This window comes from Gossypium raimondii, chromosome 4 (assembly GCF_025698545.1).
Source record: "Gossypium raimondii isolate GPD5lz chromosome 4, ASM2569854v1, whole genome shotgun sequence".
Classification (NCBI taxonomy): Eukaryota; Viridiplantae; Streptophyta; class Magnoliopsida; order Malvales; family Malvaceae; genus Gossypium; species Gossypium raimondii.
The window spans coordinates 41,750,771-41,822,859 of record NC_068568.1 but is presented as its reverse complement, the minus strand read 5'-3'; the positions used below and the strand labels follow the sequence as shown (position 1 = coordinate 41,822,859).

At 32.5% G+C, this 72,089-nt stretch overlaps 3 protein-coding genes, 1 long non-coding RNA gene and 1 pseudogene across 5 annotated transcripts; 3 read left to right on the top strand and 2 right to left on the bottom strand.

Annotated features, from left to right (window-relative positions):
- The first annotated feature begins 38,909 nt into the window (after positions 1 to 38,909).
- LOC105778824 (histidine kinase 4-like) lies at positions 38,910 to 41,770 on the top strand (annotated as a pseudogene).
- A 588-nt stretch (positions 41,771 to 42,358) lies between these two features.
- On the bottom strand, positions 42,359 to 43,650 carry LOC128040580 (uncharacterized). The gene is made up of 2 exons (XR_008195321.1): positions 43,500 to 43,650; positions 42,359 to 43,426 (listed from the first exon to the last, which is right to left on the bottom strand). It is a non-coding gene; the product is annotated as an uncharacterized LOC128040580 (long non-coding RNA).
- Positions 42,461 to 45,029, top strand: LOC105780642 (cinnamoyl-CoA reductase-like SNL6). 2 transcript variants are annotated; one of them, XM_012605080.2, is made up of 5 exons: positions 42,467 to 42,942; positions 43,079 to 43,263; positions 44,045 to 44,239; positions 44,432 to 44,585; positions 44,667 to 45,029. In XM_012605080.2, exons 1-5 carry the CDS (start codon positions 42,678 to 42,680, stop codon positions 44,969 to 44,971), a joined length of 1,104 nt encoding a protein of 367 aa, XP_012460534.1. In that variant the 5' UTR covers positions 42,467 to 42,677; the 3' UTR covers positions 44,972 to 45,029. The 2 variants fall into 2 exon arrangements, with proteins under 2 accessions (XP_052485597.1, XP_012460534.1); XM_052629637.1 differs by lacking the exon at positions 44,045 to 44,239 and having other exon boundaries at positions 42,461 to 42,942.
- Positions 45,030 to 59,824: 14,795 nt separating this feature from the next.
- LOC105780568 (universal stress protein A-like protein) lies at positions 59,825 to 61,630 on the top strand. Its single transcript, XM_012604964.2, has 4 exons — positions 59,825 to 60,194; positions 60,843 to 60,964; positions 61,135 to 61,253; positions 61,327 to 61,630. Exons 1-4 carry the CDS (start codon positions 60,008 to 60,010, stop codon positions 61,433 to 61,435), a joined length of 537 nt encoding a protein of 178 aa, XP_012460418.1. The 5' UTR covers positions 59,825 to 60,007; the 3' UTR covers positions 61,436 to 61,630.
- A 4,108-nt stretch (positions 61,631 to 65,738) lies between these two features.
- Positions 65,739 to 69,184, bottom strand: LOC105779495 (PWWP domain-containing protein 3). Its single transcript, XM_012603274.2, has 2 exons — positions 69,048 to 69,184; positions 65,739 to 68,807 (listed from the first exon to the last, which is right to left on the bottom strand). Exons 1-2 carry the CDS (start codon positions 69,053 to 69,055, stop codon positions 65,999 to 66,001), a joined length of 2,817 nt encoding a protein of 938 aa, XP_012458728.1. The 5' UTR covers positions 69,056 to 69,184; the 3' UTR covers positions 65,739 to 65,998.
- Between the last annotated feature and the right edge of the window lie 2,905 nt (positions 69,185 to 72,089).

Sequence of the window (72,089 nt, the reverse complement as noted above, 5' to 3'; positions counted from 1 at the left end):
AAAAATAGTATAAATATACAACAATAATAATGATTTGAATAATAGAGATACATATTGAATACACGAGTTATTCAACGTCGACTCTTGCATTTTCTTTCCCTCTCGATGGCCCTGCATCATCTTTAGCTGCGAATAATAATCCAACAATACATAATATCAAATTCCATATCAATTCACATTCAATTACAAAGTCATACATATTTTACCATTTATTCAATTTAGTCCCTCAACCCGGGACTAGCATAACTTTCAATCTAGACCTTTGGATTAAAATCCTATTTCACATATATTGACTAGGGACCTTCAATTTTCTATTCCTGTCAAAATTTCATAATAGTTTTGCATTTTATTCACTTTGGTACCAAATGTACAAAACTAACAATTAAGCTTTACAATTTAGTCTTTTTTCTTAAACTAAGCTTAAGTTCTATCAATTTCACACCTAAATCTTCAAGAAATCAACAATGGAAATTTTATAAAAACTTTAAAAGTTTAAAATTTTGATAGATAGGCTAGCTAAAGCAAGCTCTCATGACCTCAAATCTAGAAAAATTACAAGAAAAAATGACTTAATTGCATTACCTAATTAATGGTCGATTGTTTGAAACCTTAAAGCTTCTTCTTTCCTTTCCTTTCTTTGGTTCTAACGGCTTAGGGAAGAAGATGATATATTTGCTCTTCCTTTCCACTTTTTTGGTATTTATATGATAAATAACCTTTAATTACTTAATTAATTATGTTTAATTAATTAAATCTATAATTACTTAAATTAATCCAGTCTCATTATTACCATACACTATCTCATGTTTATGTATGGTCTAATTGCTATTTTGAACCTTTGGTTAATTGCAATTTAATTCCACAAGCCTTATTCTAATTAAAAATCTATAGCAATTGGAGTTTTACAATTTAGTCTTCGGTTCTTAATTAACCACATTTTCGGCAAAATTGTTTATCCAAATTTCAATTAATCCATACACCAACTCCGTAAATATCCTTATTTAATATTTACGAAATCAATTTATAGAAATGAGATTTCAAAACCACATTTTTTGATACCATTAGAAACTAGGTCATTATAGAAGGTTAGAATGTGTACACTTAAGATACGAGCACTAGTTGACTTCTAGATTTTTTGGAAACTTCATCAAATGTTGGGAGTGGACCAAAGACGTGATGCTTGAGTCGAGATTAATTCCAATTTTTTCAACATCGACATGGAAAATAGAGATTTGTTCCAACTTTTTTCAACATCAACATGGTGCTGTGGAGATTGATCATAATTTTTCATCACCAATGTGGCTAGGTAGGAGACATTCATGATGACCAATGTGGATCCATTTTGAATAGTGAAAAGATATTTTGCAACTTCAACATGGTGAGAGGATAACCCATTCCGAACTTTGTAGCATCAACATGGAGAGAAGAAGTTTTGCACCCTCAACATGATGAAGGGAAAACCCATTTTGAACTCTACATCATTAACATAGTGGGAAAATCCCTTATAACTTCAATATGGTAAGAGGAGGGCTCATTTCAAACCTTGTATCAATAACATGGCGGGAAGAACCCTTCCAACTTTAACATGGTGGGAGGAAAGCCCATTCTAAGCTTTGCAACATCAACATGGCAAGAAGAACCCTTGCAACTTTAACATGGTAAGAGGAGGAACCATTTCAAACTTTGCAACACCAACATGGTGAGAAGAACCCTTGCAACTTTAACATGGCGAAAGGAAGGCCCATTTCGAATTTTACACCATCAACATGGTGGGAAGAAGTTTTGCAACCCAAACATGTGACCGTCGCTAAACGTACAAACGTTTGATTGGAAAATACTACACCAAAAATATAAGAAATAGAACAGCGGTGCCCATAAGTATACGAGTCAAATTGTAATATAGTAAAGTGTTACAACGGGACACAGAGAAGTATTCCGAGGATTGTACCCAAGGGAGGATTGATTAAATCTAATTTGAAATTATCATTACAATAAAAAGTCTAAATAATACTAATTAAATCCTATATTACAACAAACAATAAAAATAGATAATATCATAAACTAAAGAACAAAAATAAATAAAAAAAAGCAACTAAATCAATTAAACCAATTAGAAAGATTAATTCATTTTAGTGGTTGTAATTAACTCTACATTCGAGTTTTAGGGCAAAGTAGCTAATAACTAACCAATTATTACCTCTTGGCCTCTAATTGACTAATTAATTGGCCAATACTCGCTTAACTCCCGACCTCACTTTCTCAACCAAGATAAATCATGATTTACTTGGCAAACTAATCTCTCGGCCTTGCTTAACCATTGATTACTTCCTAGGTTTGTCAAGCCTAGGGTTTAAGAATGTGTAATTCATACCAACTAATTCTTTAAGAAACCCTTACTCCTCTGTTAATCACTCTCATATCCATTTGTTAATCTCCCCTAAAGGAATTAGCTACTCATGGTACTCATAATCTCAAACTCAATTGATATAAACATGTAAATAACACGAATAAATTGAAAGAGAAAAGAGCTATAGAATAATCTTGATTTGTATCGATTAAGAGCGTAATAGTGAATCTCTCGATTGGGAAAACAAATCTCATCGCTTGCAAAGGAAAATAAACTGAATAACTTCGATTCAATGAAAGAAATGTTGGATCAAAATCGAGTCCAAGAGAAAAGAACAAAGCATTTAAGAAAAAAAAACTAAATATAAATCCTACTTCTAAACTACGAAGGTTTTTGGATGCGTTTAAGAGGACAAGGTTACATCAAACCCCTAAGCTCTTATTTATAAAAGTGTTAGCAGCCCAAATTAGGTCTTTAGCACATCTTAGGTCTTCATATAAGTTTGATTGTGCAGATGAAATTAACCTTAAAGGACTTACGCTCTACGTCAAGCCTATGTCATGCCATAGACATTGCATGGCATAACACGACACCAGTTTCTTGGGCTTTTAGGTCTGTTTCATGCTTTAGCGGCTCGAGAAGCTTGTGCGACACTTGTCCCTTGATCCTATGTCCATTGGGCATGAAATCCAGCATCTTGCACATTTAAAATAACATATTAGAACTACATAAGGCCCATGTCAGCCTAATAGGTCACTAACATTCAAAAATGTGTTAAAAATACTTATTTTATTAATTTTACTAACTACAAAGTACTAAAAATGTAATAATTAATACTAAAATAGCTAGAAAACAAAATCTTTAAACACCGAAATATATCTAAACTACCACTATAATTAATGACAGGTTAACATGGTGAGACGAGGGCTCATTCCTAACTTTGTAACATCAACATGACATGAAGAACTCTTGCAACTGTAACATGGAAAGAGGAGGGCCCATTCCGAACTTTGTAACATCAACATGATGGGAAGAACCTTTACAACTTCAACATGGTGAGAGGAGTGCCCATTCCAAACATTGTAACATCAACAAGGCAAAAATAATCCTTACAACTTCAACATGGCGAGAAAAGGTCCAATTCCAAACTTTGCATCATCAACATGGCAAGAATAAATTTTGCACCCTCAACATGCTAAGAGATAAAACGTGTGACACTCATTAAGAGCAATTTTGAACTTTGCAACTTCAACATAACGAGAGGCAGAACATGTTCTAAGGAAGATCCACCCCAGACTTAGAAGTAATAAGAAGGTGAAAGATGGCCCTTGCACACCAAAGATGACCCATCCAAATTTTGAGACACCCAAGTGACGAAACATAGCTCATTCATTACTTATAGAAACCAAGGAAGATTCACCCCAAATTTAATGCATCTAGTTAGTGAGGAAGTTTTCTCAATAATTTGCAACATTAAGATGGTGGGAAGTTCGGTCAATCCTTAGTAACATCAAGATGGTGCGAAGATTCTCTTAACACTTCAAAACTTTAAGACAGTGACAAGATTCCTTTAACACTTCAAGTTTGGAATGAGTTAATTTTTCTCCACGTATCATCTTGGAAGTCTTATATAAGTTTGCCATCTACTTAATTTCCTAAAAATTTAACTAGTAAATAAATATATTACATGAACAGATTATGATATAATGAATAATCTTTCAAGTAAAATATTTTTTTGTTTGGTTTGACTAAACTTTGCGATAAAACTAATTTGCCTATGTATCCTCAATTTTGAAGGATCAAGTCATAACGTAGTTCAAATTGTTTTGCTCTAACTTTTGGTTAAGGCGTCCAATGAAGGATTTTAAGCTTAACGATTTTTTTTTTACCTTAACTTTTGTTTAAGTAATCCATTGAAGGATTTTCAACTTAATGAGATTTTTTTTCTTTAACTTTTGCTTAAGTCATCCAAAAAAGGATTTTCAGCTTAATGAACTTTTTTGTGTGTAAAGTTTAAGCTCATGCTCAGGAGAGAAGACTTTTATGCATAACAGCTTCAGAAATTTCCTATTGATGGGCCTAACTTTGTCGCTATCCTGATCAATAATCTTGTTTACACCATTGGTTTAGACTTCATGAATGACATATGGTCTATTCCATTTTGACACAAACTTGTTTCCCATGACATAAACTATGTCTCCAACTTGAAAAGATCACGACTTCACTTTCTTGCTAAATGGCTTGGATAATCGAGCTTGGTAGCATTCCAAACATTGTTGTGCTTCTTTAAATGATGAAGGAGATTTTTAGGATTCCTCATTTTGAGTCTCTTCATTGATATCTCTCACAAATAGATGAAGAGATGTAAGAATTTCCATATCTCCACACTTTTTCCTCGTGGATGTATTAGTTGTGACTGTGTGTTGTTTGGCTTTTAAGACTTCATCAGTAATTACCTTTAAGTCGGAGTGACTTTTCATCCATGAAGGAATTTTGCTATGAAATTCTATCTGTTCTTTTGAAGGGCAAGCCTTTTTTTTCTTAATGCGATTAGTATTTCCAAAACTTGAACTTTCAAGTCTTGAATGAATAGAGTCTGGCTTGATAACAAACGACTTGGCGCTTTCTCCTTTTATTCGCTTAAAAATTGAATTTTGAGGAGATTGAAGACTTAGGTAGCTGAACATTGAATGCCTTATTGCGGATTCTCCCAAACAGTCAAATACTGAAGACCTTGGAGGTGTTGTTAAATCATTTTTCTCCTTTAAGACTTCTTCCGCAATTATTTTCCCTGAAGTTTCTCTACAAATATTTAACTTCAATGGAGTAATGTAACAGCCCAATTTTGGGTCTAGTCGGAACAGTGGTTTTGGGACCACAAATCCGATGAGGAAATATGTAGTGGCCTGAATTTTCAGAGGTGTCAGAACGGTGATTCGAGATCACTAAATTCGAAAAATGGGTAGAAAATATTATTAATTTAGTGAGTATAAGTTAAATGTGAAGTTAGGAAAAATTTTGAAATAGTGAATAGTACACTAGAAATAAATATTAAAATAATTAGAATCAAAAATGAGGTATCGAGACCTCGGGATTTTAAACTGAGCCATAAACATTTTATAAATATTTATGTAGTGTTAAAAGTTAGTATTAAAGTTTCGTTAAGAAATTTTAAAGTTAGATAATTAATTGAACAAAAAGGACTAAATTGTAACAAATGAAAAATTATGGGAAATGATTAAATAGCTTAAATGATAAAAGGAAGAGGGGTAAAAAGGCAAATAGACCCAAGGTCTATTTGGGCTGGACGGCAAAGGCATGAAATCAGCAACAAAGTAAGGAGAAATAAAGGCAAAATTGGAATATTGCAAAATTTACTTAATAAAGTTAGGACCAAAGTGGAATTATCTAGATTTCTCTTTATTTTTCTATATTCTCATTAGCAAAAACACCATAGAAGGGTTTCCTTAAGCTGGTTCTTCCTATTTTTACTGCAGGTAAGTTCAATTCTTGATTATTTCTTGAAAATTTTATGTTTTTGTAACTTTTACAACTAGGCCCATTGTTGAATTCATTAGTTTTTGATTCTATGAAAGAAGTTGAAAGTTTATATGAATATGTGCTGGAAGTATATGATGATTTAGCATGGAATTAGAGCTTTAAATTGTTCATATGCTGATTTTATTGAAAGAATTGAATAGAAAGTGAATGTTTGGGACCTAATAGTAAAAGAGTTTGAAGATAGAGTTATATGTGGAAATTCTGAATTTCAATAGTTTTGTAACAACTTATAATGTCTAGGTAAAGTATTAGTTGAGAAAATTAGATTAATTGAGGGGTTAATTGAGAAAGGACCGAATTGTATAAACTGTGAAATTTGGGGCAAAATGGAAATAAACATTTTTCACTAAAGCAGTTTTGGACAGCAACAGTAGTCTAAATTTGAAAAATCACCAAAAATTGTGGGAATTGAATTAGAGTATGAATAAATATGAAATTAAATCTTGTTGAGTCTAGTTTCTCATAGAAGAAACGGTGTAAGTAATGGAATTATAAATTTTGAGATATTTTAAGTTTAGTTAGACCGAGTCAGAATGAGTTCGGAATCCCCTATTCTAACTTTGGAAAATTGTTAAAAATTGTAAAAATAATAATTATGAGTATTAGTTTATATTCTTAGAATCTTTAATGAGTCTATTTTCAAAATAAATAAACAAAAACAACATCCGAATCTTGTACAATGAGATAATTAATTTTTAGTGAAGAGAGGTCAGAACTATCCAGCAGTGAAATAGGGGAAACTTTAAAGAATAAAATGTACTATTTGGCTAAACCAAAAATTCTTAAATTTTTATGGTAAGAATATATGTGAATCTAGTTTTGGGGAAAATTTATGGATCTTAATTTAGAGCCATGTATATCCGGATAAAAATAATTTAGTGACTCTGACTCAGGAGGACAGCTTGAATTTTACATACAAGAAAATTGTGAAAGTATGAACAATGTTGTTTAAATGTGTTATACACAAGAAGGATGAGGAATGGAGAGGAGGTGGAGGAAAATTGGGAAAGATATGAATGGTTTGTGTATAATTGATCATATGTTTGATTATAACTGATAAACGATGAAATATGAATGATGCTTATATTTGTGCATTATTGGTCATGGTTTAAGCTCATGTGTGAAAATAAAGTTTCATAGTATGTGTGTATGGTATATTCGATATATGATTTGGCTTGAAATAATGTCATGAATGGTTTATCATGTGGTTAGTTCCAAAAAGAGTTATGTTTAAATACACTAGCTTGCAACTATGGTTGAATGATATGTTTATATCTTGTGTGATGTGCATAGGAACAAGTGTGGAAAGATAATGAAATAGTAAGTTCATATGGCTGAAATTTAATGATTAAATGTTAATTTCATGAATTATATAATGTATGATGAAATATATATTTATTTTGAAATGAGAATAAAATAAAAATGCGGCCGAATAAATGATCAAATTGAGCGGAACGCCGGATTTGAGTACTTCTGATCAAGTGAAAAAGTGATAAGTGGTAGCTTTAGCTACACTTATCTGATCAAGTGACAAAGTGATAAGTGGTAGCTTTAGCTACACTTATTTGATCAAGTGACAAAGTGATAAGTGGTAGCCTAGCGACACTTATCTGATCAAGTGACAAAGTGATAAGTGGTAGCTTTAGCTACACTTATCTGATCAAGTGACAAAGTGATAAGTGGTAGCCTAGCTACACTTATCTGATCAAGTGACAAAGTGATAAGTGGTAGCTTGAGCTACACTTATCTGATCAAGTGACAAAGTGATAAGTGGTAGCCTAGCTACACTTATCTGATCAGGGACAAGTGATAAGTGATCATACGTAAGACCATAGTTATACTATGGCCAAGAGGAAGTGAAGTACTCAATTTTCCGTAACCGTTCCCTAATTTGATTAAGGATGGTAAGTGACAAATGGGCCCAAAATAATTAAAGCAAATGGATAAGTGGTTGTGTATTTATAACAGGATAATGTTGTTATTTAAGCTAAAGTGATATTTTTATTGCAAAATTGAGAATTTCATAAATGTGTTATTGAATGGTATAATCGATAAACATTGAGATAAATGGTAAATACGTATTAGTGTTGAACTTAATGTCATTGAATTGTATGTGAATTAAATGGAAATTGCTAGTGATATGATTTAAATTGTGAACATGAGAAATTGCGAATTGAATGAAATGTAAATGAAGCATTGAATTGCATGAGTATGTATCGGGTCTCGTAGGCCCTAATTATTATGATTATAATATTTTGAGGATATGTTGTGAAAATTTATGGAAGCATGTTAATTATTTTGAAAGTTTTAATTTAGATGAAATTTTATAACTCGGTTTAATACATTTACAAGTGTATGTGTTTTGGTAATGTCTCGTACCCTATTCCGGTGTTGGATACGGGTAATGGGTGTTACAAGTAAATCCAAGTCCTACTTTATAGGGTTCAACATGATTTGATTTCTTTTTCCATACTTGATAGATCTTGGCAAGACTATGTTGTGCCCCTTTACTTGGCTCATCCATATCATGTGCTAATTTCGCCACCTTCAGTTGCTTATAACTGACATTAGCGAGGAATTTATATGCATTGGGATCAAAATATTTATCTTAATGAAAAGGAAGGAATCCATGCTCACAAGAAGATCAGATAGGCCTAACATATCCTTTCAATGGAGGTTCAAAGACTTTTGATTTTTCCATGTTACTAAGGGGGAAGAGTCAAAATCTTCAAACTTTGAGTTATTTCATTGTTTGCGTTGGGAGCGTGTGCTACGACCTTTCCCTTGTGCTTGGAGTCTTTGGTTGGGCTTCTTATTTTTTCTACCGTATAATTACTTTTTAAATAAAACTTAATATTGGCAAAGTGAGCTTCTACTATAGGAAATGGCTTTGTATCTGCACCAACTATTTTTACTTGACCATTGTTGTACTACTTGAAGCACTAGTGAAAACTTGGGGAAACAACACTATTTTGATGAATCCACAATCGTCCCAACTACATGTAGTAAGTTATCTTAGAATCACTACATGAAACAGTGGGCTTGAATCCATATCTTTGATGAAAAGTTAAAGTTTGAGTTTATTGAGATCCCTTTCCCCTATTGGTTGAATCCTTGAATCATCAAGCGACTTTGCATCAACTCATTGAGAGAGACTCCCAAATCTTTCATTGTCTTCAAATGGAGTATGTTGGTAGTTGAACCATCGTCAACTAAGATTCGGTTCATTTTTTTCTTACAAATGTATCCAATAACAAAGAAATGCCTATTGTGAGGAGTGGATCCTAACAACAAGTCTACGTCAGTAAAGTTGATCTTTGGTACAGCAGAGTGATCGTCGACTTGTAACCCTTTGGTGTCAAATTTTCTTCACCCTTAAAATCTCCATCATCACCAATATGATTGCAAGTCACGAGAATGAGATCTTTATCTCTAAAAGAATGTGCCATGAATTTATTCAGTGTTATGGGTTTTCTTGAGTTTACATGCCTTGCAGGTTTTCTCTTTCTTTGATGCACTCTAGGATTTGCTAACTTGGTTTATTAGGAGATCGTCTTGGCTAATGTTAAGACTTTTAGAGGTTTTAAAGATTACTTCCTTCGAATTTTTTGATGGGTGACAAGTGTCCAACAATCATCATGATTGTCTTTTTGAGGAAGATGTTTGTCCTTATTCTCTTGCAGATTGATTTTCAAACTTGCATATGAAGTCAAGATTATGGGATAAAAAAAGCCAAAATTCATCATTGAATATAGTTTATGAGCCATTTTGATTGGCGTCAAGTGTGATGACACTGCTTATTCCTTGAACTTAATTTTTCCATCTTTATAGAGATGCAAAATTTTATCCTTCAATATAAAGCATTTCTCAAAAGGGTGATTGACCAAGCGATGGCATTTGCAGTAGTTTGGATCATCAACTTTATCAACTTCTTCCGGCCACTTCATTTCTAGTAACGGAATAAGGTTGTTTTTAAGAAGTTATTCAAACATACTTGGGAAGTTAGAATTAGGTAAGGGATACTTCTTGCTTCTCCTTTAGAGTGGCTTTTGTTGGAAAAAATCTGGTTTAGAAAATGATTTTCAGTTATAGCAAAAATTTAAAATTTTGAAAATCAAATCGGTTTTTGATATTTATAGTAATGAATTTTTTTTTGAAAAGTACTTGTGTTTTGTGCAAGACAAATCTAAAATGTTCATGGCTTTCAACTGAACAAACTTCTCTGCCATCCTCGAACCAAGAATTCTGTGGGCTTGACGAATAAGAACCAAACACGGAACAAAAAATGATTGATTACTTCCAATAGGAAAGTAATTCTCTCAAATAGAAACCAATAGAAATTATTATTTCTAGAAAATAGAATTTATTCATAGAAAATAAATTTTCACTACTTTCAAGTAGAATAACAATATAGAAAACTTCTGTATAAAATTTTTTTTTTGTTAATAGCTCTACCAGTTTCATCTATTTATGAGGAGAGATAGGAAAATCTTGGTTGAATAAGTATAACACTAATAATATTTATTTAATAGAAAAAGCAATCTTCTAGTCTAACTAGAAGAGGGGGGTGGCAAACACTCTCATGTTTATGTGAGGGATAATGAGCCTATCATGTATTGGTCCAATTATATGTCTTTTTCGATTTCCAAAAACAAATATTATTTAATTAATTAAGTTAACTAAATTAATTTATCAATTAAATAATTTTCTTAACCCAAAATTCTATTTCTGTTAAAGTCATGATGATTTTACCCTAAAAGAATCTATGAGGAAATATATTTAATTTTCATATTCAATGGATTCATAATGATTAATTAATTAAATTCTATTTTCAAACTTCAATTATTTGATTACAATTAATTAAATAATAATTTAAAACCTTAAATTAATTCTCAAAACATTTCTATTCTTAGTGAGAAAACACATTTATTTGTGAATGCGACTTATTTCTCTAACTTCATCATTTCTATTCATTTATGTTCATTTGGTTCTACATGCAATTAATTTTTGGTTTCAACGAGCTAGCGGAGAGATAGATTGGACATATATAATTAAGGCTTGAATAAATTATAATTAAGTTCTAACTTTTCTTCTATTAATTATAAACATATTTAGTTAAGAAGTCATTCCACTAAAGTATTGAGATTAAACTCTCCTTAATTACATATCATTACGAAAGCTACTTAATCAGTGCTCGTCCAATAACCTTTTCATCAGTGTGCTACCCTCATAGGATATCCTTAATCTTTTCGAGATTAATCTATTCTCTTATTATGATCCTATTTTATCTCACAATAACCATTATATCTTTTTTCATGAAAAGTAAATTATTATCAAATAGTAATTAAGTCATTTATCACAAAAACAAATGACCCATGGCCACGTTTGTTGTTCTTCTATCATGTAATGCTGATGAGAGCATATCATTTACCCATTAGTTGGAGTTATAAATTCCACTATTGTGAATGATACTGCATATTGTAGAAGTTGTATACCCAACACACCAGCTTTCGATTCCTTACCTATATGAACTCAGGCTTTTATTTACATCAAAGTATATGAGTCATGCATACATACTCCACCACCCACTCAGGATTAATGTATGTCACACTATGAATGTCACAAGTGAATAAATCCATAAACGGATCTAAGATCTACTCTACTTGGGTTCGGTCTGATGTACTGTAAGTCTGGTCAATCACATTTCTCTAATTGGACTTGGTGGACAACATATTAGTCTTTGAATCGGTTTACTCATTTTCGATTAGACTAAGAACATGTTTAGGTTCATCTACTAATACAAGTTGCCTTTCTGTATTACAATCTAGCCACATAATACTGTTTAGTATTAGTTAAACGTTAGATAACCAATGAGCCAATATCTACTTCCATTTCACTTTGCGTGCCAAAACATCAAGGACTATATACAAATGGTGTTAATGTAATTAATGAATGTTATTATTACACCAATTTGTTCGAAAAATACAAGTATGCAAAATGAATATACAAGTATGCAAAATGAATATACTATACTTAAGGAACTAGATCCAACAATTTTCCCTTTGTTTTTGTCTTAGGATTGAGAAGATTGCTTGGATTTTGAAGACAACTTTATAGGCTTAGAGTTTATAGCCATAGGTTGCTTGCTTTCTCCTAGGCTGGGAATGTTCTTTCCCCTTTTACAATTATGTTGCTTCTCTTTACCCCTTTTTGAATCTTGGATTGGAGGTTTTAAGTTTTTAGGAATTGTCATACTCAACTCCATATCATGAGTTCTAGTGGCCAACTTTTCAAAAGTCTTTGGCTTGATTCTTTGAAGAATGCAACGTAATCCCCAATTCATTCCTTGGATACATATGTCGAGGGCTGAAGATTCTGACAATCTTTCCTTGCAATTCAGCGTTAGACTCCTCTAGCAATGGATGTAATCAATGGCTAGTTCATCTTTTCGCTAGCGTGCGCCAATAGGCTTAATCATTCTGACAATATGATGGGTACTGTAGAATCTGTTGAGAAATTCATGTTCAAGTTGTTCCCATCTATCAATTGTTCCAAGCTCAAGGTCAATATATCAGTCGAAGGCATTTCCTTTTAGCAACTGGACAAATTACTGCACCATGAGATCACCATTAGTTCTGATGTTATTGTAAGTCTCCACAAAATGAACGGCAAGTTGGCATGGATTCTCTTTTCCATCAAGCTGTTGGAATGTAGAAGGTTGATAATTTGATGGCATTTTGAGATGATCAATCCTGTAGGAGTATGGCTTGACATAATAGTATAAAGGTTGAGCTACGCATTCAACTTGATCTTGGACAACTTCTTTAATGAGATCCTTGAGTTGATCGGTAATGACAATTTCCTTGATTGTTAATTGAGGATCTTTGGTAACTTGCACATTGGATAGTTCACCAAGCTCCTTTGGTAGATTCTCATTTTGAACTTCTTCATTGACTGGCCCCTTCCTAGTAAGATCAATGAGCCTTTTCATCATGAAGTCCATATGTTCCTCCCTTTATTTGAGGCTTGCAGCAATACTCTCTACTGTCTTTGCCAGGGATGCCACTTGTTTTTCCAAGGATTTTGTGTTAATTGTCATGACATTCATCACTCCGGAGTTAGACTTTGGGGGAGATGTTGGAATGGTATGGTGATTTGATTGGAGGTTTTTCCCCTTGAATGATAAGAGACGGGTTACACTTGATCCATGGCGAGATACTTCTTCTGAGTCATGAGTTGTTAAAGAAGCATCAAAAAGTGGATTGTCATTGAGCATCGAGGAAGTTTGGTCGAATGACTCTAAAAGAACTTTCGTTTTTTTACCTGGTGCCATAAGGATAGACATGGACACTGGTGCTTGATAATAAAGGCGAACGGGTTACAAGATTAGTTTAAACGGACTTGCTGATGACGATCTTCTTTGAGGCCATTGCCATTTTGAACTTTGAATTTTCGATAGAAGAGATGAAAGGAAGAGACGGTCCCACCAAACGTGCTAGAAATTTGTACACACAAATTTCGAGTCAAAAGTTGACTTGAAAATTCAGAGTCAAATTTTATTGATAACTTTGAAAGAAAGTTACAATCTCTAGAAATTTATTAAATACAAAGAAAAATATCATTTGATTCTTCTCTTCAGTTTGACTTCAATCCATGGGTTGTCTAAACTTGGTCTTGGATAGATGTGGATTGCTTCAAGAGCAAGTGTTTCAAGTGTCGTGGCGACTTACTCTTGAAACGAGTTTAGACCTCTTTTCTTCAGTTGATTTGGATCGAAAGGCGACTTTCTTTAGAAACGACTCTTGGCTTCCTTTCCACGGTTGAATTTGATAAGAAGGCGACATTCTTTAGAATTTCTTCAAGCTCTTTGGCTTCTTTAAAAAATTCTGCAGAGATTTTTTGAGCTTCTTGAACTTGTGTCTCTCTATAAAATGGCTTGAGTGACCCCTATTTATAGTGTCAATTATTTGAATAAACAAAGTTTTTGCATATCTTAATTCCTCTATTTAATTGTTTTAAAAAATTTAAATTCTTTTATTTATGATTTATCTTTTATTAATTTAATTAATTAAAAATAAAATAATCATTTGTATTATCACTAAATTATTTTATTTTAAATTAATAATAATATAAATTTTTAATAATTATATTTTAATTAATTAAAAAAATATGATTATGACACAAACACTCTAATTGGTTCAAAAAATTTCATAATGTATAACCACATTGTAGTTTACTCTATATATACGTGGCGATTCAAAAGTCTATATCTAAATTCAAGTGGGTTGTTTACCTACACGTGGTAAGGGTTTATTTGATACGGAAAACCCTAATCTCAGCCGTCCACCTGCTCCCCACATTTGTTTGAGACATTACTGGAAATGCCTCTTTCCATTTCCCATAATTTAATTGGACCACATACGTTCATTCAATTGCTACATCACAACTTAATGCGTCTAAACCCCAAACTCAACAAAATAAGTTGGTTCACTCATATAAAAACTCAAAAGCTAGTTTAGCTCCCGCCAAACATTTTTGGGTCTCAACTTAATAATTATTTTTGGTTTCCCTCTCTGAATTTTGCAATCATTTCTACATTAGACTTGAATTTTTTTGTCTAAATTAGTCTATAATATTTCATTGAAAACAGTAAATTTCAATTGATTTTTAATATTTATTTAATTGAACTGGTTGAACCAGTTGAATTGACAAACTGATAGCTTGATTGGTTCGATTATTGGTTCAGTTGTAAAACTCTGGGTAGAATATTTCATCCCGACATATGCTAATAGTTGGATAATAAAATTTTGGTTTGATAAAAATATGAAAAAATAAAAAATCGATTCAACTACCCAATTCTCAAGTCAACAAGTCAAATGGCTTTCCTCTCGCTGATATCCTTATCGATTTCAGGCTAATTGGTTCAGTTCAAGTTTTTCTTACCTTTTTTTTATAATGTTTATAAGTTTATATTAATTTAATAAATTTTTTATATCTTTTTTTTATTTTTAAGAATTCTATTATGTTGTTTTAAATTTTAAATATTTTAAATAAGTTTTATTAATTGTATAATTTCTTATAATTTCTTTTATAAATTTTAATATTTTTATCTTTTATAAAAAAATATTAAATTAAACTAGAAGTTGGCACGTGCAACCATCTAATTGGTTTGTCATTTTATTTTAGTGGTCAACGTGATTAATGATGGAAACCATTAACGGAAGGACTTAATTGATTATTAATGATTAATAACAGGGGCTTAATTAGGTGTGAGTTTAATATAGGGGCTTAACTGATTTTTTACATTTTCTTAAGAACTTTTTTAACATATAATTAATTAATTTTTAACTTTTCACCATTACGTACAAAAGGACATTTTAACCTTCAACCATAAATTTTGACAGCATTTTTTGGAACACTGAAATAGTAATGGAAAACTTACTCTTACTACATCAACTGCTCAACAAAAACAAAGTATGGGCTAACAGAAAGGAACATGGTAATTGTAATAGGCCAATTTAGCCCGGGCTCACAAAAAATTAATAAACCCAAAATAATAAAATAAAGTCCAAGTCCAGTACAAAATTATATCATTTGGCCCGATCGAAATAGCCCACTACTTGAAAAGGTTGAAGGTTCATCTACAAGCTTATGGAAACATAATCTTCAATGATATGCAATCTTAGATATGATATATGCAATCTTAGAAGATATGATTTTGTAATCTTAGAGATTTAATTTGTAGATGCCCTTTAATCTTAGCCGTTGATGTAATTGATTTGTACCGTTGGATTTGGGGAGGCTCAACTATAAATAGAGACCTCTCCCTTCATTATAAAGGACTTGAGTTGGGAGTAATAATAATTATTAAGAGTATTCACTCAAATTTCTCTCTCTTTTGCGTTCTTATTTTCTGTGGCTTGTTCTTATTTTGTTGATTTGTGTATAATTTATTTATTGATTTGTATATTGTTGATTTCAATTCTCTTTTTCCCTTATTATTCATTTTCAAATTCATTATTTTCAAATTTGTTTACATTTTATTTTGCCTTATATTTTTTTATTTTAAATTCATTGGTTTTGATTATTGATGCTATTTAATCCTCTATTTATTATTTTAGTTTTATTATTATTAAATTAATTATTTTAATATTATTAATACTATTATGTGCCATCATTAATCTTGTATCATTATTATTTAATTTTTATGCCTTTAAATTTCAAATTTTGTTATATATATGCATGTATACATACATATGTTTTATAATATATTCATATACGTGCACATTTTTAATTTTATAAATATATATACACATACTTTTATATATTTTCTATGTTTCATAATTTTATATACATACTTATATATATATTTTACATATTAAAATATGTATATTTATATTTATTTTTATTTTTTATAATTCACATACATATATATTTTTCTTATATATACATATATATATTTTATATTTTATAATTTTTATCTATTTTCTTTGTTATTATTATTGCTTTACTTGATGTTTATTTATTTATTTATTCACATGACCATTATTATCATTATTATATTCTTTAAATGCTTCGGTTTTATTTGTTTATTTACTTGATATTGTGTATTCATGATTAATTTGTTTTTTATTTATCTTTTCATTATTATTATTATTATTTTTGTTCTTGATCATGCTATTTATATTTACATTATCACAATTGTTACTCCATTATATAATTTTTACGCAAATTCGTATAAAGAGAAAATTTTGAAAAATAAAGGCAATACTCGGTATTTGGAATCTTCGAGAGGATTGAGCCCTAACGTATTGGGTTCCAACTCTTTTGTTGAATCTGAATAATCGAGAATGCTCTTTAATCAAAATATAAATAAAAAGCTCATTATCGAGAATTCAATACGTTGTGTCCTAACACATTGGATATGACATGTTGTTTTCTCGAGATGATGATTTTTTTCTAAAAATAATAAAGGTAATATTCAATGTTTAGAATTTTGAGAAATTGTACCCTAACGTATTAGGCTGCGATTTCTTCATCTAACTTAAATAATTGAATATCCTTTTAAATTTTATTGCACGAGTTTTTTTGGACAAGCTCGTTTTTGAGGAAGTGAAATATCATGCCCTAACTCATTGGGTGTGACATTTTCTCTTTTCAAAATGAGAGGGTCTTATCGAGTAACTTGTTTTATATAAGTTTTTTTTTAAAAAAACAAAAGATCGTATTTTAAATCTATTCAAAGTTTTCAATTTTCGACATTGAGACATTAATTAATAACTAGATACCAATTTTTGGGCGTTACGAGGGTGCTAATCTTTCCTTGTACGTAACCGACTCCCGAACCTATTTTTCTGAATTTCGTGGACCAAAATCGTTGTTTTAATAAAGTCAAATCGCTTATTAAAAATAACCACTTTTTGAGGTGACCCGATCACACCTAAATAAAAAGGATCGGTGGCGACTCCCATTTTCATTTTTTTTTCAAAATCCAAGTCGACCCCGTTTTTCAAAATAAAAATGGTTTCGACAGTAATAAAGAGCGAGGGTTAGATATGGACACAAGTTTGGACAATCTCATAGAGATCTAAAAATAGTAAGATTATGGAGTTTATTGTGAATGGGGGTTTCACAATATAAACTGAAATGTTGTCTTGCAGATCACTTAATATCAATTTATAATTAGATTTAAATAAAAATATTATTTTCCTATTAAATGATAAATTCGATTCTAACCTATTATTATGAACTCAAATATTTGATGGGCTTATAAATTCAGATCATGCCTACGGCCCAATATTTTTGAACCTTGCTGAAAACCCATTCGAAAATGAACAAATCTACAATTTTCCTGAGGGAAATGTTTGGGTGTTTGACGTCAAATGATAGGAGTAAATAGTAGATGGTTAAGGAGGTGATATCATCTACCTCAATACCATAATATTGATTTTTACATTTGTAATAGCCCAATTTTACTCGGGCCTGAATTACAAACAAATAAAAAGCCCAAATCAATCAACCCAAATAGAAATTAGATAAACAAAATCGAAAAATAAATAAAAAGTTCAAAACACAACAATCTATTCACAAACTAGTTCAAATTTACAAGCCCAAATGGCCTAAATAAAAAACCTAAAGGCCCATAATACAACCTAACCCAATACACTACCCAAATTACAAGCCCAAAGCCCAACGGCCCAAAAACTTAAATCAGTTTTTGGCACCGCAACCCCTTTTCGAATGCACGCCGCCTGAAGCTCCTCGTCCCGAGGCTTGACGCGTCTGCCGTTGTTGTACCAAAATGGCAAAAGGCGCCCCTTCTCTCCCCTCCGTTGACTACACATCGTCGTCTACAAAGAGAAAGAAAAAGGATAGATACGAACACGCAAGAACAGTAGAAGAACAATAAAAACAACAGTTTGTATTCGACTATAAAAGCCAGGATAATCATGTATTTTGTTACACATGAAAATAATAAAAAAAAACGTAATACAAAGAAAATTTAAAAAAAGGTGACTCCTGTATGTTTTAATCTGTTATTTTTCCCTTTTTTTCTTTTAAAAAATATAACATAAAATAAAAAATAAGAAAACTCACCTGACACTTCACCTTCGGCCATTGCGGGTGGGCGAGGACTCCGTCATCTAGGAAAGACGGCCTTCTCCAATGCAAGGACCTCCGAATCCCTAAAGATTCGTTGGAGGCTTCGTCGGAGAGAAGAAAATTGAAAGGTTTTCTCTCCTTTTTTAGAGTTTCGATTTTAGTTCTGGAGGTTTTGACTACGAATCAGAGTTCTGTACGAAAAGAAGAGTCGAAAAATGTTTTTTGAGAATTTTTTCAGCCACCGGAGGTGGCGGTCACCACCAATGATGACCGGTGGCCACGGCGGACGTGTGATAGCCCTGGTAGTCGGTCTTAGGGCGTGTTTCAGAGAAAAAAAGAGGAGGGTTTCCAATTTTTTTTAAAGTAAGCTGAAAGGAAATTTTTTTTAGAATTTTTTAACTTAAATAGGGGGTCAGAACGACATCATTTTGGCCTGGGTCCATAAACCCCGAAACAACATCGTTTTGATGCTCAACCCGATTGCCCGACCCGAGTACCTCAGGATCCGCGTGTTTTTTGTGACGGGGCTATAATTGCGACCCCAGTCCTTCCGCTTTTTAGACGATTTACAATGTAATCCTTTTTATTTTGCCATTTAATTTAATTTTGTTTTTATTTTGGTCTACGGACCACCTTAGGAAAAGGGTGTTATTTTAGCCGACCTGACGACCCGACCCGAACCGCGTAGGATCTGCGTGTTTTTTATGGGGGTCTATTTATGCCTTTCGTCCTTCCTTCCGCTTTTGCGAACTGTTTCAATTTAGTCCTATTCTTTTTTAATTATATTTTTGTTCCCCTATAATTTTAATTTGTTTATGAATCAGTCCCTTGACTCAGCACTGACCTTTTGGGAGTGACCTTTACACCAAAAGGTCTTTTATGGCGTTTTTGGGCCTTTAGCGCTTTTTAACGCCACTAAAGGTATTTATAAGCGCTTCCACAAGCGCCGCAAAAAAGGCCGCTAACGAAAACGTCGCAAACGTTTGCAGCGTTTACAAAAAAAACGCCGCTAAAGAACGCTTTTATACAAAAACGCCACTATTTTTGGGATTTTTTATATTAAATTTTTCATTTTTCAGCCCTCCTGTAGCAACAAATCAAAAGCAACCAGATCTAAACCAGCCAAAAGCAATAAATTTATATAATATTTCAAATTAAACGAATAAAATAATATTAATATCAATAAATAAAAGTGAATTCATATTATTTTTGCAAAAATGTTAAATGTTAAAATGATAAAAATATTTATGTCATACACTATGAAGGCGAAAGTTGCGACTGAAACATCTTCATCATAATCTGAAGCTGCTGTTGGAGTTCGTCGTACTTTTTGCTCTGCTCTGCTTCTCTTGCTGTAGCCTCTGCTTCCCTCGCTGTAGCCGCTGCTTCTCTCGCTGCCGCCTCTGCTTTAAGTTGTAGCTGGAGTTCTTCATATTTCCTTTGAACCTCAACTGTGGTCGCTTGCATCTGAGCCATCTGGTCTTTTAACCTCTGAACTTCAGCTTGAGCCTGACTCCCCGAAGCCATGTATTGGTAGGAGTTGGATCCAAAATATTGGGTTGGGCTAACAAAAGATCCTTGAAATCGAACCCGACCATACCTTTCAGGACCCAAAACTTCAGTAATAATCCGGTTATCAATGTCTTCAAGATGAACAGAACTATCACTAGAAGCAATCGCTTCGTACTCCGCCTTTTTATCCTTTAGTTTTTCCTAATAAATAAATCACATAGTTAGGAACGCAATATTATATATTAAAAAACATATGCAACATAACAATAGTCGCATTACAAGCAATGAATTAAACAATTAGAAAATAAACACTATAAATAATTAAAATAAGTCAAATCGTATTAAGTAAACGTACCATTATTTCACTAGCTTCAGGAGTCATGGGAGATCCATCTTTCTTCCTATGTGTAATTTCAAAAAGTTGAAGGCGTCCAACTTTTTGACCGGACGACAGTTCCTACAATATAGTAGTATAAATATTATTTAATAGAAAGTTATACATATTCGACAAAATTAAAAAAATTAAAAATACCTCCGCCTCAGCTACACATGCAAAACTTCTCGACCCGGCTGTGTGGGTGAATTTTTGTTTCTGCCTGCTGCTTTTTCCAACTTGTTCACGATCCTACGTTATGAAATTTTTAGTACGTAAATAGAAAATACTATAAACCAAAATAATTACAATAGTTTGGAAGTACGTCATACATCGCCTTTATTCGAATGCCAAAATCTAACTGCATCTTCCCATTGGTACCTCAACAAACCCGGCGGGACATTTTGCAATTTCTCATCGAGGGTTGTTTTTGTCTTATAATAATTTTTCTTCAAAGTACTTTTATTGTCTCTTCATCTTTTTCCCAATGCCTTCTTTACATAAGCATCCGAGACCTCTAAAGCAAACCTCGCCTACAAAAAACAAAAAATACTAGTTAATAAAGTAAATATAAATGAAACTATTTCCCAAGCATTACAGATGACATTAACATTTTGTTACCTTAATATTATCGAGGGCTTGGTTTTTGTTGCTATCGGGCATTTGATGCCATGACTCGTAGTTGATAGGCAACATATTCGGATTTCGTGCTAAAATGCCCATGTATCCTGCTAAAAGTCGAGCTTTTGATCCAACAGGCTGACCAAAACTGTTTCGTCCAACTTTGACACGCTCGACTGGATCTAACTCGTATAACTCTCTAAGTAGCGTATGTCCTCGACCTCTGCGCGTCCCACAATTTTCAGCTACAAATGGTATGTTATAATATAAGAATTTGAAAAATAAATCAACTATAACAAAAACACGCATGTAAATTAAATGTAAAATTACTTTGAACTTCAGAGGATCCTCAATTTGTAATCGAACATTCAAGATCCAATTCTTTGTCTCATTGCTCAAGACTCTTTGTTTCAGTCGAGTTTGGATCATTTTAAACAATGCTTCCCCTTAGAATTTTTCTTCTAGCATTTTATCTGCAATACACATAAAATAGTTGACAACTTAATAACTAATTACAACAATAACAGCACATATAAAACAGTTGAAATATATAATAAGACCAAGATTTAAATTATGATATTACATATAATTAAACAATCGTAAAATCTTACTACATCATTATTCGTAAATATCTTCATCGGTATCCTGACGAACCCATTGAAATTGTGCATTAGTACTAGGGATATTATCGTTTAAGTTTTGTTCTGGAAAGGGCAAAGTTACTGATCTGTCGTCGATGTTATCTCTACTTTCACGGCCCATGTCAAACAAGTCTCTAGGGATGTTACGGAGTACAACGTACCAACCCTCATCAGTTGGATCTTTTGAGTAAAAAATTTGTTTGACTTGAGATGAGAATACATACGACCCATCTATCAGTTGTTATCCTGTGTGAATCAATCGGTCAAAGTTTACCATTGTAAAACCAAATTGATCTTGCTTAATTCCACGAGCTGTATTAACATCGGCCCAATCACCACGAAATAAGACAACTTTCCATTTGCCGTAGTAATCCAACTCAATTATGCCAGTAAGATGTCTGAAATATTCCACATTTCCCTCGACAGGATTATTGTCCCTAGCACTAGCATAACTTGTAATTGCAGAATTGACAACTATTCCACAATTTTGCGTTCTCCTCAACCTTTCGCGATATTTTGTATGAAATCTGAATCCGTTGATGAGGAACGCACTATATCTTTTAACCACTCGATTTGGACCTTGGGAGAGCCATTTAACTTCGTCGTTTACGTTCTTCCCACTCCAAACCTATTGAATGGAAAGTAAATTGAGTAATTAAAAATGTTATGAGAAAACATTATTATTTGTAAGCAGAAGCTCGAACTGCATACCGTTTGGCTTAACCATTCATAAAAAGATTCTGTAAACAACTTATGATATCTCGATGTCGTGTTCTTCGGGAGCGCAAATGAGATCTCAATATTTGTTTGTACTCACTATGTTAAAAAAATGTTCACTTTGTTAGAAGATAAACAGTTATTAGTTTGATAAATATTAATCAAATTTCTAGAACTTACTTCCGTAAAGGTTCCAATGATTCGTAGTGAAACAGAACATATCGATGTGCTTGTACCCACGATAAATGATCTAATTCTGCAATTTCAACTTTGCCGATTGGTTCTCCAAAACTTTGGAACAAATAAGTATCGGCTAAGTTATGGTCCGTGAGTCCAGCATTCCTATTTGGTCTGTTTAACCTTGTTTCAACATCTTCCAAATATCTTGAGCAGAAGGTCATACATTCTTCTGCCAAGTAGCCTTCAGCAATCGATCCTTCTGGATATCGCTTGTTGCGGCAGTAAGACTTTAATTTGGATAGAAACCTAAACATAATATACAACATTTCTTAATTATTGAAACTAAAGGCATAGAGGTGAATGAAGGAAAATTTTAAAAATTTTAATTAACACATTTCTATGGGATACATCCATCGATAGAAAATGGGTCCGCCAAGAATTACTTCGTGCGGGAGATGGATTATCAAGTGAACCATAATGGTGAAGAAGGAAGGTGGGAAGATTTTCTCCATGTTGCATAAAGTCAAACCGGCTCGATCCTGTACCTTCTGAAGTTCTTGAACATCCAAAACTTTGCCACAAATGGCTTTCATTATGTTGGATAGTTCAATTATACAAGACGTCACCTTCTTGGACATACAACATCGTAGAGCCACTAGCAGTAAATCTTGCATCAAGATGTGATAGTCATGTGATTTTAGCGAATATAATCTTCAATCTTTAACACTAACACATCGAGATATATTTGATGCATACGCATCTGGAACCTTTATATCCTTCAACACCGTTCAGAACACTTCTTTTTCCGTCTTTGACATTGAAAAAATAGAAGGCGACAACCGATATTTCCCACTCAGAAGTGGATTGGGATGAAGATCAGGTCGGATTCCAATTTGGACTAAATCAAGTCGACTCTGAAGATTGTCTTTTGATTTTCTGTCGACATTCAAAATTGTAGCCATAATGTTCTCGCAGACATTTTTCTCAATGTGCATAACATCAAGATTATGTCGTAGAAGGTGGTGCTCCCAATAAGGCAACTCAAAAAAAATACTTCTTTTTTTCCACAAGTCCGCCTCATTAGGATCGTCTTCTTCATCAGAGTCATCATCAGCTTCATCATTTGATCTTCTATTTCTTTGCGTGTTTGGCGGTTGGTTCATCTTCCCATAAATGAAATTCATATCTTCCAACATGAACAAGATTTGAGCCACCGTCTGCGAAGGACCTTCTCGAACTCTTGATCAAATCAAATCTGAACTCAAATCTAAATCTATGATTTTTCGGTAACCACCGACGATGCCCCATGTAAGAGAACTTATTTCCATTGTACAACCATTGCGAACATGTTTATGCAAAGCACAACAAGGACACGATAACGACCCTTGGTACTCCAACCGGATAAATTGGCATAAGCGGAAAGTCATTAATGGTCCACATCAAAGCTGCACGTAAATTAAAGTTCTCCTTTCTCAAGACATCGTATGTCTCGACACCACCCACAATTGTTTTAACTCTTCAATAAGTGGCGATAAATAAATGTCGATATCATTCCGGACCCTTTCTCTCGTGGATAATCATAGATAAGATAAGGAAGATTGCTTCATGCAAATCGACGGAGGCAGATTAAGGAACAAGCACTCTCGGCCAAATCTTGTCTGCAGTGCTCATGATCTTGAAAGGATTAAATCCATCGATGCTAGCCCAAGCCTCACACTCCTAGGATCGCTTGCAAAGCACGGAAATTTATTGTCAAATGATTTCCAAGCTAAAGAATCTGCGGATGCCTTAATAATCCATCATCGGTTCGTCCATCATGGTGCCACGTCATAGACTCACTGTCTTTGACGACATGAAAAGCCTTTGAAGCCTCGGTATCGGTGAAAAATCTTGTAAAATCTTGGTAGCTTCTTTCTTGACTGTATCATTTTCATCGTCGTTCCCATCTTCTGCGTTTTACTTATCCAACGGAGTGGCGCATACATGACAAAGACTGTTGATTCTCCGATCGCCTAATACAACATGCGATCATTTGGGCAACTATGGATCTTGTTGTACCCAAGGCCTAAATCTTTTATCATTTTCTTCATATCTTTGCATGGTGAGGATTTTTGCAAAGGAAACATTTCTCTCAAGAACTCTAACAGCATTGTCAAAGAGTTTCCGGTCCACCCTCCCAAACATTTTAATTAAAAAAGACGAACACAGAAAGACATTTTTGAAAATTTTGATCCCTCATACAGTTCTTCGTTCATGTCATTAAGTAGCGCATAGAACTTCGCCGCATCTTCATTCGGCTCTTCATGAGGTACACTACTTCCCGGTTCGGTAACCGCATTTCTCCCAATATTACAATCATTAGAAGCCACAAAGTCCGCTGGAAACGACTGGACACCATGATTATGCATATTAAATGCATCCCGCTACATAACTTCCATGTCATCCCCTCTATCAGACTGATGGTAAGCAGTACCAGAGTAAGATACATCCATCGTTGAAGAGGAAGTACTAGGCGGGCATTCTCCATGAAATAACCATTGTTTATAACCCCGAACAAACCCATCAACAATTAGATGCTTGTATACAACCTCACGACAATGCCCGTTTATGTTGACACACTTCTTACACGGGCAAAGAATCATGTTCTCCTGGCTTGCATATTGAAATGCAAAATTTAGAAAATACTGTACTCCATTTCGATAACCGTTGCTAACCCTTGACAAATTCATCCAAGACCGGTCCATTTCTTAATTCTTGAAGTCTGACGTTGACAATAATTTGCACGGGTAAGTTAAAACGCCAATTATAACCATAAATGAATTTACTTAATTTCTGATATGATATATTTTTATGTATTATGTAAGTACTGTAAGTAATGTAAGCTATGTACCTAATTGATTATGTAAGTTGTGTACTACATCATTATGTGAGTTATGTATAATGTAAGTTAAGAAGGTTATGTATAATGTAAGTTATGCCAGTTATTTAATTTATGTAAGTTATGTAAGTTACTTAATTTATGTAAGTTATGTAAGTTATTTAATTTATGTAAGTTATCTAAGTTATGTAAGTTACTTAATTTATGTAAGTTATGTAAGTTATGTAAGTTACTTAATTTATGTAAGTTATGTAAGTTATTTAATTTACTTAATTTATGTAAGTTATGTAAGACATTTAATTTATGTAAGTTATGTAAGTTATTTAATTTACTTAATTTATGTAAGTTATGTAAGTTACTTAATTTTTGTAAGTTATGTAATTAATGTAAGTTATTTAATTTATGTAAGTTATGTAAGTTATTAATTTATGTAAGTTATGTAAGTTATTTAATTTATGTAAGTTATGTAAGTTATGTAAGTTACTTAATTTATGTAAGTTATGTAAGTTACTTAATTTAAGTAAGTTATGTAAGTTACTTAATTTAAGTTAGTTATGTAAGTTACTTAATTTATGTAAGTTATGTAAGTTACTTAATTTATGTAAGTTATGTAAGTTATTTAATTTATGTAAGTTATGTAAGTTACTTAATTTATGTAAGTTATGTAAGATATTTAATTTATGTAAGTTATGTAAGTTATTTAATTTACTTAATTTATGTAAGTTATGTAATTAATGTAAGTTATTTAATTTGTGATACCTAAACTATTATTCAATTATGATTTTTATTCTAAATGTTATAACAGGTTTAAAAAATTGTTTGCTATTTTAATAATCACATACTGTAATGTGACATTTTAATTACATATCAACTATATATATATATATGTGTGTGTGTGTGTGTGTGTGTGTTTTATTATCTTATCAATCATTATTATTTTTCCCATATTATCTTTATTACTATCAATGCATCTTATCTACAATCTAAAATGTGGATATTAATTTTAAAAATTAATACAATTTAAGGTAAATAAATTATATAATTCCTACCGTATAACTATGTTAGGAACATCTTCGATTAATTATATCGAATATTAAACAAAAATCATTCAAACTTGATTTATCATTCAAAATATACTGAAAACATGCGAAATTTTGAATACAATAATATTAGATTAGAGATGTGTACCTTTTAATCGAGATTGAATTTTCATATATTGAAATATTAAAAGTTCTGCAGTCTTACTCTATGTTGTTAGAATTGAAGCATGCCTTAAAATTTTTCATGTAAGAGATTGTTGTTATAATTTTGTAGAAATTTAAGAGAGTTAAATTTGTTATCATTGTTAGAGATTAGAGATATGTATTAGATCAATAAAAAGTCTCGTGTCACTTTTCATCTCTCATTTAACAACAATTAATCGCATTTCGTGCTAAAGTATTTAATTTCAAAAGTTTAGTGATTAAATAAAAGAATTAATAGTTAAATGATTAAAATAGAACAAATAGATTAGTCACTATTTTTATACTTTACAAAAAAATCTAACACGCTATAGCTTTTCGTAGGACACTTTTACTCTGTCCGCTTTGTGAAAGCAAAGCTCCTTAGCAAAAACAAAAATTATGCAATAACATTTTGGACCAAAGACATATAATATATTTGGATACAATTATTTTCAAGTATGAGTAATTTTAACAGTAAATAATTTTGGATTTAGTTCTAAAAATACAATTTCACATCAAATATTGAATATACATTTCTAATTATAGTTTTTCTTTACTAAAATGCATGTAATTTTCAAACAATGAGAAATATTGTAAACATATTTCAACAAATCAGCAAACTTACCTAAATACGAGCAGTAAGAAATGCACCAAAAATTCCAAGCCATTCAACTGTTGATAAATGACCAAATCAGCAAAGTTACCTAAATACGAGCAGTACCAAATGGTTAATCCACAATTTTCAGTTCTCCTTTCTTTAACAGTTGGGCAAATGCAGTGTTACTCCTGGGGAACAAAACATGAACATAAAGAACAGTATAAGAACAGTATAAATATTTTTGGGGGCCCTTAAAAAATTAGAAGAACAAACTAGAGGCAGTGAATATGGTATACTATATTGCTCAATAATTACTTATCCAAAAAAAAATAAAGATATACTAGTTATTAGACCTTAAGTTATGTGCATAGCAAAAGTCAGATAAATAAGATCATCAAATTAAAAAGGCAACAGTAATTACAACTAGTTCAGACATTATAATGATGACAAGCTTGTTTTAGATGGAAAGCATTTGTAGATAATTTGCAATACTCAACTGCTTAAGACCAAGACTTTTCATTTAATGCAAACAGAATTCTACCTAGATTACCATCAGCTTGTCTTGCTCATAAAATTAGAAGACCTAATTAGAGATGGGGAGAAAAACTTATTGACCAAATCCCCAAGTATTTTACACCCAAAACTAGTGAAGACCAGTTGTTCCTCTGTGGAAAATATTTTTGAGAACGACATTCTCTAAAAGCAGGAAAAAATGACTGGAACTCAGCTTTTAATTGGTGCATTACTTCAAAACAGTTTAGTCAATTCTCAGTACAGCAAAGATATTAGACATAAGTTTATAACCAAAAGCTGGGGGTACAAGCACTGTATCAAATTGAGTTCAATGATCAAATGATTTCACTGCTGCTTAAGACAATATGAATAATTCGTAGAAAACTGAAAAATTAACCCAAAATAAACCGACAAATGAAAGCATTACCTTGACGATGATGAAGATAAATGAAAGGAGCGAAAACCCTATACACAGAGAAGACGATTTCACTTAATTTCAGGCTCATCAACAAATTACAAAAACAAGAAAACCCAAAGTTTAAATACACGGGCAAAGAAAATAATGGAACTTTAAAAAATCGAACCTTCTTCGTCTTCACTGTCTGGGTTATGTAAGTATGAAAGAAACCAAAACACTGAAGGTTTTCCTTGTAAGGAAAAAACCAATTGAAGAATGGCGGGTAAGAAATCGACAAACTGCTCTCTCTGCCTCTGACTGGTTAGGGATTTCGAAAGCTAGGGGATTTGTGGATTTGGGGCTAGGAGCAGGGGATTGAGGAGAAAAAACCTGATACTCATATAAAACTGATAAGTTTAATACCGTGTAAAGAAACGACGCCGTTTAGAGAAATTTTAAGATATATTTGCGGCGTTTTAGGCAAAAACGCTGCTATTGCTTCTGATATTTGCGGCGTTTTAAGCAAAAATGCTGCTATTGCTTCTGATATTTGCGGCGTTTTAATATAAAACGCCACCAAAATAGAGTACTGAACAAAAAACGGTGCCGCATTGACAAACATTAATTCACACTTGCGGCGTTTTCTTAAAAACGCCACTATAAGATTTCATTCCAGTAGAGAAACGACATCGTATTGGCAAAGATTAATTCACTCTTGCGGCGTTTTTATAAAAAGCGCCACTATAAGATTTTATTCCAATAGATAAACGGCGCCGCTTTGGCAAATTTTAATACATCCTTGCGGCGTTTTTATCAAAAACGCCACAAAATATTTCTTTCCTCAAGATAAACGGCGCCGTTTTGACAAATTTTAAAACATAAGAACGGCATTTTCCCAAAAAATGCCACTAAAAAAATTAAATTCCTCAACTGAAACGACGGCGTATAAAAGAATTTGAATATATAGTTGCGGCGTTTTACGCCAAAACGCCGCTATTGCTTCCGATATCCAAAATAAAGTACTGAACAAAAAACGGTGTCGTTTTACTAAACTTTAATGCATATTTCCGGCGTTTCTAGCAAAAGCGCCAGTATAAATTCATTTCATGAAGCCAAACGGTGTCACATTGCCAAACATTAATTCACTCTTGCAGCGTTTTCTTAAAAAACGCCACTATAAGATTTCATTCGAGTAGAGAAACGGCACCGTATTGGCCAACATTAATTCACATTTGCGGCGTTTTCATACAAAACGCCACTAAAAGATTTTATTCCAGTAAAGAAACGGCGCCGCTTTGGCAAATTTTAATGAATCCTTGCGGCGTTTTTATTGAAAACGCAACAAAATATTTTAAAATTTTAATAAATCCTCACATATTTTACAATTTTTATATTCAAATTATTATATATTGCATATCAATTTTAAATTAATAATCTTTACAATTTATTATTATCTCTTTTACAATTATATAAAGAACTTATTTAATATATAAATTAAAAAGTACTAATTAATCTAAATCTTAAACCCTAACCCGACTCCAAATCCCTAACCCCTAAATTTTATTTAATATGTAAATTAACAAACACTAATTAATCTAAACCCTAAACCCTAAACCTAACCCCAAATCCCTAACCCCTAAACTTTATTTAATATATAAATTAACAAACACTAATTAATCTAAACCCTAAATCATAACCCGATCCTAAATCCCTAACCCTTAACCCTTAGCCCATATCCCCTAAACCTTATTTAATATATAATTAAAACACACTAATTAATATAAACCCTAAACTCTAACATGACATCGAATCCCTAACTCATAACATCTAACCCCTAACTTAACCCCTAACCCTGAACTCATAAACCTTAAATCACATTAACCCTTAAACCAGAATCCCTAATCCATTATCATTAATTCCATATTAATCTATAAAACTTAAAATTGTAACTCCTAAACCGGTCTTAAATCCAAAATTAATTAACCATATATATATACCTAAACCATATTTATTAAACCCTAAACTATAATGATAATTAAATTAAATATTTTAAAATTAATACTATCTTATCTCTTACAATTATATTTGAAATTATTTAGTATATAAATTAAAAATCAATCAAGAATGTACCCAAAATCGTATATTAAAATTATGGCTTAATATATATATAATAGTATTTTAATTTTTCTATTTTTAACAAATATTTTCTATGTTTTTTTTCAATTTATTTATACGTGTCATTATTTCAAATTAATCCATTTTTAACAAATATTCATTTAAAATTAAATTGAATTTTAATTAATATAAATAAACAAATTAAATAGTAACTAATTCAATATTATTTAATATATAAACCAAAAAAATCAGTAATGTATTCAAAAAACTTTAAAATTATTTTAAATAATAGTATTTTAATTTTTCCATTTTTAACAAATATTTTAAATTATTTTAAATCCCTGAGCATTAACGGCGCTTTACTAAAAACACCACTAAATCCCCAAAAAGCTAATAAAACGGCGCCGTTGGGCTTAGGTCCCTTTGCGGCACTTTTAACAAAACGCCGCTAAAGCCCTAAGCATTAGCGGCGCTTTACTAAAAACGCCACTAAATCCCCAAAAAGCTAATAAAACGGCGTCGTTGGGCTTAGGTCCCTTTGCGGTGCTTTTCCCAAAACGCCACTAAAGCCCTCATCATTAGCGGCGCTTTACCAAAAATGCCACTAAATACCTAAAGGCTAAGAAAACGGCGTCGTTGGGCTTAGGTCCGTTTGCGGCGCTTATCCCAAAACGCCGCTAAAGCCCTAAGCATTAGCGGCGCTTCACTAAAAACGCCACTAAATCCCCAAAAAGATAATAAAACGGCGTCGTCGGGCTTAGGTCCCTTTGCGGCGCTTTTCCCAAAACGCCGCTAAAGCCCTAAGCATTAGCGGCGCTTTACTAAAAACGCCACTAAAGACCCAAAGGCTAAGAAAACGGACGCCACTAAAGACACAAAGGCTAAGAAAACGGCGTCGTTGGGCTTAGGTTTTCTTTGCGGCGCTTTACTAAAAACGCCACAAAAGCCCGGAACATCAGCGGCGCTTACTTACAAACGCCGCTAAAGCCCCGAAGCTCGTTAAACGGCATCGTTGGGATTAGGTTTTTGTGGCGTTTTCGCGAAAACGCCGCTAAAGCCCTGATCATTAGAGGCGCTTTATTAAAATCGTCGCTAATGCTTATTTTCAGCGGCGTTTTCTATGTTGCGCCGCTAATTATCGATCTTTAGCGGCGTTTGTTATCCAACCGCCGCTAAAAACGCCGCTAAAAGCCTGTTTTGGTGTAGTGCCGTGTCCTGGGTTTTGAGATATTTTCCCATTTAGCCCCTTTTATTTTTCGCATGTTATATTTTAGTCCTTTGTTTACTTATTTATTTATTTACAATTTATGCTTTTAATTTCATTTTAATTCTGATTTAGTCCTTAGTTTATCTAATTTTAACTTTTTTTGAATTTATTTATTTATTATTTCTTTGACCCCTTTTAATAATTAAATTCATATCATTTATGTTTCCTTTTACGATGCATTATTATTATTATCATCATCATCATCATCATCATTATTTTATTATTCATGTTAATATTATGATAACAACTATAGTACAATGATCGCTATTATTACTATAAATTGTCTTTTTATTGCTATCGTAGTTGTGTTATTATTACCCACTTACATAGTACTTTTATTTTTATTTTTTTATACTTTTTATCCATTTATCATTTTATTGTCATCATTCCATTTTTACCTGTTATTATGTTATTTTGTTAACACCCGTGCCATGTATCGTGTTGTCCATTTTATTACTAGATCTAGATAAATAAAAAAATATCATTAAAAGGTTGCATTCGTTTTACCACATGAATAGGAAATATTTTAAAGGAAAAAAGACAATGTTCATTATTTTTGGAATTAGAATAGTCGTGGTCCTAACTCACGAAATATGGCTTCATTCTAAAGCCGAGATAGTCGAATATCAATTTTAAAAAATAAAAAGCGAGCTTTAAGTAACCATCAAATGGTGTTTATTCTTGATTTCGAGGATTTAAGGCATTGTGTCCTAAATTACGGGACATGATCCTTCCTTCTCGATTAACTTGAAATAAGTCTTTTTCATGAAAATTAATTTATTTAAGTAATGCCTTAATATAAAAACGGATCGTGTTTTAAACTCCCTTAAAATTTTTAATTCTCGTCACTAAGACATCAAGTAATCAACTAGGTACCAATTTTGGGCGTCACGAGGGTGTTAATCCTTTCTCGTGCGTAACCGACTCCCAAACCCATTTTCCTTGATTTTGTAGACCAAAAATCATTGTTTTAGTAAATCAAACCTTTTATTAAAACGATCAAATTCCGAGGTGATCCGATCACACCTCATAAAAAGGATTGGTGATAACTCTCATTTTCATTTTAAAAAAATAAAAAGTCAATTTTCAAAAGGGTTTCGACAGCTTGGCGACTCCACTGGGGATAAAATAAGAGAGTCAAGCCGAGAGTTGATTACTTTTTAGTCTTTTGGTCGAAAGTTGATAATTTGATTTAAATTAATGATCCCTTCATTGCATTTTATCCTTCATTTTTGTGGTCTTCATCATTTTGTTACATAATGATATGTTTGCTTTATTAGTTCGAGTCTCTTGGTATATTTTCGCATATTGCATTACATAATCGTTTGATTTTGCCCTTCTTAAGTGGGAGTGAGAAGCTAGTCCTTCGTGGAAATTTGCATGATTTTTATGAAATTTGCACGGTTTTTATGAAATTAAAATAAACATTTTATTTCATTTGTTTTGAATTGATAAGCCAATAGTTTTAAAATATTTTTTTAAAATATTTTTTCAAAATTCTGAAATTTTACTTTGGTCATTTTCATGGACAAATGGTTTTTAAAATGGGATTGAAAATAAAGTTCAACATTTGATTTTACTAGTTTTGAACAAACTGCACATATGGCTTAAAAAAAGTATGTTTGAAATCAACAAAGTTTTCTAGGTCATTCTAGTGGCCAATGTAGCTTTCCCAATTTGGCCATAACGACTAGACTGAGTTTGTGGTGTTACAGGCTGTGTATGGCACAAACCGTGTGACAGCTTGTGTGTGGCACACGGCTATGTGATAGACCGTGTCCCAGGCCGTGTGCACCTTAACAAGCTAACAAAACAAGATAAATTTTCATCCAAACCTTAAAAACACATTCAAACAAAGTCAAAACATACCAAATCATGTAGCTTAACCAATGCGCCCTCATTGCCACGACAATTCAATTGCCAAATCAAATTCACATTTCATACCAAACTAGTTTGCGTTCAAAGATCTCAAGTACTTATAATAACTCATGTCAAGTCCACCATTTCATTCAATCCATTCAAATCCAATATACTATATTTCAACTATTTCCATGAGACTTATACCAAATAGCCAAAAACAAGTTCACAAGAATATATTCATACCAAAGCCAAAAACACTTATACAAGCAAACTTAAACAACTTTACACCAAGATAAAATGTAACATATGAAGTAAGTATCAAAATATATACAAAAACACATATTACATGCCATATAACCCAAAAATAAACATATCAAAAACTACCTAAAGATATTCAAATATTGTGATTCTTTGAGTTAATCCGATCGCCCGATTTCACAAAACGTAACTTCACAAAACGTAATCTACAAATAAATAAAAGAAAGATACAAGTAAGATTTACTAGAGCTTTGTAAGTTCAATGGTTAAAATAATAAACTTACCGTAAAAGCATATAAATCACACAGTAGCAGTTAATAAACTATAATCCTATCAATCACAACCATTCAACAGGTGAGTCTTTATATCAATACACATAAATAAATAATCTATTCAATTATGCTAGATCATTCAATTTCAACTCATGTTAATCGATCATAAAATCATATAACCATTTATAATATTAATTACAAATAATGCAACCATTTAAAATCTGTTTGATGAACAATATAAAGGATTTGGATACAATGTTAACCATCTAGAATACACCAGAACACTCAAATGAGATTAACTAACTGAGAACACACCTAGGCACCAAGTGCCTAGCTTGAAGGCTTTACATCTACCCCCGGTAACACACCAGAATCACTGTAAATATAACATGATAGACCGCAAAAAATGTTGTACTTTGGTAGATTCAGTGAATAGTAACGAATCAATAACCACCATCTCATCACAAGTCAAACCCATATCGCACGCATTAAAAACCTATTGGCACGCCAATTGTACCCTATCCTACGTTTATCAGGCTCAATATAACATCAAATAACAGTGTCCAATTCAATTACCTTCTCGACTCACATTAATTTATTTCAATTCAATTACGTCAGAATATCCAGCAATCTCAACTCGTAGTTAACGTAACATTTAAATTTATACCAAACTAAACCGTACGAACTTACTAGGGCTAAACTGTAGTGATAGCTAAAGTTCAGGGACTATTCATCAACTTTCCTTTTTCTCGGTTATCTACTTGTTCTTGATCTATAAAATAGTTTGTTTCAATTTATTAGATTTAATTTCATATAATATTCAATTTAGTGCAAATGATTTCTTATTTACAAATTTTCACATTTGCCTCAAACTTTTACATTTAATTTAATTTAATCCCTAATATTAAAACAAACCAATTTTCCCAATTACCTCATATACCCAATTTTACTAAACAATTAACCCTATATAATCCAATTTCACATTTTATCTATTTAATCCCTAAACTTAACACTATTCAAATTTACTTCACTAAATTGTTCAAATTCATCAATTAGCTTCAAGCTCAAGTATAAACATTAAGAAAGCTTTAAAACAACAATGGTGAATTTTAAAACTTTAACAAGATTACAAACTAGTCCCTAAACTAACTAGATATCATTATAATGATCTCAAAAACATAAAATTCATGAAAAACGAGTATCAAATACACTTACATGCAAAGGAAAATAGCAAGACCGAACTTCTTTTCTCCTTAACAATGGTGTGTGACTTGAAAATGAGAGAAAGAATATGATGATACCACCTTGTTTTTGTGTTATTCCATTAACTTATGTTTAATTTATTAATAATAAAAATACAAAATTTTTACTTTAATTCATCCACTAACCGACCATAATATCTAAACATGGTCTATTTGCAACATAAAACCCCCCAAATTTAACTAAGTTATTTAGTTAAGAGAAAACAACATTACGCAACTTTATAACTATTATGATTTAGTCATTTTTAATTAATTAACTACCTAAACATTAAAATTTCTTAACCAAAATTCAATACTACACTAATAACCTCATAATTATTAAATAATAATATTTACAAACTGACACGTCGAAATTGTGGCCCCGAAACTATTATTTCCAGCATTACTAGAAAACAGGCTGTTACATATGGGATAAACTCAAAGTCATGCATGAAGGTACCAACCAAGTTAAGAAGTCTAAGGTTGGAATTCTTACCCCAAAATTATGAAACCTTCAAAATAAAGCCAGAGAAAGATATCAAGGCGATGTCCGATCAGTTTACTATCATCATCAATGGATTAAAGTCTTATGAGAAGACATCCAAATGAAGAGGTGGTAAGGAAAATGCTTCGAAGCTTGCCTAGATTATGGGAAGTCAAGGTGACTACAATTGAAGAAGAAAATAATTTAGAAACATTGACTTTGGATGAGCTCATCGGTTCTTTGCTTACACATGAGATGGGGCTCAATGAAGGGGTTAAAGAAGCCAAAATTGAGAAGAAAAAGGTTGGTGTTGCTATCAAATTCACCACTAATGAAGATAGTGAATTAAGTGAAGAGGTGGATCAAGATAAAGAAATGACAATGTTTGCTAGAAGATTCAAGAAGTTTATGAGGTCTAATAGAGGTAGAAAATTCCAAAAGAAAGGACTCAAGCTTGAATCTACCAAGGAGAAGGATCCCATAATATGCTATGGATGCAAGAAGCTGGGACATATCAAGTTCGGTTGTCCCTAATGAAAGAAAAAGGGATCAAACAAACAAAAGCTGAAGGCTCATGTTGCTACTTGGAGTGATGAGGATTCATCCGATGATAAAGATCAAGAAGTAGCCAACCTTTGCCTTATGGCCATTGATGACACTAAGGTATCTTCTAACTTGTCTAATTCAATTTCATATTCATTTGATGAGTTACAATATGACTATTATTAGTTAGGTTTGGAGTTTGAAATTATGGTTTCAAAATATAAGAAAAACATTTCAAAATTAAAAGATGAAAATAGTTCACTCTCCAAAACAATCATTAACTTGAAACTAAAATTCATGACATGCAAGCTATTCTAAATGATTTTGAGAAAAAGAACCAAAACTTTCATAATTTGCTTTCAAAAGTTCATGATGATCAATAAATTTGAGTTGCTTGAAAAAGAAAAAGCTTTATCTAACAAAGTATCTCCAAAAAGATTTAAAAAGGAAGAGAGTTCAAAATAAAACTTTGTTGGAACAAGCTTTAATTTCTATAAACATAGAGGTCCCTCAAGATTTTATAAAGGAAAAGTTGTTAAGAGTATATGGGTCCCTAAAGGACTTAGTGTTACTCAAGACAAAGAAATTCTTTCAAAATGGATTCCTAAAGGGACAAAAATTTTAGGAACAAATACTTATGGACCCAAAAGAATTTAGGTAACAAAAAAAAATTTAATTTTATGTTTATAGGGAAAGGATCATTGCTTCAAGGTGAACAACACAAGTACAAATTCATGGTATCTTGATAGTGGATGCTCAAGACATATGACCGGTGACAAGAGTCACTTTATCGAATTGAAGCCAAAAAGTGGAGGAGAAGTTATATTTGGTGACAACTCCAAAGGACAAATAGAATGAATTGGCTCTATTGGTAAAAACTCTTCAATCTTTATTGAAAAACATATATTATATTAAATTTAAATTAATGTGTTTGTAATATATAGATTTCATTTTTACCATTGACATAATAATGAAATTTAAATCTAAGCAATCCGAGCATTAGAAATTTTTGTTATTGTTTCTTAAGTTCCTACATAAATTACTTACCAACATTAATGAGTGTTGAATTTAGTATAAGGTTTTGATTATTGAATTTCCTCAAGATTGGAATGGGGACAAGAAAGAGGATATCAATTGACAAGTGTAACTTAAGACCTTGAGCCTCATAAGTGTCAAGTTCCACCTTATTTATCAACTTCCATTAGTGTAGAACTTAACTTAATACTTAGGTTTTTTTTTCTCAACTCTTATTGTTATCGAATTTAGTGTAATATTTTGACTTTTTTTCTTCTAATTTAATCTTTTTACTATTCTCTCTTACTTCTTTATTTCTTTTATTTTCTTTCTTATTATATATACATTTATAAATACATACAACACATAATTTTGATTATAACCATTTTTATCGTGTTTCTTCAATGGAAGAAACCCTTAAACCCTTAATGATCTATTTGGAAATCATGATTTCCTTTAAAAAATTAGAAAATCCAAATCCTAGATAACAAATGAAAATTTGAATTTGAATTTGAATTTGAATTTGGACAAATCCAAATTTAATTTCATAGGAGTTAAATTTTTGGATTTCAAAATTCATTTTAAAACTTTGATCTTTTAAAATCCAAAATTGATTAAAAACCAATGAGAATATTTTTCTCTCTTCTTTCACACTTCCTTCAATATCCAAAATAATAAATAAAATATTTTATTTATAATATATCATCGATAAAGCTCAAGGTTTTCATAATTGGACCGGTAGGCAAACTGATCAGACCATTGGTTCTCGGTTCAACCAGTTTGAATAATTCAATTAGTTCGATTCAATAAAGTATTAAAATTTTAAAATAATAAAAATAGATAAAATCAGTTCAATCAATTTGACCAGCAATTCGGCTGGTCCGACCGATGTAGTCGGTTCACAAATCAACCAATTTGACCCCTTATTCCAGACTGGTAACCCAAACGATTCCCAATCTAATCGATTTAACCAGCCGATCCAGTTTGGTTATGAAAACAGTGGCGAAACTTCATACATTTAATTTAGTATCATATGAATAATAAAAATTTTCATTTATACCATAATTTCCACAATTTTAATTTTAAACCCTTGACTTTTAATTTATACCTATGTAAGTCCACTTATAATCAGTGCAATGGGTCTAACAAGTTGGTCCGATCCAATTTTCAGAATCAAACTGGTGATTGAATTGTTTAGGCCATCGGCTTGTTGGTCCAACCGGTTCGATCAGTTTGACTGGTATGATCAGTTCAACTAATCTGTCCGGTTTTATTAAACAAATCATTAAAAAATTCATAAAAAATTGGTCCAATCGATTTAACCGTTCAATCAACCAGTCCGTACCGGTTCTCAGGTCATTCGATCTAATACCTTTCTCCATATTAGTACCTTGGTCGGTTCCCAATCCAATTGGATGATCTAGTCTAATTCAAACAACCATGTTCAAAATCCTCTTAAATAATTAAATTTTTAAAAAATATATTTTTAAAGTTAATTGAAATTCAAATCTAAATTTAGATTATCCAAACAATGAATTTAGATTAATTCAAAATAGTGAATTTCAAATATTGTAACTCCCGGGTCAAAACTGAAATATGACAAACAATGCATTTTAGTATTAATGAAACGGTGCGCAGTGACTTCAGTAAAAACGGGGTGTTTTGAATAAACGTTCGTACTGTTAGTTTGAACTAATTTTGGATTGTTTTGTATTGGATGGAGGGTAATGATATGAATATGTTTTATTTGCTTCTCTCTCAATTTCTGTCTTCTCCTTTATTTCTTTGATTTCTCTCCTCTCTTTCCTTTCTATTCTTCTTTTTCCCTTTTCTATTTCCTATTTTCTGTTTCTGTTCATAACAAATGTATCAGAGCTTCAACGGTTCTCTATGGTTGGGGATGGTGTCAAAAGGATGTGGGCGTTTTGCAGCAGGAGATAGTGAAGATCAAAAGAGAGTTGTCCCAACTACGGTGATTCAAAGATTTCAAGGATGAGCTCATGGGTGAGCTACGGTCCAACTTTCATTCCTTATTTGAGTGATATTTTGGGCACTCACATACTGCCATTAGCGACGCAACAGCCTCAGCTAAAAGCAATGGGATTTTGGGGGAGGTTCTCCCTGGATTCACACCTAAAGAACCTATAGAGGTTTCCACAAGAGGCCAGGTTCATGCTCAGGTTAAGTATGGAGATACTCTAAGGCATTTCATTGCTTGTATTGATGATGGTGAACGTCGTGGTCTTAATATGGCTGGCTTTAGGGCAAAAATTTTCGTGGTGATATTAAACTTAGGGTGGGTTTGGATGAGTTATTGGGTGCGTACAGTGTCTTTAGCTTACTTTTTATTTTACGTTACAGTATTATTACTGCCACTGCTATTTTTACTATAACCGTAGGTAAACGAACCGCCCATTCAAACTCACCCTTACTCTAACATTTATTAATGAAGATGGGGATATTGCTACCCTTATGGATGATAATGATCTGTATATTGTAATGAGGCAACACCTCAAAATCTTCAGGATTGATGTGCAGCTAAATACTGATAGGCTCGGTAAACCATGTGCTTTAGCAAGCCAAAGTTCTACCCCTTTGAGATTGCCATCTCTTCAGCCTCCATCGGAGGGTTTTAATGTTGCTGCTGCTGATTCAAGCAAGCAACCTGTAGCATCTTGTGGGAACCCTTCTACCACAATTGATGTTTTTGACCCAGATCCTTTAAGGGATGGTGTCTTACGAGTGGTTATTCCCGAAATCTACAGATGTTGATTCAACTTGCAAGGATAACAAGGAAGATATATACTTGCGCAATCTCTTTGACACTGGACAAACCTTAAGGGTCTTGAAATTAGAAAGGACATGATATGCCAATAGTTTGAAGGAGAGATTTCGTTCAACCCTGTTTAAAGACCCTATGGCCAAGTTGGTCACTTTGAAGCAACTAGGATCAATGGAACACTAGCATGACTTGTTTGAGACTTTTGCAGAGTACGTTGTTAGAACAACAATTGAGAGGCCTATGCAGAAAGAGTAGCATTTTGAAAGGTGGCATGGCTGGACAATGAAGAGGGAATCTTCTCCTATTCGAGATGAATATGCCTCTGTGATTTTCTCTCAAGAAACTGTTTCTTACATCGAATCACTTGATGTGATGTCAGGAAGGAGGATCGAGAAAACATATTAAGGGCTAGGGCTACTAGGAAGGTTGTCTTAACTAGCCCCTTTAGGTTACTGGGTTCTCATCATCTTGGTGTTATGCTGACATTCTCTGTTTACAAATCCAAGCTTCCACCGAGTCTGGCTGAGCAAGAGCTCATTGAAGCAACTGTTGGATACCTTGGTGGAGCAGTTGATGTGGAGTCACTTATGGAGAATTTACTTGGGAAACCTGGAGGAAATTAGGCAATTCTAATGAATGTGTACCATATTACTAACTCTTCAGATCACTTGATCATGTATGGTCACCAAATTCAAGATGATGACCTGGTTTTATTGCATAAAAGCAAGCTTGATTTTGGAGATCCATTTAGAAAGCATCGGATGATTTGTAGGTATCATAATAAGACACCCACATTATGGACTACACTAACCACGACCTTCTCATTCTTTGTGATCTGCATATTGGTTGGCTATATCTTATATGATACAACAATACACATTGTTAAAGTTGAAGATGATTTCCATGAAATGCAAGAGTTCAAGGTTCGAGCAGAAGTCGCTGATGTGGCCAAATCACAGTTTTTGGCAACTGTTTCTAATGAAATCAGGACTCCCATGAATGGCATCCTTGGGATGCTTGCCTTGTTTTTAGATACTTATTTAAGTTCAACACAAAGGGATTATGTTCAGACTGTTCAAGCTTGTGGGAAGGCACTGATAACATTAATAAATGAGGTGCTTGACTGTGCTAAAATTAAAACGAGAAAGTTGGAGCTGGAAACTGTTCCCTTTGACGTTCGGTCTATCCTAGATGATGTGCTCTCTTTATTTTTTGAGAAATCTAGAAATAAAGGTATTGAGCTGGCAGTGTTTGTTTCTGATAAAGTTCCAGAAATGGTTACAGGAGATCCAGGTAGATTTAAGCAGATAATTATGAATCTTGTTGAGAAAGGGTCATGGCTTTCTGGTGAGGATGGTGGTTTCAAATTACAAACGTTGGACAGACAGCAAAATGGACGTGTTTAAGTCACCAAAGATGATTCTTCTTGCAAAAAATATTAGTAATGATGAACTCGAGAAAACAAAAGCAGCAGGTTTTGCGGATACTATGATTATGAAACCTTTGAGGGAAAGAATGGTGGTTGCATGTCTTTAGCAAGTGCATGCTGAATGGATCGTCTGCTACTTGGGAGTCCTTAGACCAACTCAAGAGCATCCTTCCTCAAGTTGATACTTAAGACAATGATCATCTTAGGGGGAGAGTAATTGACACGGGTCAAAACTGAAATATGGCAAACGGTGCGTTTTAGTATTGATGAAATGATGCGCAGTGATTTTAGTAAAAACGGGGCGTTTGGACTGTTTTATTTCCTGGATGGAGGGTAATGAAATGGATATGTTTTGTTTGCTTCTTCTCTTCCAATTTTTGTCTTCTCCTTCATTTCTCTTCTATTTCCTATTTTCTGTTTTTATTCCTAACACTCACAAACAAAAAAATTGAAAATAATAAATACATAAATCATAAATTTCAAAGCGCTATTTAAAAATTATTGAGATTTGTGCTCTATTTATAGATGAAAGCATGAACTTATAAAAATACCCTAACATACTATGTGAAATTTCTAACTTCTCTCGTTTCTTTTAGTTGTGAAATTTGAAAATTTCCAGTAACATGTTTAAGTTTTTGGGTAAGTTATACTCCAAGTTATTAAATTATTAGTAAATTTTCATTTTAATCCTTCAACTTTAAAAATTATAAATTAATTGTTAAATAATTCAATAACCATTTATAAATTTTAAAACTAAACCATCAAAAGCATGAGGTTGATGGATGGTGAGATCCTAAATTAGTCTTTCTTTGTCCTTTTCTTCGTAAAAATTCAATAAAAACAAATTCTCAAAAGTAATTTTTAGAAATTCAAGATAAGAAATAATAATAAAATCACAATAACAAAGTAAAAAAAAAAACCTTTGCATGTGACTAAAAACATTCGCATTTATAATATAAAAAGAATTGTATGGAAAAAACATAAATAAATAAGAAAAATCCTAACATTACACGTTTATTTATTTGTAGCCTCTTAAAATCAAGCCAAGCGAGCAAGCCGAGTCTCTAAATTATCTCCGTTGGACTGTTCCGCAGCCCACCTCATTGAAATTTGTTAAATAAATAAGCTTTCAAATATGGGAGGAATGCCTTTTGCATGATTGTCTTTAGATCGTCTCTGTTTTAGGCTCCCTTTGCAGACAATTATAGCTACGAGAGTTTAAACTGACCCAGAGCTTCAAACTTAATCATGGGGATTGCAAGGGCGCAAGATGAAGAGAGTGAAAGAAGGGAGTTTGAAGACTTCAGGAAGACTTTAGTTGCTTTGGCTGCCACGGAAAGAAGCAAAGAAAATGACGACTTCAAAGGCCTAATGAGTTCCCATATCGCCGACCTTGATCTTCAACTAGACAAGCTTGTTTGTGTGACCAGTGGCGTTTCTTTCCTTGGGCTTGCCTTAGTTAATTGTCTTTTGCTCCGTGGATACTCTGTTCGAATCCTTGTGGATAACCAAGGTAACCATTCTATTGTTCAGAACAGCCTGGAATCTGACAAGGTTCGAAAACCCTTGTCTGATTTAAGGTTGTTGTCTATTTCCCGTGGACTTCTTTATTAAGTGGGTTCTTTGGGTTTGATTCAAAAAACCTGCAGAAGATGTAGAGAAGCTGAGGGAGATGCAAGTTTCAGGGGAGATGATGATGGCTTGTAGCAATAAAATATCAGTGGTAATAGCTAAGCAAACTGAAATCCAGGGGCTGATGGAGGCCTTTGATGGGTGTCGTGGAGTGTTTCACACCTCTGCTTTTGTTGATCCTTCTGGCATCTCTGGTTATTCAGTGAGTTTTCCTTCTTTTCTTTGCTATTCACACACATCAAGTGACTAATAATGCTGCAATTTGTACTATGATAGGAATGAACATTACACAAAGACTAACTTTTCTTACATTGCCAAGTTCTTACCCATTGTTTTTTTTAAGTATTCTTTGAGCATATCCGGACCTAGATACGAAGATAGTACAATTTAGAAGAAAAAATAAAGATTAGAAAAATTGAACATATTTTGGACACCTACTTGTATCCAGCACTTCCATGGTTTCACCTCAGTCCAAGTAGCTAAGGAAACACCAACATTATTTTTCGTAGGTAGATAGTTATACTTCCAGGTACGGGATACCATCAGTATATTTCGTAGGTAGATAATTCTTCTTGAGATGAAAGATAAAAGGAATGGGATGAACAAGTCAACTGAAAAGTGTTGCTTTCTAAAAATAAGCATGCCCTTGACGACTTCATTATTGGGTTGGCCTACCGGGTCCAGGGCACCACAAGTGCTGATAGTGCTATTTTGTGGTCTGAATTCTTGCGAAAATCATGAACTTCATCATTCACCTTCTTATACTTACATGTCCTTTTATGCATATATTGTTTCGACTTTTGGTATCTAATATTTATATTCAACACATATTTGGACGTAAATATTGAGTATGATTCTCTAAATATTTGGAAAATTTAAGGATACCCGTACCGAATAACATAGTTTTAGACTCTCTTTAGCACGAAGTTGAAGCTTACTTTTCACTAATAGAAAATGATGCGACCTTCTGGTGCTTTGGTTAGAAATCCATGGCTGAAATAGAAGTGAAGGCAAGTGAAAATGTGATGAAGGCATGTGCAAGAACATCTTCTGTGAGGAATTGTGTGCTCACATCTTCACTTTTGGCCTGCATATGGAGAGACAGCTCCCAACATGATCTTCCCCTTTTGGTTAATCATGATTCTTGGAGCAATGAAGCACTTTGTATGGAGAAAAAGGTATACCTAATGCAAACTAAAGTACAAATATTAATGCTTCGAGATAAATACGTGGGATGGGCGTCTGTGTTAACTTCGACTCAAAGTTCCCGTCTATCCAGACATAGATACGATTCTCTAAGGACTCATATATCTGTGTCGGAGGCTTACACTCAAATCCAACTAATATAAATTCCTTTCAAAATGTGGCAGCTCTGGTTTGCATTGGGGAAGCTGAAAGCAGAAAAAGTTGCATGGAAAATAGCTGAAGAAATGAGCTTAAAACTGACCACAATCTGTCCAGGACTCATTACAGGCCCTCAATTCTCCCATAGAAACCCCACAGCAACTATAGCTTATCTTAAAGGTATTTCTTTTTCATTTTTGACTCACTAATTTCAATTTTTATCTTGAAAAGCTAATTAGATCAGTAACTTGTGAAACTCAGGGGCTCAAGAAATGTATGCAAAGGGATTACTAGCCACTGTTGATGTAATTAGACTGGCTGAGGCTCATGTAGCTGTGTTTGAGGCAATGAACAAAACAGCATTTGGAAGGTACATTTGCTTTGATCGAATCATTGCAAGAGATGAAGAAGCTGAGAAGCTGGCAAGTGAAATAGGGATTCCTCCTAACAGGATTTGTGGGAATTCGTTGGAATTTATTCCAACTCACTTTGAATTGTCAAACAAGAAACTTAACAATCTTATGTCAAGAACAATCAGAAACTGGCATGGCCAAAGTTTACCCTAGTGAACTTTCCACTTTTGGTTGTTTTTTTTTTTAATATAATCAAGTATCCTTTATGTCCTTTTTATTGTGCATGAAGATGCTTCTCACAATAATATAATTTGAGTTTTTTTTTAAAGTGTAATGCGTTTTACTAGGATATCCAAAACTTATTAATTGAATATGTATTCTAATCAACAAAAGGAATAAAAACAAAATTTTCATTATTCATTTCTCTTATTAATAAGAGTATATTATCTTGTTGAAGTTCGGGATCAATCTAGGTGATGATTAATTTATGTTCGAATTAAAATATGTTACAAATATTTCAAGGATTATATAATAAAAGATAAAAGGTTATTTATTTTATTAATAAATGAGGTATACGTAATACCTCATTCTTGAATAAACTGTATTTTTAATTTTATTTATTTTACTATTAAAAAATCAACGTAGCTAATAAAATAACTAAACAATTACATGTGATATATTACGTATATCTCATTGTAATATATAGTGATCAATTTTTTTTTTAAAAAAACTAATTATTTTAATATACATAAGCTAATTTACAAAAAAAATCAATTAATTCAAATATCACTATAAATGCACACATAATTTACCAGAGAGAAGCTGTCCTGAAGAAATCCCTTCTGGCCCCATATTGTCCAGGAATTGTTGGCAGCAATAGACACACACACACACACACACAAAAAGCACGTATTCACCACCTTCATTAATTATGTTTAGTACGATTTAGTGTTTTTTCTTTCTCTTTTTTCTTTTTTTTTAATTTTATCTTGTCGATAAACCAACATATTGTTAAAAAAAAAAAAAGGGTCTCGGGTACAAAAGCAATAACCCAAAATAATTTCAAAATAACATAAATTAGAACAATCAAAGATTTACAACATGATAAAGCTAGAGAAGAACTGTAAAATAATTGTATAAAAATAATAACTACATTTCACATTATATGCAAACCAAGTTTATACTTTATACACATAATTATTTTGGATAAATTATATATAAGGTCATTAAATTATTTTACGTTTTTAATCATTCAATTTTAAAAGTTATAAAATAGTCATTAAACTATTTGAAAGTTTTATTTAAGTTATTAGGTGGTTAAAATCACTTTATATGACATTTTTTATTTATACTGTCTGTATCAATCAATCGAAAGCTCTATTTCCCTTCTTTTCTACAATTTAGTCTTTTTTTCATGAAACAACTTTGAAAGTCAGAAATATACAAACCAAAAATTCAAACAATTTTTTTCTACAATCTTTGACATTGATTGTCTTATCACACGAATGGTTGCTTAGAGTTTACTGGCTTGACTTTTTAAAAAAACATAGTATATTAATAAAAACTTTTGACTTAAATAAAAACTTTCAAATAGTTAAGTGCTCATTTTGTACTCTTTTAAATTTAAATAACTAAAATGTAAACTTATCAAGCTATTTTTATGGAAAAATATTCGTACACTGCCAATAAAATTTTTAAACTCTAGTTCAAAAAGTTAACAAATGTTCTATAAAATAAAAATAAATATTTTAAAAATAACACACGCAATTTTTAAAACTATTTAAGAAATAAAAATATATTATTAATTTAAACTTATTTTTATTACTTTTGATAGATGCCATGTGAAAGAAAAGTTAAATAATTGTGTAAATATTCGAAAAATTCAACGGAATTAGCTGACTGCAAGTAAATAAATGGCGTTAAATAAAACACGTGCGATAGAAGAATTCAGTCCAAGCTGCCCTACATCACGTGGTGGTGTCAGATGTGAGTGAGGTAGCTGAGGGACCTGGGCCTAGGGTTTTGTAAATGTAAATAAATATTCAAAATGTAGAAAAGAAGGTTGGCCCACAAATAACGCCGCTGGCTCCATGTTTCTAGAATTTGTCTTTCAAATCAAGGTGTGTTAGATCTGGTAATTTAACTTGAGATTAGAATTTTCATGTCAAAATTTAAGTTCAAGGATTTAAAATCATACAAATCATTTATGATTCACAACTTGAATTAAAATAAAATGATTCAAAAAAGTTTTTATTAAATTTATATCATTTGTTAAATCACTTGAATGGATGAAAAAGTTAACGTTTATTAATTTTATTGATGTGAAAATCTACGTGTATGTTGCATTAATAATTAATTAATTTTTAAATTTAAAAATATTTTTATTTTTTAAATAATTTTATAATTTTTAAAATGATTGTTGATGTCATCAATTAAATCAACAAATGTTAATTTTTCACCCATTTTAAAATAATTTAATAAATACTACAAAATGAAATTAAATGAAAAGTTAAATTGTCTTTTCTATAAAGTTGGAAGGGCGAATAAATTACTATGCTCGTAATAATTTGTATAAAATATGAGATGAAGGTAATATAAAACAATTAAAATGAAATATAATTGAAAAATAACATCAACATATATAAATAGTGAATGATACAATCCAACGTGTCAAAATAAATATAAAACATTAAGATTTTATATAAATTTATAATACTTTAGTGCATAAAAATAAAACTTTGAATCACAAAATGTATATCTTTTCTAAATTAAATCATCATAATTCAAATTATATAAAATATATACAACATCAACACAATATGAATTGTAACACTTTAAACTGAATCTAGACGTTATGGTGAATTTTGGAAGTCACATTAAAACCATTGAAAACATTTACTTGTTGAAAATAACTAGGTTTCAATTATTTTATTAAAAATCTAAATTTTAAATACCGAGTAATTTAGTATTTGAAAAGTATCATTATTATTTCAAAATATCGTCTTAAATCATAAAACTAAGAATTTGTAATATTTTAATTATTTCTTAAAAATAATTTTGTAAAAATCTTTTGCAATGGACTTTTGAACATACTTAGAGAAATCACAAAATTTGTTTAAAATCAAGTAAAAATCATAATTAATTTAAATAAACTCAATAATTCAAAATACTTCTAAATCCATCAAGCATGCATGCATGGCAATTTAGAGTTATAAAGTAAAGGAACAACCCAATAAAAAGTCCAATGTGAGTCTTATAAAGCCCAGTGTTATGAAACTAAAGGAGTGAGATTTTAAAGCTCGGTGTGAGTCTTATAACAAGTTAAATAATACTAAGCACATGCTTATCATACAATATAATCAATTTTGTGCACATGATTATGGCAGTGCAATTTTTGTAAAACAATTATGCAATTTTTCTATAAAACATCCTACCCATCACCACTACACTCCAAAAAGAGTTCCTCAAAACTCATCCATCCAATCACTCTAATATATGTGGTCGAAGCCACCAATATTTGCAGACAAGATGCCATGTAGATTGAGGATAAACCACCAAATTCACAGACAAACTGCCATGTAGATTGTGGACAAAGCCACCAATATTCGCAGACGAGCTTCAGTGTAGGTTGTGGATAAACCACAAATTTTGTAGACAAGTTGTCATATAGGTTGTCGACGAAGCCATCAATTCTTCCTCCTTTTCCACCCCATGCATGTGATATGGCCACAATGAACATATATATACATATTTTTCATTTCAAGATATCACTTGTCACATTAGACATGTCGAAGCATGCAAATAGAATTTCTCAATATATAATATCATGTAGGGCATGTTTAACATGCATTTCACGTATTGTTTCAAGATATCGAAATATCACAATTTATTTGTCATGTAAAATCAATTATGTTATAATACCACATAACATGAGAATGATAATAACATACTTTTCAAACAGTGAAAATCATAGCCACACAACATACATTTCATAAGCTAGTTGGCTTGGGTTACTTACTTGGTATAATACACATTGATGGGTTTAATCTCCCTTTTCTTTTGGAATACTTTTAGTATTCACATAAAACACAATATAAATAATAATATTTATTTAAATACTAGAATTAATGTATATCTATTTTTATTTTAGATTAGACCCAGACCCGATAATAGATCCAAAGTGAATCACCCCTCTAAAGAACGCCTACACTTGGATCTGATCGATAGGTCACCTACTTATCAACAAAGGTGATTCCTCATTAGGGGTGTTGTTTTTAACGTTTTATGGAATAAGTCAATTTTAAAAAACTCTAATAAGCACTTACTCTTATAAAAATCAATCGAAATGCAATCTTGTTTTCGATGTTAGTGACTTTCCGGGTTGGTACCGTTTGGCCCTTCAACATAAAGTCGAATACAATATGTTAATATTTGAAGGAAAAATACACTATTTTCTCTATATGCATTCAACCTAAAGGAAAAGAAGAGAAGGAGTGGTTTTTCATTCAACCACTAAATTTACTCTTTATTGGTTGAAATGAGAGGGTCAGAGAATCACCGTGATCTTGAATTGGAGAGGGATGTGAAGCTAGAAAAATGATCACTTGAAAATTGAGTCACTAAATACAACATTTAGGAATAAATTATAAACTAATTGAAATAGATTATATAGGATTTTCGGTTACTAAAGATAATGATAGAGATCAAAAAATGGTAAAGAAATAGAAAGAATCACTAAAGCTGGTGGAGGCACAGCAGCGGTCCAGTGAGAATTCGACAGATGAGGAGGAGGAAAGATAAGGGGTGCGACACTTGAGAGAATAAGGAGATTATAAAAAAATTTAAAAAAGTGAAGAGAAAAAGATTGTATTATCAATGGTGGAGCAATGTGGTAGCCACGATGATGAGTGGTGGTGCAAGGGGCGGCGTTAGAGCAAAATAAAGGAGAGAAGTGGCGGCAAAAAGGAGGTCTGGCAGTGGTTCGGTTGGCAAAGAGTGGTCCAAGAAAGGAGAAGAATTAAGGGAATAGTGGTGGAAGGTAGAGGTGTCCATGGGCCGGGCCGAGCCCGGAAAAAATTTTGGCCCGCGTCGTAGGCCCGAGCCGGGCCTGGCCCGAAATATGGGCTTGAAATTTTGTCCAGGCCCGGCCCGAGAAAATATTCCTAAGCCCGAGCCCAGCCCAGCCCGACCTATTTTTTTAATAAACACAAAAAAATTATTTTAAAAATAAAAAAGTATTTTAAAAATATTTTAAAATAAAAAATATATATTTATTATATTCGGGCTGGCCCGGCTCGTTTTCTAAACGGACCTCTTTTTTTGCCCAAACCTATATTTCAAGCCTATATTTTTACCCGAACCCTCCCATATTTCGGGCGGGCCGTCAGGCCGGGTAGGGCCACCCGGCCTATGGACACCTCTAGTGGAAGGGTGGCCAAAACAAAGAAAAAAATGAAGAGAAAGGAGGGGCAAGGGAGGAGGTGTGACAATGATAATAGGAAAAGGGAAAAGATGAAAACAAAAGGTTAATTTCACTATGTCTAGGTACATTGAACCGGCACACAAGGTAAGGGAGGAGAAAGAGGTATGTTGAGGGGACAAAGGAGTAAAAAGGGATCAAATAAGGAGTTTAAGGAAGGTTGACTTTCGAGAAAGGAAAGAAATCATCCCCATGCAAGGCAACTTAGTTGGATGGAAGGGGGGTTGACCATGCTAAAATTGGCTAAAAATAAATAAATAAAAATTTTGAAAGTGTGGAGACTAAAACCTAAAACCCTTAGGAAATCATTTAAGCTCCTACCCACTAGACCATTTAATTCTTTATTCACACTCCTACAACAATTATTTAAAAACATGATGTGACATTTACTAAGGTTTGAAGCAAATTTGCACCAAATAAAAATTAAAGAGAGGGAATGGATTCAAACTCAAATCATCAAGGACAACTCCACCACTATTCAATCACTATACTTGATACTTATCTATTGACAAATGTGCCAAGGTCATCTAAAAAAATTTCGAACGACCACTCTTGGTTCATTAACCCAATTTCTACTAATCCAGTTTTTGAAATGTGATATGAATAGAAAAGTTTTTATTTAAACCGAACCACTATAACAAACAAATGCAATACCCCATGAATTGATACATGATAGAAACACAAAATAGAAAAATAATTAAAATAAAATGTGAATTTAACATGAACTAAATGAATAAATATGTTAAATATGAATTTGTATTTAGTTAGTATTTAATTTTTTTTGGATCTTATTGGTTCTTGCATTTATATTTCGTTAACTAGGTTGGTACCTCTGCATTAACTTCTTTAGTATGTGCAAATGTGGCACTGATAGCTAATTTGGTGGTGTCATATAGCAGCCTCTTAGTATGTCACATGGCAAGCATAAATAAAAAAATAAAAAAAACTTTAAAAATATATATAAATTAATAAAACTATTTTTCACATAAAAATGAACATAGACATATTGTTGTCCAGATACACCTAAATCTGGACACTCATTTGTCTAGATTAATTCCAAATGTATTTTTAGCAAGTTTATATATTTTAGTTTTTTTAATAAAAATTTCAGGTTATTTATATTATTATTTTGAAATTAAAAAAATAAAATTTTAAGATATATAAACTAATAAATATATATTTAAAAATTACATAAAAATTAACCAAGACAGATAGTTGTTCAGGTTTCAAATGTATCTAGACAACTATTTGTTGAGATTCATTCTAAACGTGTTTTTAGTTCTTTTATTTTTTTATAAATTTTAGTTTTTTATAAATTTATATATATATTTATAATTTTTATTTATTTTGTAAATTTGTAAATTATATATTTTAGATATTTTTATTTTATAAATATATTTTTATATATTTTTAAAATATTATTAAAATAAAAATTGATATTTTATAATAAATTAAAAATATATAAAATTATTAAAGACACATTTAGAATGAACTTGAACAAATTGTTCAAGTTCATTCTTCATAATGAAAAAATTTTATGCTTTTTTTATTAAATAAATATATATATATATATATATGTTTGTCACGTGACATGTTAAGAGGTTTTCACGTGTCAATATCCGATTTACTATCAATGTCATATCAGTAAAAACTAATGGTGTTAGTGCAAAAGTATCAACCTGATTGACGAGATACAAATTTAAGTACCAATTAAGTAAAAACAAATTAGGTACCAACTAGATATAAATAAACAAGTTAAAGTGCAAAATATGTATTAACCTAAAAGCAATATAAATATCAACCTGAAACTAAAAAGTAATATGAGCATAAACATTAAACAAGGATAAAAGAAAATAAAAAAAAGAGTTTAATTAGTAATAATTTTACCTCAAATTTCATATAATTATTGTTCCACTAACCCACATAAAAAATGATATTACTTAGTTATCTTCTAAAATAAATTAAATAGTCTATATTATAGACAGTAATTTGGTCCACAGAATGAAAAATTATTTTGATAATTGGATTATTTAGTATATTTTAAGTGTGTTATATTGTCTTGTTTGTTTCATTATTGTGTAAGATTTTATTATTTGATTGATAGAATTTAAGATTATTTAAATGTATATTTTATTAAGTTATTCTTATAAAATATTATTGTATTTTTGTATTCATTACTACACCTCTATTTGGGTTTATAATATTTGATTTTACTAATAAATTAATCCATTTTATGATAAACTACTTTTATATCTCTTTTTAAGTAAATAAACTGAAATTGAGGAAGGATAATACGTAGTCAAAGCTTCATTTTCACCAAAGTGATAGGAAAAATATAGAAGAACAATGTTTTTAAAAAAAATAGATCTGCTATTGGTTATGGTTAAGTGCAAATTTGACCAAAATTATAGAAAAAAGGACTAGTAAAATTATTATAAATATTTTCTTTTCAACTAATGATACATATAGTTGAAATGTTAATTGAAATGTATATATTAGAAGAAAAAAAGGAAAATTTAATTCATTAGGTGTTATTACTATTTCATTTCCGATTAAGAAAAATGAATTAAAGTCATTAAAATTGGATAAAATCGTAAAAATCTTACATTATCATGGGAATGTAAGATTATATAAGGAAGATGTGGTATACATTGAGATTAACTCTTATATTTTAGAATCTTAGTTTTATTGGGAATGTAATATTCTTCGCTCTTGGTAAACTTTGAAATCCAGCGAGAGATGATATTCCATAATCTTACATTATCTCGGAAATATAAGATTACTTGAACCAAAAGTCCCTTACGAGTAATGTAAGATTTCGAATATCATTCTCCTATTTGAACTTCAAAGTTTATCTTGAGATAATAATTTTACATTCCCAATAATGCCAAGATTCATGAATATAAGGAGTAATTTCAATACCTCCTTTTACTTGAATAATCTTGCTACCTTAGTAATGTGACTTTGATTCATTTTCTAATGTAATCCATCATGTCATGAATCAAATGCCCTATAAGGATACAGATGAATTCTTGATTTAACGGTGAATTTTGTTTTTTATTGATAAAGAATATTGTATCAATTTTAATCTAAATTTTAAAAAAAATCCATTTAGACTTAAAATCAATTTTTAATAAATTAATTTTAAAAATTAAATTGATGGATTAGATGGATTCAAGATCCATTGATTTTATTAAAATGGAGCTAGATTTTTGCCACTTTGTTGTGGACATGTTGATCTATTTCAAGAAATATTCTTTAATAAATTTTATGAATATCAAATCACTTACCTATTCATTCAAATAAAATGCACCTACCATCTTAACTCCACTTCGAGCAACATCTGAAAGTACCAACCTTTTAAACTAAAGAAAGCTAATCAATCAAACTTAAAAAAGTTCATGCTAAAAGGAAAACAATATAAAATATGTAAAGCCAGGGCAAATTTAAAAAAAAAAAAAAAACAAAGGAGGCAAAGTTGAGGCTAATTTAGGGGAAAATGATTTTTTTTTTGAAAAATAGGTTTTTTTTAATTAGAAAAATAGGTCATTTTTAGAGAGAATGTGTGAAAACGCGTCCACATTGGTAAGAAAGTGCACTCAACTGGACATGTTTTCCTTTGAGTCGTGTTATTTCTTTCTCTCTTCTTGATCAATTTTTTTGTTTAGGATTTTTTTAGGTTTAAGGTTTTGTTAATTCTAAGGTTTAGGGTTGAGGTGTTTTAGAATTTTGGGGATTTTACTATTTTTGGTTTTTTATGATTTTTGAATTTTAGAGTTTTGAGGTTTTAATTTTTTGTAGGTTTTAAGGTTTTGTACATATTTAGGGATTTTTTTTTTGTTTAACAGGTTTTTACTGGGTTTAGGGAATTTAGGTAGACAATGTGAAGCTAAATCTGTGTCACATGTATTTTTGAGTCCGTAACAAATGTTGGATCTTGGTAATATTTGTAATTAATTTCGTACAAGCGCGCAAAAAATCCTATTGGCATGCCAATCGTATCCTAACCTTTACTAAGTTCAAACGGGCATCTATTATACATACTAACATTTCTTTACAATTTAGTCCAAATCTCACTTTTCATACCAATTTACCACCAATTAATTCACCATCAATTATATAAACACAAATAAAACACATAATTATTTAAACGCATAAATACCATATGAACTTACCTGGTCAAAACAACAAACAAGTTGTATCTTTAGGGAGTAATCGGTAATTTTGACTTTTCCCTGATTATCTCTGATTTGATCCAACTCTTGATCTAAACAATTATTTTAGACAATTCATCAATACCATAAATTTTCATATTATTCAATGAGATGTATGAACCTATACAATTTCATTTTTAGATGCCCCTAAAGTTTTACATTTTATTCAATGTAGTCCCTAAAAGCTGAAATAGACATAACTTTCAATTTTAAGTCTTGGTTTAAAACCGATCTCAATTAAATTCATTATAGACTCTCTACTATCTATTATTACCGAATTTCACATCAATTTTATATTTTATTCACTTTAGTCCTTATGAACAAAACTAACAATCAAACACTACAATTTAGTCCTTTTCATAATCTAAACTTAAAATCTATCAATTTAACACAAATTTATTCAAGAAATCAACAATGACAAATTTTAAAAACTTTAACAGTTTTACAAATTGGTATATGGGCTAGCTAAATCTAGCTCCCATGACTTCAAAAACATAAAAATTATAAGAAAATGACTTAATTATAATACCTAATTAGTGGTCGAAACTTTGAAACTTCAAAGAGGGTTTTCTCCTTACTTGAGACGGCAAGAGGAAGATGATGAAGATGGTGTTTAATTTTTCCACTAACTTTAATATATATAGTATAATTAAACTTAATTAACTTAATTAATTACTAATCTCACTTAGTGCATAAATCCATCATCTCCCACTATCACTTATTATATAATGGTTTATTTATTATTTTGGATCTTTAGTTAATTGCAATCTAAGTCCCTTAGTCTTTGATCAATTAAAAACTTATAGCGATAAAACTTTTACAATTTAGTCCTTGTAACTTAATTAAACAATTAATAGACAAAATTGAAAGACAAAACTTAAATAAAGTTTTACACCAACTCTAAAAATGGCATGGCACTTGTGATTTCAAGTTTGGAAAACAAGCTTTTCCATCCCAAAGACTGATACACTTCAAGATTATATGCATCGATCTTCGTTGATGGCGTCTTCTTTTTGCGCAACATTGATTAGATGGTGTAATAGCCTGAATTTTTAGTGGTGTCGGAATGGTGATTCGAGATCACTAAATCTGACAAACGAGTAGAAAATATTATAAATTTAGTAAGTATAAGTTAAATGTGAAGTTAGGAAAATTTTTGAAATAGTGAATAGTGTACTAGGAATAAATATTAAAATAATTAAAATAAAAAAACGAGGTATCGAGACCTCGAAGATTTTAAACCGAGCCATAAATATTTTTAGAAATATTTATAGAGTGTCATTGAGTTGGTATTAAAGTTTCGTTAGAAAATTTTAACGTTTGGATAGTTAATTAACTAAAAAGGACTAAATTGGGAATAGTGTAAAATTTGTTAAATTGTGATTAAATAGCTTAAGTGACTAAAGTGGAGGGATTTAAAAGGCTATTAGGCCCAAATTATATGGGCTGGACGGTTGGGTAAGAAAAATCAGCAGAATGTAAGGAGAAACAGGGGCAAAATTGGAAACTTAACAAATTAAACATTTAAAACAAAGACAAAAGTGAAAAATCTAGAGATCTCTTCACAATTTATCAGCAAAAACGCCATAGGAGGTCTGGAATAAGCTGGTTTTTCATATTTTTGAATCATGTAAGTTTAATTCTTGATTATTTCTTCTAATTTTTGTGATTTTGATACTTTTACAATTAGGTCCAACTAATTATTTCATTAGTTTTTGATTCCATGGCTGATTTTGAAAGTTACCATTGATTAGTGTTGGATTTTATGATGAATAAACATGAAATTGAAGCTTTAATTTTGTTATATGATGATTTTATTAAGTAATTTTGATAGAAATTGATTTTAGGGACCTAATTGTGAAAAAGTTGGGAATTAAGGTTTGGTGTTGCGGTTTTGAGTATGAAATGCTATGTAGTAGTCTAAAATAGTTGGAAAAGGTGTTAATTGAGAAAAATTAGATCAATTGAGGGGTTAATTGAGTAGGGATCAAATTGTAAAAACTGTAAAGTTTGGGGTAAAAGTGTAACTTCGAAAATTAAAGGGCATAAATTGTGAAATGAATTAGAATTGAATTAAATGCTGATGAATGAATAAATTTGCATTTTAGATCGAGAATCTGAAACAAGTCGAGGAAAAGAAAAAGTAGCCGATTAGTCCTTGAACTTTTACAAATTCTGCAAATCGATCCAGGTAAGTTCATATGGCTGAAATTTAATGATTAAATGTTAATTTCATGAAATATACAATGTATGGTGAAATGTATTTATTGTTGAAATGAGAATAAAATAAAAATGTGAAAATCGAATAAATGATCAAATTAAGTGGAACGTCGAATTTGAGTACTTCTGATCAAGTGACAAAGTGATAAGTGGTAGTTTTAGCTACACTTATCTGATCAAGAAACAAAGTGATAAGTGGTTACACTTATCTGATCAAGAAACAAAGTGATAAGTGGCTACACTTATCTGATCAAGTGATAAAGTGATAAGTGGTAGCTTCAGCTACACTTATCTGATCAAGTGGTAAAGTGATAAGTGGTAGCCTAGCTACACTTATCTGATCAAGGACAAGTGATAAGAGGTCATATGGCAAAGTGAAAGTGAAGTACTCAAATTTTCATAACCGTTCCTTAATTTTGATCAAGGATGGTAAGTGACAAATGGGCCCAAAGGAATTATGGTAAAAGAATAAGTAGTAGTGAGTTTATACCAAGGAACTCACCAAAGATTGTGGTTGACAGGTAAATTTAGTAATGGTGTATATTGTATAAGTGTACAAGTGTTTGGTAAGATTTATGTTTTATGCCTATGAACTTACTAAGCTTTTCTATAAGCTTACATGTGTGTGTTTATTGTTTTTGTAGATTAACGTATTTATACATTCGGAGGATCGGATCTACATCAAGAATCACACTACCCAGATATACTCCGGTAGTTTATGTTAAGCAACTTTTTGGATTTATATGGCATGTATAGGGAATTGAAGTAAAAAGTAAATTTGAATGTTATGGTTGCGTTAGATATCGAAATATATACATGTTTTTAGTTTGAAATGGTTGATTGGTTGAACTTCATTAGTATTTAAATGAAGTAGATGAAATACTGGAATTGGTTGTGATTTGAAATTTGCAGGGAAGGTTAGACAATTATAAAGGGTTATATTGAATTTTTTAAAAATTGCAATGGAGCAGTTCTTGGACAGCAGCATTGATGTAACTTTTAAAAATCACCAAAATAGTGGAAATAGAATTAGAAGTTGAGTGAGATATGAAATTAAAGCTGAAAGAGTCTACTTTCATAGGAAAGAAGTGGAGTAAGCAAAAGAATTATATACTTTTAGATATTTGAATTTTAGTGAAACAGGGCAAGAATGTTTTGAAGTCCCTGTTCTGACTTTAGAAATTCATTAAAAATTGTACAGAAGGAATTTTGAGTTATAATTTATATGTATAGACTCCTTAATGAGTCTATTTTCAGTAGAAATAAGTTTAATCACCATATGAAGCCTTTAATAAGAGATAATTAAATTTTAGTGATGAGTGGTTAGGATAGTCGATTAGTGAAACAGGGGAGACTTCAACTAATAAACTGTACTAATTGGCTAAAGCAAAAATTCTGAAAAATTTATGGTGAATAGATATATGAGTCTAGTTTTATGGAAAATTTACGGATCTAAATTTCGAGTTTCGTAGCTTGAATTATAATTATTTTAGTGACTGCTGTACAGGAGGACAGCTTTATTATGAATGATGAAATTAAATTTGAAAGTAAATTTTATGCCCCGAACTTTTAAGTTAAGTCAAGTAACGCCTCATGCTCGACTCCGGCCATGGTCTCGGGTAAGGGGTGTTACAGATGGTGGACACTATAAGCTCAAGCTTGAGTTTCCAAATATACGAGTATTTAGTTGTGACATTGATCAATCGATTTTATTTGCCATTGTAAGAACTTAGCTCCGTCGAAAATGCGGATAAAAGTGTCTAGAGATGGTTGAGAAATGGAGATTTAACTGTAGCATATCCTATAAACAAGTAGCTGAAGCCTTTAAATGTTCAAGTACTTGCCCCTTTTTGTTCTCGATCATTGGAGGTCTCATGGGATTGACCATGGCCGCCCTATTGTCGACAACAAAACGCCTACTTCTGCCCATTTGCGATGAAAGCCTACCAGTTCTTCTTCCTCTACTTACAAATCTAACCATTTTCCTACTAAAATCGCAAAGACAACAAATGAAAGAAAATTTTGAACTACAACAATTGAACAAGGAACTCAAGCAGTAATAAAAAAAAACTTTGAAACGACAATGTAGTTCTAGAAAAAGCTGGGAACCGATTTATAAATTTCTCAATACTCTTCATAAATGCACTGTTTTAGGATTCGAGGCCATGACCAATAACATTTGGCCACTTATGCCACATGCTTAGAACTTTAGCCAAGTAAACGTGCGGTCTTAGACTCAGTTTTCCTCCAACAAGCCTGAGTCAACCTTCGACCCTCGCTCGGGAGAGGCTTTAGCAGCAAAGGAGCTTTGCTGTTTTTAAGGATGACACTTTCTTGTTCGGGGAACACTATCTCCCAATGCTTCTCGTTGGCTAGACATATAGTTGAGATGCATGTGAAGAAACGAATCCAAAGAAGCCAAATCGTTAAACATTTTGGATGGATCTCTCTAGCCAACAGGTAAAATCGAACACAGATGTTGCGGTAAAGATTCATAGCAATAGAGCCACAGTTGACAGCACTTTTGAATACAAAAGACATTAATCTAAAAAGAAATGAACAATTCCCATCTTATTACCAACAAAAGCTATGGAGATAGCCCACCCATTTCATTGCACGAGATATAGTTAAACCTCTTGTAGTTTAATCCAAAATCCAACAAGATTTCCTTATGTAATAATAATAGTCAAAGAACTTTGGAAATTGAAAAAGCTTCAACAATAATCATGGTTATGCAGGGCTAGGTATTACATAATACAATACAAACGCAAACTAGCTCTTCTCCTTCTCCTCCTCAATGATTAACCTTGGTAAGCATTGGATATTTTATGTATATAAAAAATACAACACAAACGCACTCAATTTCGTTCCCTTCATAGAATTTGATCAAGCAAGCATAAGAAAGAATTGGGTCATAGATAATTTTTCTAATATTAAACAGAGAACCTGAGAAGGCCCAATTTTATCTAGCATCCAAGCTCCAATTTCAGCTTAACCCATTCATGAAATCCGAAACGCTGCAAAGCGACGAGAAGATTTTTATTCACCTATAATTTTTTTCAGAAAGGGCATTTCAGTATTTTTATAATTGCGTAAACAGAAATAAAAGCTCGAAAAAAGACGAAAATCTGCCGCGGTGGATTTTAACCGTAAAGGGTGCACAATAGCAATCCCATGTGATCTTTACTCATATCATACGCACCATGCGAACTGCGCACTTTCCCTTTTAACCTCCCCCGCCTTGGCATTTCTTGATGCTAGAGACTTCGTAAAGCTTAACAGATCAGAGAGAGAACTGTTACCGAGTGAGTGACTCAGTGAGTTAGGGGTGACAAGATGGCTACAAGTGAGGCATCCGTGACTCGGATAATGGTGGCAGTGAACGAGTCAACGATCAAAGGTTACCCTCACGCTTCGATAAGTAGTAAGGGAGCTTTCGAGTGGACTCTTCAGAAGATCGTTATGTCCAACACTTCTGGTTTCAAGCTTCTCTTCCTCCATGTTCAAGTTCCCGATGAAGATGGTTTGTTTCCCTTTCAGCTCCTTTTCTTTTCTTTTCTTTTCTTTTCTTTTCTTTTTCCGGTTTTCTTTATGTAATGAAGTTTACGTGATGCGTTTTCTATACGCACGTGGTTGCCGTTCGCTAGGATTTGCGGAGTGTATGATATGAGTGTGCAATTCTTGATTCGTGGCTTGAATTTCTCGAAATTACGTCGATTTGCTGGTTTGTATGGTTAAGAGATTTAATTTGATGGATCATTCATTGAATCTTTTAGTTGTACTGTTTGGTTGCTATGACAATTATCTGTGTGGCTACTAATAATTGAAAGTCAAAAGGTGTTTATCGAATAATAATAATGTTAAAAGCTTACCTTTGAAAAATCATTTTCTTTTTGAAAGTACTAATCAGGCTACACCGTCAAAGTTGGATGGATAAAGTAGAAATGATTGTGTTTAGAGATTGAATTTTACCCTAGCCTTTTAGATTACAATGTTCATGCACAGCAATGGCATGTATAAGCTTCAAATTTAACCTTTGAGTCTGAAACATAAATTCCTATGGCAAAACTGGTTTCAACTTTCAAGTGGCAAATCATGACTGCTTCATGTTCAGCTTCGACTGTTGTAAAATCAGCCAATGCCACTAAATTTCAATTTGTTTTTCTGTAAGGTTTCGATGACATGGACAGCATATATGCCTCTCCTGAAGATTTCAAGAGCCTGAAGAGCAGGGACAGGGCTAGAGGGCTTCGTCTGCTTGAATTCTTTGTTACAAGGTGCCATGAAATTGGGGTAATGTTCATTCTTCAATAAATTATTGTTTTCAAACAAGTATTACACTTTACTCAAGGGTCAATGAGATTGGGATGGTGTTCATTCTTCAATAAATTATTGTTTTCAATGGAAAACTGCATTTTATTTGTAGTTTTTCCCTCCCCGATGATAGATTTCTCTGATTGTAGGTTGCTTGTGAAGCATGGATCAAGAAAGGTGATCCAAAGGAAGTTATCTGCCATGAAGTGAAGAGGATCCAACCAGATCTTCTTGTTCTTGGTAGCAGAGGACTTGGTCCTTTCCAACGGTATGCTTAGTACCTGATGCCGCCTATTTTTTATTTTTGTTGATGACCTTAACTTGTGTATTTGCTTCTCCAGGGTTTTTGTCGGAACGGTGAGCGAGTTTTGCGTGAAGCATGCTGAGTGCCCTGTCGTAACAATCAAGCGTAGATTGGATGAAACTCCTCAAGACCCCGTCGATGACTAAATTTGTTTCACAGACCCCTTGATTCATTGCTCTTGGTTCTGTTAATAGACTTGAAACTCTACAACTATACCAATTCCATATATCAGTGGGGATAAGAAATGAATTGCTTTTGTTTTGGTGGAAAAAATACTCTGTTGTGGATTGCATCTGTTGTTTGCAAAGAAGACTGCTATTATTAGTTTGTGTTTGCTTTAATTACTTCCAAAACCCTTTCTCGTGTTCTTTTTTCTTTATTTACTAGATTTTACTAAGATTCAAATTTTAGGGTTAAACAAGAAAAATTAAAAATTGACTAAAATTGAGGTGATTAAATGGATTATGAAATGCAAATTAAAAAACGTACGTGGATTAAGTATGTTTCTAGAGAAAATAATTTAGTAGTAGATTACTATAGAGGTCAAGGTTGTAGGTTTTAGACGATGTCTCAAATGAAGTTTTAAAGTTTCTACAATAAGATAAAATTAATAGTGTTTTTGCTCAATTTAATTTGATATAATTGTTGTTCTTTGAATTGAATTGTTTTTATTTAATTTATAGTTTTATGTTGCACAAATAAATATTTTAGTTAAGAGTTGCCTGTAACAGTGACTAGTGTCACGGGCTAGAGTTTTCTCTTGCGATCCGTGCGGCCTTAGGCGATCCGTTCGTCCTAACTCGCCTAAGTCAGCCTTAACTCAAGTGAGGATTCCTTAAGAACTCCTCCAAGGCACCAAATTGAAGAGCGGAAGCGATTTATGCCAAAATAAGCTAAACTAAAGAACAACTGAAAGAGCGTTCGCAAAGTGTTTCAGTAAATGCTCTCAATTCTCCTATTCACCAAGAATAATGAAACAATGAATGGAGTGAGTACAACTGAGGGGGAGACTCTCTATTAATAGTTGAGCTCCCCCAAAACCGACGGTCAAGATACATTTACATCGATGGATGAGATTAACCATATCCCTTTATTTCAAGGATTTACAAGATATGCCATATCAAATCTAATCTTTACAAGATATGATTCCCTCTATCTTCTAAGATTAGTTACCATATCAGCCTAAGTTGTCATGTTTTCATTATCGGGCCAATCAAACTTCAATCTGACAGGCTTCTCTAATCGCTCTTTGAATCGGGCCAGTTCTCGTGGGCCAAATGATCCCCATCTGAGCAATAGACCTCCATTGGATGCATTTGGTGCGATGGTCACGGGCTTTGAACTGCGGCCCGTGACATTCTGCCCCACCCATTCTTGCAACATCCTCATTGCGACTTCCGAATGACACTAACTTGATTCGCCTCGGTCTCGTCTCGACTCCTTAACCTTTCCCTTCATTCGGGAATTTTGCCTCGGCTTACGTCGCTTCTTAACTCGAACCATCTTACTCGTTTGTACATTTCGATGACAAGAAGTTATGTCACTCTCTTGTCCACATTCTAACTTTACTCGAACAGAATCCTCGTGATTCACCACACTTGGCTTTGCTTTGCCCACAGTCTCTCGGCCTCTTTGATCAAGAACTTCGAAAGGGCCCCTACTTTCTTGCCAAGTCAACAAGTTAGAATGCAAAACACTATCATAGTGATCGGAATGTACCTTTGCATTTACTCTGGTCAACTGTCTCACATGCATCACTTCTTTTTCCTTGAAGTCTGATGCACCACCCACCTCTCCCATAGGTGGAAGCCTTGTCGATGGCTTGGCCAACTCCGACGCTTCACTCAAATTGAGCCTTATTGGTCCCAGCTTCACTGTTTTCATCGCAACTTTTCCTCTAAGTCCGATGACAAACTCACCTCTTCCTTGGGTGGAAACCCCTCCGATGACTCACCAAGCTCAGACGTTGCCTTTCTTTTGACTCCAGCTTGCTTTGGACAGTTCCGCAACTCATGCGGACCACGGCACAAGAAACACTTTACTCGCTTCCTCGCTTCTTTTTGCTCCTCTTTGCCCTCTTGGCTTCGGCTTTTCCCTTGCTCAAACTAAGCTTCATGGCCCCTTGTCTGCTCCCTCATTCCCCTCGATGTCAGACTTTCTCGGACACTTCCGTAACCTATGCGGACCATGACACAAGAAGCACTCCACTGGCTTCTTCTCGCTTTCGGCCTCCTTGGCTTTGACACCCCTTGTGCTCGAACCAAGTACCAAGGCCTTATCCACCGGCTTCTCCTTAAGCGTGGATTTCCTCGGACATTTCTTCAACATGTGTGGACCGTCACAGAGAAAGCATTTCAACTTGTCCATTTTCCTCTTGGGTTTCCTCTTCCCAACTCGTGGTTTCCCATTACCACCATTGTCGCCGTTGCCATTACCATCAACAATATCTTCCTTGTGATCCATTTCACATACGCCCCTTTCCCCGGACTTGGAAGATCCAAGCTTGTCTTTCCCTAAAACAAGCTTGACCACGGACTCAACTACCGTCATGGCTTCCGATAGCTTTTGGACACCTCTTTGTTCCACCTCATGTCTGACCCACGGCTTCAATCTATTCTGAAAAGCTAGCAATGCTTCTCTTTCGGTCACCTCTGAAACTTGGAACATGAGTTCCTTGAACACTCGAACATACTCCCCCACTGTGCCCCGTTGCGATATACCTTGCAACTTTGCCCAAGCTTCTTCCTCGGTAAATTCTGGGTAAAACTGTCCCTTCAATTCGCATTGGAACTCTTGTCACGTTCCAATCTCACCTTGCCTTTTATCTGCAGTCCTGCCTCGTTACCATAAAAGCGCAATGTCAGTAAGAAACATTGAAGTAGTGTTTACCTTAATCGCATCATCCACGATGCCTTTGGCACGAAAGTAGTTTTCCATCCTCCACAAGAAATTGTCCACATCGCATGCAAACCTTATCCCCACAAACTCTTTCGGCTTCGGGACATCCTCGTTATTGAGTGCTGCATTTGCCACTCCTTTCCCCACGGCTGCTCGACACAAGGCTAATTCTCCCTTGAGCTCCTCTATCCTTGTGCTTAAAGCCCTGGTCGTGGCCATTGTTTCCTCCTTCAAAGCCATCATCATGGCCTCGAGAGCATCGTTCCTCTCCGTCAGCTTCTTCCTTTGGGAATCTAGCAACTCTTGCACACTATCCCTTTGGGAAGTGAGACACATGGTCACAAAGTCCCTGGACTGCTCCCTCAAGTCTTCAATGCTTTCCCCAAGCGCATTGTTCGACTCTTTTGTGTCCCCCATGGACTCCTCAAGTTTACCCACACGTTCCTCAACAGTCGACAACATCTCCCTCAAAGACTTTCTCGCCCACCTTTGTTCGAACTCTTCTTTCGACATCCCAACGATGCTTTCGAACCAAAAACTTAGCTATCACTTGGTTCGAACCAACAGCTCGGATACCACTTGTCACGGGGCTAGAGTTTTCTCTTGCGATCCGTGCGGCCTTAGGCGATCCGTTCATCCAAACTCGCCTAAGTCAACCTTAACTCAAGTGAGGATTCCTTAAGAACTCCTCCAAGGCACCAAATTGAAGAGCGAAAGCGATTTATGCCAAAAGAAGATAAACCAAATAACAACAGAAAGAGCGCTCGCAAAGTGTTTTAGTAAATGCTCTTGATTCTCTTATTCACCAAGAATAATGAAACAATGAATGGAGTGAGTACAACTGAGAGGGAGGCTCTCTATTAATAGTTGAGCTCCCCCAAAACCGACGGTCAAGATACATTTACATCGACGGACGAGATTAGCCATATCCCTTTATTTTAGGGATTTACAAGATATGTCATATCAAATCTAATCTTTACAAGATATGATTCCCTCTATATTCTAAGATTAGTTACCATATCAGCCTAAGCTGCCATGTTTTCATTATCGGGCCAACCAAGCTTCAATCTGACAGGCTTCTCTAATCGCTCTTTGAATCGGGTCAGTTCTCATGGGCCAAATGATCCCCATCTGAGCAATAGACCTCCATTAGATGCATTTGGTACGATGGTCACGGGCTTTGAACTGCGGCCCGTGACACTAGAACTCTCTTTCTTAACAACATTTAAATAATACAAGTTTAAATTCTATATTTATTCTTCTCCGATATTGTAATAATAAAAAGAACTATTTTATATCTAAAATAGCAAAAACAATTTAAAAGTTTTTATAAAAAATATGTTTAAAAAATTATAGAGGGTATTGATTATCTTTTATTTATTTGAAATTTATTGTTCTTTAAGAAATATTTATAAAAAATTTCAGTAAATTCTACAAAGGAAGGTTCTTTCTAGTCCCGTGGCAGGGAGTACGTGAATAATAAACAAATTCGAAGGCTAGTAATTTGAATTCGGGTATTTCAGAAACTGTAGACATCCAATGGAAGCAACATTTAGAAGAAAAATCTGATTCCAGTATGCTCAATAGTAACAGAATTTGTATCCAATGAAAACAGAATTCAACTACTGCAGTTTATGCCATATATATATATATATATATATAGCATGTGCTGATTTCAACATATGCAAATGGTAACTATGAACTACTTACCTAAGTATTTCTTACAAAATCCTAACCAAATGTATGTAACAGCAATGACGTAACATACACTTCTACATATCCATACATCCTAAAAGTGACTACTTTTTTGCCTAAGATGATGATGATTCAACCATTGTGTTTACCATCTCCAACAGCCCTTTTATCTCGCTCTGTATTTTGGATTTAGCCTCTGATGACATTGTTTCCTCTGATGTCTCCAGCATTGATGTCAGCGTCTCGAGCTTCTGCTTGATGTAGTTCAGCTCCAAATTTCCAGGTGCCAAAGACTTTGTTGATCTTTCCTTTGCTAGAGAAGGTTTTTTGGCACTTGGTATTTCCGTCTTGTTATGAGCTGATGCAGCCTGGTGAAGTCGAAGCCGAAAACTGACATTGGCAGATCCAAAAGGACTATCATTTTGTGAACTGCTGAAGGCTTGTTCGGCGTCGGAGGTTCTTAAGAAGACAACACGAGCACAGAAATTACTGAAGAACATATCAGTGTCCTCCATGTCTAAAGCTCCATATCTGCTGTATATTCGGATAAGATCGTCCTTTGTAGGCAATGAGGATCCAGGGCCGAATGTCACAAAGAGGGCAGCAGGTAAATCATTTCCAGCTGCAGCAATGGCAGTTTGCTTCCTTTTAGGAGTATATGCCTTCGGTTTCTCAGTTTTCTTCAGTGACGCCCTGGTTGCTTGTCTGGGTTTGGATTCACCCATCTTTGTTTCTTCATTCTTTCCAACTTTTTTCTTATGGGATTTATGTCCAGAGGGAACATGACCAGCCATAGATCGGTTGCTTCCCGATGACACAGTAGAAAAGTCCGGAGATTTTCTCTTTTTCTGATGCTCGAACTGATTATACATTTTGTAGTCAGATCCATCTCGATAAACTGAGCTTCTAAATACAGATAAAAACTCCACAACAAATTCAAAAGAGCTGTTTTTCCTTTGATATTGAGGACTAAGAGCCATGGATCGGACTTCAACTAGAACTTCATTAGCAGGAATTTCAACTTTTGCAAGATCATTCATCTGATTCGGGTATCGTTTAGGTGTAAGAAAATTCGATTCATTCAAGGCTTCTTGCTCTGCATGAACTTCTTCAGGGACTTCATTCCCTTTACCTGTAACAAGGTTGTCAGTAGCCTTGCTCATTGTCTCCCCGAATCGGGTGTCACTGGAAACCTCTACAGATTCATCTTCTATGTCGGCTTTCCTTAGCTTCCCAGTTGAACTTGTGTAAGGAGGAGATAAGTACTTGCTTTTCTTCCTTTCTCTAGTAAAAGAACCACTCTCAAATAGGTCCTTAGTTTCAGCATCAATCCTTCTGATACCAGAACCAACATTCAATTTCCTTTTAGTCGAAACAGGTTGGTTATCAGTATCTTCTTTGCCCCGATTATCACCGTCATTATCGCTTGCTTGTTTAATCTTTGTTTTCCTTCCCCTTGATGAATAAACCTTATCCATTCCTTCATTGGCCCCAATGAAATCAACTTCAGCATTTAATCCTGAAAGCTCATTTCCCTTCCCCTTTCTTGGTACGAAACTCGAATCACTTCCACCATCACCATTAACTTTATCATTGCCTTTCGTCTTTTTTCTCCGAGATGAGGATGCTGGTTTGCTGGACTTTGAGACCTTATGAGCCTGTACATCTAAATCACCTTTTAAAATTTCAGCAATGCTTTTCTGCTTCCTCCTGTGATACATGGCATCCTCCGAAATATCCAGACTCCTCAACAAAGTCCGACTGCCTTGGCCAGATTTTGGACAGGACGAAGAAGAAATCCAATCTTCTTCGACCGGCCCTGTGATTGGGATTCCCACTGCCTCACTATAATCACTCATATCCACAACAAGAGTTCTAACATTTTCTTCAACATCCAGAATGGACAGGGGTTCATAGTACACCGGCATTCCAATGCGCCCTATTGATCGATTAAAAGCTGAAAGCCAACCCTTCAACACTGCACATTCAAGCAAATTACACGTAGAAACAGCCTGCGAAATTTGTTTCAATTTACCAAGAACTTCTTTTGGCTCAAAGAGACCAACTGAAACCTTTCCAATTCCACCTTCAGGCACAAGAACTCCTTCCTTTATCCCAGCATTTGCAGCTAAAGGTCGGTCGAGTCCAATACAATTCTCCTTCGGAACGCACGAGCAAGTCATCTTCGACTCAACAAGTCGGCCGATTTCATCAACAGAAGTCCGTACAGCATTGACAAAGTTCTTAGAGCTACTCAACTTCGACATATCCTCAAAATTCTCCTCAAAAGGCCTCAACTGAGACGGAAGGCACCACGCAAACGAACTATCCCCAAAGTACGCAACAAGGAGTCTTCCCTTCTGCCGCATTTTCACCGCATAATCTGAAGCATCAGTTGGATTATAGACCTGCCCCGGCCACCATGGATGACTCTTAATCTTACCCCACACAAAATAACCAGAAGAGAACTCACCACCAACACCACCACCATCACCATCGTCGTCATCTATTTCATTCGTCACCATCTTCCCACCATTGTCTTTCTCATCCAATTCCACCATTTCATCGTCATCGTTTGGTAATACATTTTCAGCACCAATTTCTTTACTTTCATCAACAGCACCTAAAAGAGTGCCAAACCCTTCACCACTATCACTCCTTCCACCATTAACATCAATGTTCCTAACACTTCCTTTCATTTGTAACAAAGAAGAAACCCCATTCAATTCAGAATCCTCAAGTCCCTCACCATCTTCATCAACACAAGAACCTCCCTTTCCATTTATAGAAACCCTAAAACCATTTTCCCATGATCTTTCAACCGTTAACCCACCAGCTTTAGAACCTTCATTAGCATCTTGGTCTAAAGACTTATCCCCAGTAAGGGTTTCAGTTGGCTTTTCAAAAGCTTCCATGTTTTCCCCCCTGAAAAAGATTGAATTTTTTCCCCCAAGAAAATCAACCTCAAAAAATGGGATTTTTACAACTGAAATATAGGAAAAAGTAAAAACAACAATATAATCATTTTAATTAAAAAAAGAAAAACAGTAAACAAAAATACCCACTAACACTTACCCATACTGTAAGAGAAAAAACCTAAACAAATAACAAATCATACAGTTTAACATAAAAATAATTCAAACAAAGAATTAAAAGAAAAAGTACCTGTACATGAAGAAGAAAATTAAGGGTTTATTTGTGTGCAGGTGAGTTTTGAGGATTGGAGATTTACGACAAAAGAGCACTTGGTCCGGATTTTAAAGAAGAAGATCGTACAGAAGGAAGTGCGGAGACCCTCTTTTTACGGATGTTTGACACGTGTCATTTGATGTTTGCGATGAACTAGGCAAGGCAACCTATACCTCAACAAAATTAAATTTGTAATTAAATCTAATTTTGAAAAAATCTCACTTTTTCTTCTAATATTTAAATGAGAAATATCAATTTGATTATTACTCCAAATTCCAACTTTAGATAAACCCTTTGAAATACAATTCTAGAGGTTCTTTTTTTCCAATTTTGTAAATTTATTTATACTCCTCCTCCGATTCATATATAGGCAGATAATGTGATTCAAAATATTCGAACTCACGTCCTCCTACATTAACAATAATATTCATACTAATTGAGTTAAGATTCAATTTGTTGATTCATTAGAATTAAGAAAATAAATGAGAGGAAACCTTGGACTGAAAACTACGCGTATCTCAATTTTATTATTTTTAATTTATTTATTTCCTTTCTTATTTTATAATAACCATTAAAAGGGTAAAAAGTTTACAACCTTTGTTTGTTAAATAAATAAATAATTATATTTTTATAATAATATCTATAAAAGATCAACAAGATAAAAATAATATTTCACATTTTAAGTAAAAATTACTTTATTTCTTCAACTTTTCCGTCAAACCCTAAAAAAAAGGTAAGAGTATAAAAATATTAAAATATGTTATAAGTCTTTGTATTTATTCATGAAATTTGAATTTAATCCCTATATATTTATTTTTAAGAATTTAGTTTCTCTACTTTTTTATTTCAAAATTCAAGTACAACTTTAAACACTTATAATTTTTATTAACTTTGTTGGCGTAACATTTTGAAATAAAAATACTCACTTGATAGTCATTTAATTAAAAATTGACATTTGTAATGAACCTAAATTTAACAAAACAATTTTAACAATGTTAATAGTTGGACCTAAAATTTAAAATCTGAAAAATAAAGAAACTAAATTCCTAAAAATTAAAATACGATAACTAAATTATAATTTTTTAAAATCCAAAGATTTATGACATATTTTAACGTGTAAAATTATCCAATTTTAATGTACTAACATTTAGGACCAATTTTCAGATTTTTTAGGTTAAAATATACATTGAGTCCTTATACTCTTGAATATTTGAAATTCACTCTACTTTTATTTCTAGAAACTTAGTTTCTCTATTTTTTTATTTTTTTAGATTTCAAAATTCATATCCAATTGTTAACATTAATTTCTTTGGTTAAATTTGTTGGTATGATATTTTTAAAAAAACTGACTTAGTAGCCATGCAATAAAAAATTGATGTTATGGAACCTAATTTAGCGAAAAATTTGACAATATTAATAATTGAACTTGCATTTTAAAATCCAAAACCTAGAGGACTAAATTCCTTGAAATAAAAGTAAGGGACTGAAAATTTGAATATATGAAAAACACAATGACTTCCAGCATATTTTTAACTTTTTAATAACTAGGCATAATGTTAAATTTAGCCCTTAACATTTACATCATTTGTCAGTTTGGTTCTCTCTTCTTTAGTTAAATTTGACAATCATCCTATTAAAAAGGGTCAAATTTGACCATCAACCTTTTAAAAAAGAGTCAAAATGATTTTTTTTAACGAGAATACTAACTAAAATATTAAATTTTTAAACACGACATCTGCATGACAATTCACGTGTACTCTATGTCAATTTTTTGAATTTTTATGAATTTTTTTATTTTTTTTATAATTTTTGAATAATTTACTGACGTGACATATAAAACAAAAGATGTTATGTTAGCATGATGTGTACATGGACTACCATGTGAGTTATCGTGCTAACATTATTAAAATTAATGTTTTAGTCATCATTTTCATTACAAATAAGTGATTTGATTCTTTTTAAAGGTTAGGTCAAAATTAGTTAAAATAATAAGAGTCAAATTGACAAAAAAATGTAAATGTTGAGGACTAAATTTATCATTATACCCAATAACTATACTTAAAAACCAATATCGTACAAATGCACGAGTTTAATTGTATATATTAATCAAAGTATATTATATTTATTTTTTAAAATAAAAATAAAATAATATGAATATTTAAATTTTAAAATTTTATTTTAATAATAATATAAGTTTAAAATAAAATAATAAATATTTAAAATAAAATTGAATTAATTACTCTTTGTGGATAAATTATTCAAAGTCAAAAATATTAAATATTAGTTAATTTTAAAGAGAAAATAGAAACTTTTAAACATTATATAAATTTATAATGTTAATTTAAAATTAATAAACTTTAGTAAAACTTTAAATGAGCTTTAACAAATACTAATATTGTTCGTTTATAAATTATAAAACATTTTATAATAATACTTTTTTTTGTGTAATTATAGATGCATAATTTTGAATAAGGTTAAATAAATATTAAGTTTTGAAATAATAAAATAATATTAATATTTATTCTAATTGAGAATCATGTATTAAAAATATTTTATTTATTTATTTAAAATTAAAAATATAGTTTTTAATATTTAACTTAAATTTTAAGGAAATTATTTGGTACGTGAAGTTTTTGACTCCACAAGCAAGGTTAATGGGTTACAAGTATCCTATAAAAGTATAGTAAAATATTAAAAAATAAATTTTAAAAAAAAGGAAGACGCATGCCAAATTTTAAAAAATGTGTGGAATTTAAAAAAAAAACTGCTAGTGTACCAAATACTAACCTTTAAAATTGGACTAAAATTTGAGTGAGTATTTGGTACACTAGCAGAATGTTTTTTTTTATTCCACAAGCAACCTTAAAAAGTTGTCATATGTCTTCTTCTTTTTAATATTTTACTATACTCTTATAGGACACTTGTTAACCCCTAACTCTACTTGTGGAATCTAAAAACTACACTAACAATGTAACAAATAATTTCCCAAATTTTAATACATATTAGTCGAATCTTTTA

Excerpts from the sequence above, each read along its gene's own strand:
- LOC105780642 (XM_012605080.2), top strand. The coding sequence starts at position 42,678 with ATGGGGATTGCAAGGGCGCAAGATGAAGAGAGTGAAAGAAGGGAGTTT. Across the intron at positions 43,264-44,044 it reads CTGGCATCTCTGGTTATTCA|AAATCCATGGCTGAAATAGA; the intron begins GTGAGTTTTCCT and ends TGCTTTGGTTAG. Across the intron at positions 44,240-44,431 it reads CACTTTGTATGGAGAAAAAG|CTCTGGTTTGCATTGGGGAA; the intron begins GTATACCTAATG and ends AAAATGTGGCAG.
- LOC105780568 (XM_012604964.2), top strand. The coding sequence starts at position 60,008 with ATGGCTACAAGTGAGGCATCCGTGACTCGGATAATGGTGGCAGTGAAC. Across the intron at positions 60,965-61,134 it reads CAAGGTGCCATGAAATTGGG|GTTGCTTGTGAAGCATGGAT; the intron begins GTAATGTTCATT and ends CTCTGATTGTAG. Across the intron at positions 61,254-61,326 it reads GGACTTGGTCCTTTCCAACG|GGTTTTTGTCGGAACGGTGA; the intron begins GTATGCTTAGTA and ends TTGCTTCTCCAG.